Below are 72089 nucleotides of genomic sequence, written 5' to 3' on the forward strand. Positions count from 1 at the left end.
TGTGGGTAGAACTGTGAGTAGTAGCACAGCAAAACATTGCAAGAGTAATAAATACAGCAGCTGAAACATCACAATACAGAAGTTCCATCCACCAATCTGTCAATGCAGGAGACAGGAGACACGTCTTCCCATCCTGGCTCCTGTATTGACAGCTCGACAGCTGTTGGTGGATGAATCTACTGTGTTGTGATGTGTCTCCAGTCAGGTGACATATAAAGTCCACCGGCCAAGGTGACAGAAAGGGAGGAGACAGGAGCCGGCTGAGCCTGGCTGGTGCAGTATGGAAGGCTACAAAGCTCCTCCGATGTGGGGGACATAATGAAGAAGCTCCTCATTGGAATGAATAAATAGTAATCTTCTGCAAGCAGTGTAAAACTGTGGGTGCAGGGTGGGCAACACGAGCCCCCTTGACTCATTAGCTCATGTGGGCATCACGGTGGCTTAGTAATTAGCACTTCTGCCTCACAGCACTGGGGTCATGAGGTCAATTCCTGGCTATGGCCTTATTTGTGTGGAACTTGTATGTTCTCCCCGTGTTTGCGTGGGTTTCCTCTGGGTGCTCCGATTTCCTCCCACACTCCAAAGACATACTGGTAGGTTAATTGGCTGCTATTAAATTGCCCTTAATCTCTCTCTGTCTGTGTGTGTGTATGTTAGGGGATTTAGACTGTAAGCTCCAATGGGGCAGGGACTGATGTGAATGAGTTCTCTGTACAGCGCTGCGGAATCAGTGGCGCTATATAAATAGATGATGATGATGATCATCATGTGCACTGCTCAACCTACTCCCATTATAGATCCTCCACTGACTGCCAGTTTTATAGCAGCTGAAATTCATACAATTTGATTGATCTGATCTCTTGGAGAACCTGAGGAATTACTATACTCTGCTGGTTATTCAGTTGTGCCCAATGACTTGTGACTAACACTATATTACCTCTGTGACACTTACTGCAACCTTGTTCTGCCACATTTCCTACTTATTACTTGTTTAATATTGGTCATTTGGTATTGGACTGTCACAGTTTCAGTACCCTTTTCTGATATATTCTCTATTATAAATTCATTTAATGTCCATTGAACATGCTGAAACTGGAAAATAGTCTGGTAAAATTGCAGAACCAATATATGGCTGTTGAGAGAAGTCATCAGCTACAATTTAAGCAATCAGACTGAAACCCGGGATGCAGCTACTGTACTGGTACTTTGAGCGTTCATAGCAGAAATTCAACTAACCTTGATTAAATAAATGAGGAGAAAAATAGTTAAGTTGAAATGTTCCAAACAAGTTCCATGGAACAAGATGTATTGTTGGCTTTAAAAGACAGCAGATCATTTATGACATAATCCGTGTGTTGTTATTAATGAGAAACATTCATAAGCGTCAACACCCACAGTACAATACTTATCATAATACATATATGAATAAACATTATTCTAACACCCAACTTGATAACTACTTACCCCTTTTGGCTCTCACAACAGACTTCCCTCCTTTGCATTAGCTTCCAACTTGCTACTCTTTTCTTTTAGAAAATATACATAGGTTTCAGTATTGTTTCCAAATATTGTAATAAGCTGAAGATTAGGCTTCTATCTGTTACCTCTATAGCCTTACTGAGTAAATGATTTTGGAGACCCAGGCCTGACTCATAACCCCCAACACCATATCAAAGTGACTTTCACTTCGCTAGTGAAGCCACTTCGCACAGTGGCTGTGCTAGCTGACGTGGCTCCTGCTCAAAACATCATGGGTGCTGGTGCCAGAGCAGTGCGGACTGGCAAATGCACAGACATTGGCACATGTGCGCAAATGTAAGTGATGTAAGTGCCCACATCATGGGGATGCGGAGGACGTTGGACTGGGCTTCCTAAAGCCTGGACCATGCTCTCAACTCACTCTCTCACTCTCCTGGACTGTAGCCTTCACCTCTTTCCTCCTCTCTTGACCTCCTTCACCCTCTCGTCCTCTCCTTTCTCATCTCTTCACCTCCTTGTCTCCCTTTCAGGCTTGGACTGGGCCTCATAGTGGCACATACTGATGAAAAGGGGGTGCAGAAAGGCACAGGGATGAAGAGGGGGGCAGAAAGGCACAGAATGAGGAAGAAGGGGGGGCAGAAAGGTGCATAGTGATGAAGAGGGGGGCAGAAAGGCACAGTGATGAAGAGGGGAGGAGAGCAGCATGACACATAGTTATAAAGAGGGGCCAGAAAGACACATAGTGATGAAGAGGGGGGGCAGAAAGACACAGAGTAATGAAGAAGGGGGTCAGAACTGCATAAAGTGATGAAGGGCGGGGGAGAGAAGCATTGCATAGAGGGCATAGTGTTACACCTCTCTACTGGCTGGCCACACCCCCTCTGGTGGGCCCCTACTGCTTCATGTCCCAGTCCGACACTGCTCCCTCTTCACCTTTTCCCCACTATCATGCCTGAAGGCTCTGGCGATATATTTGGGATTGCCTTATATATATGGGATTGCTATTATGAGATATAAGGGATTGCTATACAGGTATGCTCAGGGCCGGACTAACCCGAGGTCTAACTGGGCTACAGCCCAGGGGCCTTTGGCATCCAGGGGGTCCTTGAAAGTGCTCAGCGGCATTTTTGATCGGTGCGGGGGTGCTCACGGGGGGTGGGGGGGGGGGGTTGGGAACTCACGGGGATGGAGGCCTCTTAGCCCAGGGGCCTCCATTCCCTTAATCCAGCCCTAGTTATGCTGTTGGTATATGGCATTGCTATGATGCAATATAAGGGATTGCTATGATGCAATATAGAGGATTGCTATAGAAAGCTAATTAAGAGCAAATGTTAATTAGAATATAACTTAAATGAAGCTTCCCATCTGTGTCCAATGTTTCCTGATATAAGCATCATTGTCCCTGTTATGGTTATCTCTACTATATAAATGTATAGCAGAATCAGTGTATAAGTGGCTATAAAGAAATTATATGCACCATGCATATCACTTTAAGTCCTACGTCTAGGACATCTGCTATGCAGTGTCTGTGAATAGTAAATAGTGATATACACCAATCAGCCCAACATTAAAACCACTGACCAGTGAAGTGAATAACAGTTTGTGGGGTATTCCTGGTATGCAGTGGTTAGTACCTACCAAAAGTGGTCCATGTAAAGACAACTGGTAAAGTGGCGACAGGGTCGTGGGCGCCAAAGACTCATTGTTGAGCATGAGAAGTAAGGGCTAGCCCACTGGTCCAATCCAACAGAAGAGCTAATGTAGCACAAATTGCTGAAAAAGTTAACCTTGGCTATGATAGAAAGGTGTCGCTTTCTGCGTATGGGTCTGTGTAGCTGCAGACCGGTCAGGTTGTCCGTGCCCATGCTGACCCCTGACCACCACTGAAAGTGCCTACAATGGGCACGTGAGAGCAAGAACTGGACCAGCAATGAAGGAAGGTGGCCTGGTCTGATGAATCACAATTTCTTTTACATCATGTGGACGGCCGGGTCCATGTGTGTCGTTTACGTGGGAAAGAGATGGCACCAGGATGCAATGGAAGAAGGCAAGCTGGCGGAGGCAGTTTGATACTCTGGGCAATGTTCTGCTGGGAAACATTAGGTCCTGGCATTCATGTGGATGTTACTTTGACATGTACCACCTACCCAAACATTGTTGCAGACCAAGTACACCAATTCATGGCAACAGTATTCCCTGGTGGCAGTGGCATCTTTCAGCAGGATAATGTGCCCTGCCACACTGCAAAAATTGTTCAGGAAGGGTTTGAGGAACATGACAAAGAGTTCAAGGTGGAGACTTCAAATTCCCCAATTCTCAATCCAATCGAGCATCTGTGGGATGTGTTGAAAAGTAGGAAAGATGGAAGCCTTACTTCGCAACTTACAACGTCTTGGTGCCAGATATCACAGGTCACCTCCAGGGTCTTGTGGAGTCCATACCTTGATGGGTCAGAGCTATATTGGCGCCACAAGGGGACCTACACAATATTAGGCAGGTGGTTTTAATGTTGTGGCTGATCAGTGTATACGTCTATCACAAACAGGAAATTTACTTCTGGATAAACTGCTTTTGTGAGTGGTTATTATATGCTTGCTTGTTGAACTGTACTGTACTATACGTACATTATGTAAGGATTTACATACGCTGTTTATATTATCGACTTTATTTGGTAGAGTTATTTGCATGTTCATAATAACTCAGAGAGTATGATTCATTAGTTTGTCTTCACTTATAAAACATTATGTAAGGAATGTGAAACGCCTGGGTGGCTTGGGTCCAGTCCAAATAGGAAGTTGTGCGAATAGCAATCACAGATCTTATCGTTGGGACACAATAATAGTGAAAGCTAAGACTCTCTGGCTATGGATTGTTGTATTACAAGACATGTAATCTCTTAAAACATATGGTATCATGTAGTAGGGTAATGTGTATTCAACGTTATTTAAAATAGTTAAAATGCACAAGTTGTATTATATTAAAATTGTAACATAAAATTTCTAACATTTAATTTGTGCATTCTTTATTAACATTTAGTTTTGAATTGCTTGCCTATTATTTTCCTATTTTAGAGACAAAGGGCTGTCATGAATGCCTCACTCAAATATGTTTTTGCTATATTTGCGGAAATGAGCATGCTTTGCTTACTTTCCTATAATATGCTTCTTCATTGTTACCTGTAAGTTCTCTTATTATGTGTGTGGGATATTAGGTCCTTCCACCTTAGAGAGGGAATTCTGTATTATATTAGTTAGAGCTGGACAAGCTAGTATATATGTTATGTTCTCTTTATTTCACCCTGCTAAATAAAACTAGCTATGGCTACTTGTGCCGAGGCATTGGACTGCTGTGCTATAACTTGGCTGATTCTCGAGAAGTGATGCTGTTTACCCAGGAGACAGCACCCCTAACCTGATCTTGCGACTAATATATATATATATATATATATATATATATATATAAAAATATATATATATATATATATATATATTTATATTTAATATGCATACACATACACACATTCACAGGTCTTCAACCAACAGTGGGATTTATTCCACAAAAGTATCAAGCCGTGTGTTCCAATGTTTCAGACACCTATGACCATCTTCAGCTGCCTGAAAAAGGGGCATAAACCGTGTGGCACGCTTGTGGTATAAACCTCACTCTACTTATTATTTATTTATTGTGATATAATTGTTAACATTTTTATTCTGTGGATATTATTGTTATATCCAAAGCCTAACTGTCCCTGAAGACCTGAAGAGCAGGTGAAACATCTTAGAAGTAGTGACCCAACTGTCTAGAGGACCACCGCTACTCAACATAAAGGTACCATGCATTGTCACAAACCACCATGTCGCTTCCCATTAACCTAGTGAGGATGTCTCAGGTATGACAAAAGACTGGCTGGTAACATTTGTACCTGGGTGGGAAGCGCAGAGCACTGGCCTATGAGCAGCAGCCAATCGTTAAACATTCTCAGTTACCTGGGAAATCATGTTAAGACTCGTGTGGGCGTGGCGTGCTTTTTGAGTATATGTGTGCATACGGACAGATTAGGCGAGTACAATAAATTCTTATCATTAATGAATAAACAATAAAAAAACAAACTTCTTTTTCCATTTTGTTTCCCATGAAGTACATTTATCAGGATGTTATTAATGTCTACAGTACATAAAATACATTATTACCGTCGCTCTTGATGGCAAACACATGTTCTAGCGTGCATACTCGTCCGTAATCACTATCAAACGGCACTTACACCAGACTTGTAGCTTGGCGCCCTTACTGTACATTCACCTCCCCGTTCTGCCCTTCAAATTGTAGGCTGTCGGAAGTGTCATATACCTGAGAACATGAATCACGTTCTTTGGCGTAAGTTTCGGTTTCACGAGTGAAAAACCGTAAAAACGTAAATTACGTAAATGGACTTACGTTCCTAAATGAAACAGGCCCTCAGTAGCTTATACAACAAAACATTATATACTTATATACAAGAGTATAAGAGCTACTGCAAAGCACTGATAGTGCTACAGAGCTCAGTCAGTTTTAATTGCTGTTTTTTGTGATTAAAATTACTTCATTTTCACATGATCACTGTTTATAGCTCATAAATATGTATTTTGCTATGAATTCCCTGCCCTGGGCGATGCACAGAGCATCTGGGATTAGTCCGGCATGCACAAATCATAGCTCATACTTCCATGTAAAAACTGTTTAAACATTATACAAATTGCTTTTGTCTGACATTTCAGACCATTTTCCAAAGCACATTTCACATTTACTACCTGATAAATCATGTATAAAATATTTATCAAGAGTGGTGAAAGACAACAGGAGCTGTAGAGAATGTGAAATACTGATCTAACATTCTGGTTGGAAATGTAAGATAGACTTGGCAAAATAGACCCCTGCAGCAGAAGTTTTATTGTCTGCCGTATGGTCTGGGACAATTCACGGGTGTCTCCAACATCAGGGAAGTCTATACCGATATAGATGATCTACAAGACTGGAAATAGCCTGCAACTATGAATCAAATTTTACAATGTAAAATAAATAAAAAAGTGGATTAAAAGTTGGAAAGCTCCAAGTGACTAAAAGCTTTTGGGATATTTCCTTCAGGCTGATCGTTTTCGGACCATGGTGCGTATTCTGAGATAGGCAGTCATGGTGTTCATTACATAACAGTCCTAGCAGACCGTGCTATTACTTGCTGGGAAGTCTGAAACTTTACATTTACAATATGCACTTATGGGTAGATTTAACAAGCTTTCTAAAAAACAAAAGTGGAGGTGTTGCCCATAGCCAGGGCCGCCATCAGGGGGGTACAGGGAGTACAGCCGTATGGGGCCCAGCAGCAGAGTGGGGCCTCACCAGCCCTGGGCCCAAACAAATTTATTAGGGGAGGAGTCATCCACAGTGAATTAAGGGAAGTAGCGGGCGCTATTTCTAGGAAGCAGCTGCTCCTGAGATGTGAGAGGTGGTGTGGGGAGGGACCCCTGCACGTAACTAAGGATGCGACAGTGGGCCCCCTTGTAAGTATGTTTGCCTCCACTCCTAAGATGTCCGGGCCCCACAGAAGCCGTCATTTGTTTCAGTTCCGGCTCCAGGTGCCCGGCTCCCGGACAGAGAGCAGCGAGAAGGCAGAGAGACTCCCTGCAGGAATCGAAAGGAGACAGCAAGAAGAGGCAGAGAGGTAAGTAAATTACTGCAGGGATTAGATGGAGCTGGAGATAGGGGGTGACTGTAAATAATGTGGAGGGGGGGGAAATGTTGGGTAGAGAATAATTTAAAAATGAAGGTGGGGTGAGAGAAGGAAGGAGGGGGCCCTGCCTGTTACATTTGTACTGGGCCCCACAATTTCTGGTGGTAGCCCGGCCCATAGCAACAAGATTCTAGCTATCACTTTCTACAATGTACTAGATAAATGATAGCTAGAAGCTGATTGGTTGCTATGGGCAACACCTCTACTTTTCCTTTTAAGAAGGTTTGATAAATCTGCCCCTTAGTCTATCTCTACGTGGTCCCTGGAATTACTGCTGTATTACCAACTAACACTGCTACTGTAATAATGTCTCTCTGCACCTCTTGAACACATTGTTGATACGGTAAGGTACCCTCCATCCAAATTAGTCCTCCTGCTCTGCATGGTCTTCAGAAAGAGATGCTGGCGGGGGAGATTCAATTGCCGGCGATGTGGCGCGTGGACATAGCGCTGTGCACATTGCCGGTAATTACCATAGGAATCTCCGCTCATTTTTCCTCGCACCCCAAAAATGAGCGGAGATTCCAGCAATAGCATCCACGCGAGATGTCTCCATGGGCGTTCCGGAGGCACCGCTCGCTGGATTGAATCTCCTCCTTAGGGTCTGGATACAATGGACTGTATATATTAAATTTATAGAAATATTGCGGAAATGCACCTAGATGTCCGATTGGCGCATGGCCACATTCTGGTTTTTGGAACTGTCCCAGAACATCAATCTACGCTTACTTTTGCTGCGACAGGAAATGATCGTGGTGTGAAGTCCAGACTACTACCACTTTAGGGCCAAAAACGTAATTATTAAAATGTTTCACTTTTTAAATACGGTTCGGTTTAGCCACATTACTTCTTAAATTAATCATGAGGATAAGGAGACATTAGGACTGCCTTTATTATGTGTGTCACTTTTGTGTGTTTGAATGTTTTTGTTATTATTTTATTTTAATTTTTTTTCCTTTGGAAGCTGAACTGGAAGGAGCAAGAGGCATCCCATTGACAGTACCCTGATTACTGGCACATTCCGAGTGCCTGGAAAAATCAAAGGTAAAATTCTTGCAGCCCCGCAGACGCCACCTGCTTGTCCTACAATTCTATGTGCTTCCCCATATAAACAAGTGGGGTAGTATAAGACAAGAGCTCCATTGCTCAATTTGTCATTGCTGAAATACAAATATAATATACTAGTCCTTGCAGGCTTTTTTTCTGAATTTGCACCAAAAAGTGTAGGGTATTATATATACACCCAAAAAAACAAGAGCTCCATTGGTAATTGTCATTGCTGAAATACAAATATACTAGTCCTTGCAGGTTTTTCTTCTGAATTTGCACAAAAAAGTATACAGTGTTCTCAAAATGGATTTAAAGCAGTACACAGAAGAGCAGGAGCACCAAGCAGCTGCTGCCACCCGTCATAATGATAATAATCCTTGTACGTCATCTGGTAAAGCCTATGTAAAAGTACATAATATTTTTAAGTTCGGCAAATAAAAACCTTGGTCAAGAAAAAAACACCTGCAATCAAGGGATAGTTAAGTGCCGAAAAAAATAAAATTGCCAACATGCCATTCTACACACGCAGTGGCAAAGAAAGAATCAGGCCTTTGCCTTTCTCTATGGGTGCTAGTTCTGCAACTGTCAGTGGGGCATCTTCTTGTGAGGTCAATCATAATGATGCAAGACCTTGTCATTCTGACTCAAAAAGTGTGTTATATAGGTAACACAAAAAGGAGAGCTGTGTTGCTAATTCTCATTGCTGAAATGCAAATACTAGTCCTTGCAGGCTTTTCTTCTGAATTTGCAGGCAAATTCAGCAGTGTTATATAGGTAACAGACAAAGAGGAGTGCTCCATTGCTAAAAGTCATTGCTGAAATAGACATTTTAGGGCTGGCTGGCTTGGTCTAAATCTGCAGTTACATTTTACTGTACCATAGCTCACACAGAAACAGGAGAGGTGGCAGGGTTCAGTGCTCAAACAGAAATTGTAATAATAGGACTGTTAGTGTTCTTCAAACTCTCCAGTGACATATTATTGTGTCATAGCTCATACAGAAACAGGAGGGGGGACATTGTTGTTTTCACTCTCCAGTCTCAGTCATGATGAAACTAATCCCTTTATCTCATGTGCTAAAGCCTATGTTCAAATGCATAGTGGTTTTACGTCAGGGAAACAAAATCCTCTCTAAAAAAAGGTGAAAGTTTTGTCGAAGTCGTATAATTGGATGAACAATTTGTGTAAAAAAAAATTGCACACATAAGAGGTGGATTTTTGGTTTTATGCCCAGGCATGACAATGACCTTTTTCTTATCACTGGCAAGAACTGCTGCAATCTTTGTTTGAAAGTGTAAGAAAATAATATTGTGACCTGTGAGGTGGTCAAAATTGACTGCAAATTACTTGAAATTAGTGTTATTGAGGTTAATAATAAAATAAAAAAAGAGCAACGTTATCTGATTTTAGCATATTTTAGCAATTTTTCTAAAAAAAATACAGATCCAAAACCAAAACACACGAGGGTGGTTTTGCCAAAACCAAAACCAAAATCAAAACGCAAAGCTAAATCCAGATCTAGGTAATTACATTTTATTGTATTATTGCAAAATATATTAACATGCTGTATAAACTGAGGGTTAGTACCAATACAATATGTTAGTATACTGTAAATTGAGGGCAATTTGTGGGTAAAATAAAATGTGTAAGCACTATGGATATGTGTATACTAAGTGGTTTCAGAAATAATAAGCCACTTTGAATACATGATCGGAAAAGCATGAGGTTTCAAAGAACAAAAGAATTTTATTTTTTTTATAAAAACAGGGAAAGTAAAAATATTTACGGTACCTTTAGCTTAAGTCCTGCAACTAAATTACAGGTAAAACTGAATTGTAGAGAAAAATATTTTCTTCCTTTTACTACTGTTTGATATTAGTTGTAAATATAATTTTCTATACTTAAATAAGCTACCTATATAAATATGTCTATGGGGAGAAACCTGGTGAGATTTACACTGTTTTTACCTATGGTTAGTAATATCTAAATTTAGACTGTAAGCTCCAATGGGGCAGGGACTGATGTGAGTGAGTTCTCTGTACAGCACTGCAGAATTAGTGGCGCTATATAAATAAATGGCGATGATGATGATCTATATATCTATATATATATAGAAAGACATGTATGCGCGTGTATGTATGTATATATATATATATATATATATATATATATATATACACAAGTTAACCCGTGCATGATACTCATGCATTCTAGTCAAATCAAGCTACTTTAGGTGTTAAAAAGGTTCTTGTCATGCATTTGGGGCTAGGCCAGGCATCCTCAGGGGAAAAGCGTTACTTCCCGACGTAAGCGCCCTTTTTTAATGTGGTTTTGTCCACATGTCACCACCTCATCATTCTTCTCCATCACCTCATCCTTCATCTTCATCGCCACATCCTTAATCTCCATCGTCTTACTGTTCTAAAACCTCTCGATACACAACGTTTCTGCTAAACACCTTATCGCTGTGCTCAATCAGTCTTCCTTGAAGGGCAGTATTCATAACCTGCACTTTCACATCACTGCTTCTCCGTACTCGTGAAAATGCTACATACAATTGTCCATGACCAAACACAGGCTCTGGTAAATAAATACCCACACGGTCAAGAGTTTGAGCCCTCAACTGGTAAATTTAGCCTTTGCTACCCCTCCCACGGGGGGAAGGGGGGATGATGGAAGTTAACTGACTTCACTATTATCATTTTTTTGTCAAATAATGTCAGTATACCAAATTTCAGGTCAATTGGATGAGCCCTTTCTGAGAAAATAGTTTTTTCCACACACACACACACACTAACACACGCCGCTAGGCTTATATATATTATATATATATATATATATATATATATATATATATATATATATATATATATCTTGCACTTAATGCAATCTTTATATTTGTTGCTGATTTATTGCCCCATTTATTTGTTAACTATTTCATATTCATTTTAACTTCTTTGTCATCTATTTCAATTATTGTTATCTGTTCTCTCTCTATAAAATAATACCAATCATTTTTCATATGTATGATGTATGTATATTATCTATTTGTCCAATGAACACAGGTGCTATATGTTTAACACATTGTGATTTCTAGTATAATAGATTCTTTCTTTGCTAATTTTGGAGCAGGCTACGCTCTTTTCACGCCTCTGCTTTGCCCTGTCATTACCTATTTCTACATTAGGTTTGAGGCTGGCTGCACGATCTCTATTATTTTTAGTTCTGACTTTATTTTAGTGCAAGATTTTATATATATCTTTCAATAGGTACATCTGGAAATGTGTCTTGAAATCTGCTGCAAGCTTTAGTTTAAAATTGCAGGGTGACGGAATTAGGCATGTGTCTTGAAGAATGATGTGTGGAAAATGTGACAAGTGAAAGATCTAAGTTAGGTAGTTTTAGAATAATGTAGACTTGATGTTGAATAATGATTGAAGCATTTTAGTAAGTTGCAGGCTTGTTAAAGTGACATAGGCGTATGTTAGATGAGTTACATGAGACATTGGTTCATATATGATCAAAACATTTAAGCCTGCATCCTAGCATGAAGGGTACCCTATGCAGGTCCTACACTGATTTATATGCCTCGAACACCATTAAAGTTAAGTTAAAACCAGATGTGCTCAACTCCCAGGTATAGAGGCTTACATCTAGCATATGAACTAAAACCTCATGCTTTCATTTTTCTAGATACGCACAGATAGGCAGTGGTAAGGACAAGTGCTAGCAACAACTGTCTTTCTGTTTTCGTATACATATATGGGAATTTATATTGCCATGCAGCTGGTACCATGTATAGTTTGGGATTAACCAAGTACAGGCTTATTTCTTCTCTGTTTTTGTTTCAAAATATTGCCTAATGTTGTCTTGGCTTATATAAGGCCTGTTTGGGTGTGGCTTTCAAAGCAGCCCTTGATTGATGTAAACCTCTATACCTAAAAAAAGTGAGTGCATCTGATTTTAACTGCATATTAGTGGCGCTTGAAGCATATATGAAAGAGTACGACCTGCATGCAATGAGGTACCCTTGACACTGGAATTCAGGCTTAAATGTTTGGATCAAAATATGAACCAATACCTCATGTCCATCAGCAAAAATAAATGTACAGCATGGAGTGATTTTACATATTCCAGTCTGCTGGGTGTGCTGTCAGCTCAGCTGTGTACGTTTTATGATTTTTACTATTTCTGCTATAGGTTCTCTATATCAGGACTGGATTGATTGACATTCATGGCTTTGCAACAATACCGTCAGACTTGTCCTATACATCAGGTTTGTAAAGTACACATTATAAGATACAAAAAGGAACAAGGAAATAAAAGTAGGCGCAATATAAACCGTTCAGCAGCTCTTCTCATCAATAGACCCCATCCACACAAGGTCTTATATATAGTCCCTAAGAACACAAATAATTGATGGAAGATGGCGTTACACGATATGTTCTTATATATATTGGGCAAAGTGCAATGCGCAGTCACCCACAGCAATCAATGAACAATAAGCTCTGATTTGTTTAGTGCAGGGTAAAGTGGTAAAATGAAATGTCTGATTGGCTATTGTGGGTTACAGCATATTTGCCCTTTAAACCGTGATAGTAAATTTACTCCCATGGTAGTAGAGCATCAAACTCTTGATACGGTAAGCTACCCTCCATCCAAATTAGTCCTCCTGCTCTAATCAGAGATCGCAAATAGTTAGACATGAGAGAAAAACAATGCTTGATGTCTGCAAAGTTGATAAAAATCATTTTTTTTATTTAAACACACAGAACATTACATATTTTTTTTTTTTTATAATGTGCCTTTAAGCAAAAAAATTCAGTTGGATTATTATGCTGTATGCCAGTGATGGGCCATTTACCAGTGGCCCCCAGCTCCTTCTGCTTTGTCAGGTATGTTTGTTATAGCTTGTAACACTTGCCTGCTGGTCTGGTGTTACAGATGGGTGTCTCTTTCTTTCATTGAATGTATTGTTTTATCATATCACTAAGATTAAGGGTAAGGTGTGGCCCTATTAAGATTAGGGGGCCATCCCAGCCACCCCTGAGGTGCATCAGGTTGCCGATCCCTGCTCTATGCAGACTTGTATAATTAATAGTAGTCTAAAAAAGCTTTTTGGGGAATATATTTAGTTGTTCAGTCCAGCAGCCAGACATAGCACGTCTGATAAATAACTATATAGTAATAGTGCCTTTTTAAAACTTTGTATCTGATTGAGTATTTGATGATTTTTCCCATCCTTGACGTATTTTGGTAATCCTATTGTCAATGCATGGGATTATAAGAATGAACTTCAGAATCAAGACTATGCATGGGATGATAAGAGATAATGTGTACGCTGGGGGCATGTACCATCTGAAATTAGCGACATTGAGGAATTTGTTCCAGCCGAAGATCAATGCATGTCCCGTGCACAGGAGCAGTGTAAGATATCCAAGTTTTGACTGAAAATAAAAAAAAATAAGAAATTTTCATTATATTGGTATACATGAAATAGAAGAAACAATGGGGGGAACTCAATTCCCTGCGAATTGCCGTAAGGCGATTCCGTAACGGTCGTGAAGACACTCCACGGTAATGTATCTTCACCAATTTTTCTTCGTACCCCATAGAGATGTGCAGAAAAATTTAAATTTCACAGGGAATTTAATTCTCCACATATACTCTGCTTATTAATATCATTAAAAACAAGGACATACATAATTTCCTGCAAAAGTACCTTTAATCAATGTTAGCTGCCTTATTTTACTCAAAAGACATAAATCTGAACTTTATCCAATTATATCTAAACCTAATAAATGCAAAAATATAGTCTGTCACTCTTAAAAATATATAAACCTTTGTTTAAAGTTCTGCTTTAAGTTAAAATAATATTTTTTAGAAGAATACCGGTCTGCAAAGGAAACTCATTAAAAGTAATAATAACAAGTTTTAAACGCAAGAGCTCAATATTTTACAATGTTTAGTGTTCCTTTATCGAGTGAATTCTCCAGATATGAGTTGATCAGGTGGCTCTCTGCTGTGTTTTTGTTTGACGAAGAAGTGGGCGCTAAGCGGCCATACATGAAGATGCCGAATAATCCTATACAGTCCAGATATTTAATAAGAGAAAGCTTTATTTAAAGAGGACATATTGTTGGGAAAGGGATGGGGGGAGTGTTGATGTCTATTTATTTATTATAGATTTGTACGTTTTTAAAAACTGTTTCATATGTAACTGCGCACATTGGGCCTCATGCAGAGTTGGATGTAAGTTCATCTCTGAATCATGAAATGCGCTTTCAGTAATGTGCATGCACAGTAAAAAGTCATAGACTGTATGCAGACTTAGATATTACTGACCATTACACTTCTCTTCCTATGCAAACGTAGAACAGGGGAGGGAAGGGGTGGTGTAGCATACTACAGTAAGGGAATTCCATGCAAACATGGGCAGAACATACAAACTCCACACAGATAAGGTGGAGAATTGAACTCATGACCCCAATGCTGTGAGGCAGAAGTGCTAACCACTAAGCCAACGTGCTGCCCGCAATATAAGTACTCTGGTGTAAAAGCAAAGTGGTGTGGACACAGTCACATTGTGAATGACTGTTTATATAGGGTTAGTTCCAAAATCTGTACTGAGGGCAAGTCATTGGTCTATGTGAGGTGGACAATTAGGTACTCTTGTGCAAGAGAGATCTTAGAGAATTGGACAGCACGGTGGCTCAGTTGTTTTCAGCAATGGGGTCATGAGTTCGATTCCCAGTCAGGACCTTATCTGTGTGGAGTTTGTATGTTTGTCTGTGTTTCCTTCCAAAAACAAACTAGTAGGTTAATTGGCTGCTGCCCAAATGAATCCTCGTCTGTGTCTATGTCTGTGTGTGTGTGTGTGTTAGGGAATTTAGACTGTGAACTCCAATGGGGCAGGGACTGATGTGAATGACAAATATTCTCAGTACAGCGCTACAGAATTGGGACACTACATAAATAAATGATGACGATGATGAGAGAATGGAACCTGTACCATACAAATATCTGTGAATGTAATTAGCAGATTTTAATTTTGTAAGGCATCTTTTATTTAATGATCCTTTAATTACTTTATTTTTTTACATGCCCCCACAATAATATAATACTGAGAATATTATGAACGTGAACAAACCAACCTGCACAAAACGGAATTCCCTCCAGTTGACGGCGTTACTGACAGAGGGCAGGGATGTTATTCCCAGGAGAACGTAGAAGAAGAACCCCAGGATCCCCATCGCTATGTAGGAGTCAGTCCGCCAGGCCATGATGTTTACAAAGGGGCTGGTCTCATTTTTTTTTGCCTGATACAAATGGAACATAATTGATTAGAGTATTTATTGTACATGACAATAGAACACATAAACCATGAAATACAGTTGTAAGATACCAAATTACATTTGCTACTAATAATAAAGGCCAACTCCACTTTGAAATAATATATAATTATATATGTAAATTTATGGTGTTTTATATCACAGATTCATCTACCTGCCATGTTATCTGCCTGATACACTCTCTATTAGAGTATTCCTAAGGGCTCATCTCCCCTCTCTGCTTATAGATGGCTTCCATGTGACATTATACACGGACACGGTATATGATCCCAAACATCCAGCACGTAAAACTGTGGATGCTGAGTGTGTTAGAGGAGGAGATGGCGTCTGTATATCATATCTATCCGCAGGTATAATGCTTTCCCAAGTATAGCATTCAAGGATGGAATGGGAGAGGGGTCATCAGAAGCACTCTAAGGATAGATAGATAGATAGATAGATAGATAGATAGATGGGCACCACAGTGGCCTAGTGGTTAGCACTACTGCCTCACAGCGCTGGGGTCATGAGTTTGATTCCCGACCATGGTCTTATCTGTGAGGAGTTTGTATGTACTCCCTGTGTTTGCATGGGTTTCCTCCGGTTGCTCCAGTTTCCTCCCACACTCCAAAGACATACTGGTAGGTTAATTGGCTGCTAACAAAATTGACCCTAGTGTCTGTCTGTCTGTCTGTCTCCTTCTCGGCCTACCTGTCTGTGTCTGTGTCTGTGTCTGAGTGTGTGTCAATATTAGGGAATTTAGACTGTAAGCTACAATGGGGCAGGGACTGATGTGAGTGAGTTCTCTGTACAGCTCTGCGGAATTAGTGGCGCTATATAAATAAATGATGACGTTAGATAGATGGGTAGATAGATGGATAGATAGATAGAGAGAGATAGCAGCTAATAGCTTATTTTATAGTAGACATAGAGGTTCTAAATGCAAGAAAATGCAGCTAATCCACTACCTAAACGTATTAAAATAAATCCGTTTTTGCTCTAATAATATTGTTTCAACTCTTTCATCTCCACTCAACACTACATTTATAGTTTTGGGTGGAATTCATCTCTTCTAAAAGACTGGTAAATAATTATATATATATATATATATATATATATATATATATATATATATATATATATATATAATTATTTATATTATAAATATTAATTATATATATATATATATATATATATATATATATATATATATGTTATAAAAAGGCGTCATGGGATATTTCCAAAAATGCAGAGGAAGTTGCACCCATTGTCTGTGCAAATTCTTAGCATGTTTTGCAATGCTGTCATTTTGTAACAAGTTTAATCCAGTGCAAAAACAAGCAAGATATCTAGGCTACATCCATGCTGTCCATTGCTAGCAGCCTCCAGTATATATAGTATTCACACCATTAAATGCAATGACATTACCTGTTCAATGGTGCTGGAGGCTATCCTGTGTCTTACGTAATATCGAATAGGAATGACCAGAGTATAAATAGCGTGGATGAATGCATATGACAGGGCCACCAGTCCCAGCTGTTTCCTACATAACATCCATCGGTCCAGCCAGTTAGGGAAGCGACTGTACTTTGTTCCTCTGTACAACTGAATAATGGCAGCAAACACACCGGGGAGATAAACCAAGGCCAGTAACATCAGAGAGACGATGGGGAAGACCTTATTTGGAATAGAAATCATCATTCGAAATGAGACGTCTTTTCCGTTGATGACAGCGGAGTAGATGACATCATTTATAACGCAGTATAAGAACACCAGCACGGTCAGTCCCGCACACACGTATATGGGGAGCCTCCACATTGGGAAAAGCTGCAGGGGATCGTTTTCCACTTCTTTAGCGGCCATGAGAGAACCGCTGTCTTGTGGCACCAACCCCATCGTACGTACAATATCCATTACCTTGTGTTTGGCCTTGTTGTCATCAGAACATACATAGACCTGAAATGCAAAGTATGCCAACTTTAATATTTAAATACAATAGACCTTAGTATTTATTTTCATTTGCTATTGTTTTTTTTATTTTTTATTTGATTCTACCAGAAATGTTCTAGGGATTCTTAGCCCCTTGAAATAATATATTATTACATTTTATGACTCCTTTGGGTTACTCTACTGTTGGCTGCAGTAAAAGTATTTCATTTTTTGTTAAAATGTTATGGTTATGTTATGAAGTGCAGAGTACGGATTAGTTTTATTTACTTTTACACCAACATGCAAAAACGAGATTTCATTTTGTGGGACGAGATCATTTAAATTGCATAAGTGTGACGATGGTGCATTTTCAGGGATGACCCTTCTTTTGCAAGAAGGCACACAGAATATTTTTCCCACAAAAGGATTTCCTTGGGCCTTGTCCAGCCATGTTTGTTCATTATACAGTACATCCTTAAACCCACAAAACTAGGAAGCAGAAACACCATATACTCATAAAGGGTCATAACCACGCTTAACAAATGTGGCTCACACTTATTGAGGTTGGTAAGTGACCCTATACGAGAATTAATTTGAAACATGTATTCTTAAAGAATACCAAATCTACCTTCTTTTCAGCATTTTTTTCACATTATTACCACTAAATTGTTTTTAATTAAGAATTAATTGTTAGGTTAGCGTGGTTATATCTGAAATTAATTAAATAAAAAAAAAATCTATCACAAATTCTGTTAAACACTTTTAATGAATGAGAAAAAAAAGTTCCATTATGGAATAAATAAAAAAAAGATAACTAATAACATATGTACAAGAATAAACTTGTTACATATGGTGCTAGTTTGGCTACTCTCAATTTTTCCTTGTAAAGTTCAAAATTGACTATCGTGTTGGTAATTCATTTGCTGATTCAATTTTAAGAAGAACTCATTGCACTATGTATAAATTCAGCATACATAATTAAATCTGGAAGTTGGATTGGATTTGCCCAGGTATGAATAAAAGCTAGTTAAACAATCATCCTTCAATTCCAGTAGTCCAGGGTCTGCAGTGAGATCTGGTTGTCTGATGTAGGAACAGATCAGATTTTACTTGCAATAAAAACAATCAAATAATGTAGTGTCAGACTGGAATCCAGCTGACATTCATTCATGAAACAAAGGCCAAAAGGTTATACTCAGCCAAGTGGTGTTGCAGTGATGGATGGTACTAAACTATCCTACCCAGCATGGCCAGACTGCTAGTGCCTGTTCTTGTAGATATAGAATGATTTCAATATCTATACCATGTGATATGAAAATCTAGGGCCTGATTCATTAAGGATCTTAACTTGAGAAACTTCTTATTTCAGTCTCCTGGACAAAAAAATATTACAATGCAAGGGGTGCAAATTAGTATTCTGTTTTGCACATAAGTTAAATACTGACTGTTTTTTCATGTAGCACCCCTTGCATTGTAACATGGTTTTGTCCAGGAGACTGAAATAAGAAGTTTCTCAAGTTAAGATCCTTAATGAATCAGGCCCCTAGTTATTCTTCATACCTGTCTGCTGGCATCCAGGGTACCCGACTGTAGAGCCCATGCCGATACCGTGTTAAAAGCTTTGACGACTGAAGCTCTGGGTACGGTCTGGGCAAGGAACTCAGCGTTAGATTCCGGATATTGGTTTATCTTCAGGTTATTGCTGACGTCCACTAGAATTTTTCCATCTAAAACCTCGGTTAGCTCCTTCAGGAATGGATAATGGTCTCTTTGAACCGCCACGATAATAACGGGGCATTTTTCCGCTGCATCGGCGTGACTCAACACCTCGACTCCCTTGGGGACCCAGCCAGAAAGACCAGGATTGCGACTTCCGAATACCACAGAAAATCCACTTTGCAGTAATTTCAATCCAAGCGATCGCCCAAAATCCCCAGTTCCAAAAATGCAAATACTCTCCTGCTTCTCTGTGAAATCTGAGCGCAAAGGTATCAGATTTGAGCCATTAGCTTCCATTGTCTGAAAGAGACATAGACATACATGATTATATGGATGATAGAGATGCATTTTACATATAACAAACATGTTAAAGTGTGCAATAAATAGTAATCTGCACCAACAAAGCTGAAATAAATATTCCTGACATAGTCAGATAAGTGGATAAGAAAAGGAATACTAAATGTTTCTGTAGATAAACATTAGAGCGGGCCTGCCAACCTGTGGTTCTTCAGGTGTTGTGGAACTGGCATGCTTTGCCAATAGATAGCCAGATGATATCTGGCATGGTATGTTGGGACTCAGTGGTTAGCACTTCTGCCTTACAGCACTGGGGTCATGAGTTCAATTCCCAACCATGGCCTTATCTGTGAGGAGTTTGTATGTTCTCCCTGTGTTTGCGTGGGTTTCCTCCGGGTGCTCCAGTTTCCTCCCACACTCCAAAAACTTACTTGTAGGTTAATTGGCCGCTAACAAATAAACCCTAGTCTGTGTGTGTGTGTGTGTGTGTGTTAGGGAATTTAGACTGTAAGCTCCAATGGGGCAGGGACTGATGTGAGTGAGTTATCTGAACAGCGCTGCGGAATTAGTGGCGCTATATAAATAAATGGTAATAATAATAATGTAATTATGACTAAAGTAGACCTAAAAGCAGATACAGATTCAACTATAAAGAGGCATTTACTTTGCAGGGGTGCTGAGGGCTGGAGCTGGGACACAAAATAATGAGAATGACAATCGGCAGAATTAACAAGCCACTTCTGATTGGAAGATCACGGATCGCCCTCTCTAGCTGATAGCCTTTAAATCATTAGTATGGCTATATTATATGAAGTCACCGCATTACCTAATATTTCCATTTTGACTGCGGCAGAAAATATAATTTCCATTGTTATGTATTTATCTGACTTTAATTTCTATTTCTATTTTATATTTTGTATTTGTGTCTGTACTTAATTGCATCTTCTATGGTAAATGCAATTTTTGCATTTTTTAGCAACGCTGTCAAGACTCTGTTATCTTTTGTGTATATGACACTTCATTACATTATTATATTGTGTACAAGTAGAGAAATGCGAAAGTGGTGCACAAATCTATACTTTTTAATCCTGACCTACACCTGGTGCCAATGGCTAGCGATGTACAACAGGATGCATCTTGAGATGCACCCAACTGCACATATGCTCGTAAATACACCTTTTCAAGTGTGCGTCTTATCCTGCTACTGCCGGGGTGCAAATATTTGCAGCTGTACATGATCCACTTTATCTTATGACAGCAGTATTTATAGTTGGATTCTCTTAACGTTTCCTCTGGCCCTTCTCACTATAATCTTGTCCAAATATTTCCATGCTCCATACAGCAGAAGCCATTGTTCCATATAATGAGATCTAAGAAGACCAAAGTTAGTTGAGTATCTTTCTTTATCTCTGGTTGTTTCCAAACAGTAGTTCTGGATGTATTCAATGAGAACAAATACACAGTGTTTTGCATATTACTACTTACAATACATCCAGTAAAGTGAAATAATAATTTGGTTTTAGGGGATGGTACTAAGTGTTATTGTTATAGACTAGCTACAAGTATGACAATTCCTTCTATTGTAAAAAGGGTTTAACTGTATTTATTTATACTGGGTACTGTGAGATGGGTAATAAGAGATGTACTAAGTGGATAGGCATTAGAACAAATAATAAATAATACTTGAATTATATACAAAGACTCAACCTTAGAAAATGTATTCAAGGTTGATGTGAAAAGAGAATTGAAAGTGAACATAAGGTAAAAACATGACATCATATTGTTCACATTTAGCCTTTGATTTTATGTGGAATCCTGGATACAATCACTGAGCATCGAGAAGCCTCGAGTCCTATTAATTCTCATCTTCACTTGATGTCTTTGTGTGTTGTGTAAAGGTTACCATCAAAAGGCCACAAACGATACAGTACTTGAATAAAGGATCATGAATAGTTTTGCAATACATAAAGGACAGTAAAAACATAGGACCAGCAGAGATGTCTAAATAACCTTGAACATATGGTTACAAATAAGTTAATTTACAATGCAGTTAATACATTTATGCCTGTTTATCATTGTTTGTTTTTGTGGTATAGCATAAGGATCGTAGCTGTCACAATTAGAATTAGGTCACAGAGGGACAGGGAACCCAGGCTGTGAACCCATATTATTTTTTAAGCTTGACTGCAAGGTTGGGGAACAAGAGCTGGTAGATAGAGTTCCTGATGAAATAACTGCTCTTCTGCTTGGAACCTCCGTTAGAATCTGAATGTTTTCATATAATTGGGAAGTTCCAGGAGGAAGAGGAGGCAAGTAGGGTATAGGGAGGATATATTATGGATGGGATGTCTATGGAAGGCACTTTGCCAAGGGTGGCCTATGCTGTGTATAGGTGGGGAATCACTGGAGTGCTTTTATATATTGAGGAAGCTCTGTGCAATTATTATTACCCTTTATGAAGCACCAACATATTGTTCAGTGCTGTACATTTCAGGGATCATGATACAAACAAATGAGATGGTCCCGCTCAAATGAGCTTACATTTAATATGTGTGGGGAACCCTTGATATGTAAGGTAGTCCAGAAACAATTATAGTTGTTGGTGACTATACATGTTCATGGATAAAGACACTGTGCTAATGTGAAGAGGATCCCACAAGGGCCCAAGATTTCTTACCTGATTGACACAGAACAGGTAAGACCCCAGTTCACACATCTTCTTCTGGCCTTGGACAAAGTGAATCTAAAGAGATTGGCTTTGGTCCAAACACAGGCCATTCGAATTTATGGTGCAAAAGTGATCCAATCCAGGCTCGTCATGTCATTTCCCCGCCCTCTTGCAAAGGCTTACATTTAGCTGTTGCTGTTGAGTAGTGGAGATCTAGGGAGAAGACCTCCATGATCAAGACAGAAGACATCAGAGAACAAGAGACAAGTGAAAGCACAGATGATGGAGATCAAGCCAGGAAGAAGGAAGGCATAGGGATCAAGTCGAGAAGACTGCGGAAGGTGATCCACAGGAAAAGCAACAGGGTGGAGGCACTGAGCTATCGCGGTCCCCGCTGCTGCCGCTGAAAGCTGCCAGAAGAAGGTATGGCACAAGTAATTAGGCTTTAGGCCTGTCGGCGCTAGTAATCGGGCATAAGGTTTGTTGCACATTAGGAGTATTTCTTGCTATCACTTGGGTGCATATGCACTAGATCACCAGGGAAACTGGTTTAGTGTTTAGTTTTCCCATATCAGAGTCCACACGCCATATACCTTTACTACACTTGGCATTGTATTCATTAGCTGTATGTACTGGCTATTTAGACCATTTCTGTCTATCCCTTAAGTTTCCCTGTGCCCCTTCAGGGTAGCACTATTTAGTCAGGTCCCCATTGAAAGTAGGCTCTTGAAGTGCTCCATTAGTCAAGCACCATTAAAGGTAGACTTTTGTTATTTCATCCTGTGAATTTTCTATTGGTTCTTCTTTATTTGGCTCTATTGTAGTGTGGTACCATAGATAGATTAGTAGACAATACTTAGTAATAGCAGTTAGTGTTACACAGCATACCAGACATGTGTTGATAGGACCAGGGCTCTGCTGTTGTTATAGTTAACACTAGAGTGAGTGGTATATACTAATAAGGATATATAGCCCTGTGGTAGGGCTGTTATTATTTTTCCCCTTTCCTAGAAGTCATTCTTGGAAGTCCCAGACAACCATCAAGAGGAGACGATGTCCATATGGTAAGTGTCCCCTGTTCAGTTTCCCTCTTAGTTAAGCTAGGCCTTCACCACTGGTAAGTAAGTTACTTGGGCGGGAGTCTTCCTTATCGTGAGTATCTGTAGGCTCGCACCCAGGACCAGAATAAAATCCTCATGTATACAGCGCCAACATATCCCACATAACTTTACAATCAGGGATAAAATTTCAAAACATCTTTATTAACAATATAGTAAGAAATGATGAGAGAGAAGGTGATATAGGCCTGCTCACTTGAGCTTACAATTTAAAAAAACAAATGGATTTATTATCTAATATATAAATGTCTAGTGGCGTGTGTTAGTCTGTCTGTCTGTGTGTGTGTGTGTGTGTGTGTGTGTAAAAAATAAAACCGAGCTGCAGCGCCACCTGCTGGGCAGAGTTATACACTGACCTACTAAATTCTTAGTGTGTGTGGAAAAAAAATTCAGAAAGGGCTGAAATTTGGTATACTAAGATGTTTTTAATTTGTTAATTTAATTTGTTAATTGTTAAAAGTGTTTATAAAGATTTTAAAAAAATATATATATATTTCTTGAAGGAGAAGTGACAGTTGGGAGTGGTTAGTGGTTCCTGGGGGTGACAGTGGGAGTGGTTGGTGGTTGCCGGGGGTGACAGTGGGGAGTGGTTGGTGGTTGCCGGGGGTGACAGTGGGGAGTGGTTGGTGGTTGAGGCCTGGGCTATGGCCCAAATGCATGACAAGAACCTTTTTAACACCTTAAGTAGCTTGATTTGACTAGAATGCATGAGTATCATGCACGGGTTAACTTGTATGTATATATATATATATATCAGAGCCGTTACTTAGAATTCTAGTGCCCTAAGCGAGAAAGACAAATGCCGCCCCCCTAGCCCTCATATTTAACCAAATGAACCTAGAATATTCCTAAATTGCGCCCCCCTTCAGAGTCGCGCCCTGGGCAGTCGCCCCTGTTGCACAGCCCTAGTTACGGCCCTGATATATATATATATGTCCCAAAAAGCTAACAACCTAATGAAGAAGTGGGAGACATACACAGACAGATGGGTAAGTAGAGGTGGTAGAAATTCAAAGTGCTGATCCAAACGACAGTATATTAACAGCAATTTCAGTGCTATTGACTAAAGGTGCTGTTGACAAACATAACTGAACACTTTTCACTGTCCAGCCAACCGAGGACCAATGTATAAATTAAGGGAACACTGCACATTTCCATAAAGTAGCTAAAAAACATTTAACTTACTATTATGCAGTAAACTGAGTCGTCTCTACACTCAGACACAGATCCTGCAGCTAGTATAGTATCTGCATTGAGAGAGCCCCTTCCGCATAATTAGAAAATATCAAAGTCCAAGAGAAGTTGAAAAGTTAAATTTTATTAAAACACAACACCAAATTAGAAGAAGCCTGGGACCCAGGAGAAACAGATCTAGACTAAAAACATGTAACTGTCTTTCCTTCCCAGAATAAAGAAACAAGAACATAGCCAGCCTAGTGCATGTAACTCAGGGACATTATTAAGTTCAATTAGATCTTTAATGAAGACAGGAATTTCTCATTATTTTGTATGTTGTTTATTGAAGAGCGAGTTGGACACATTCATGGTGAATCTGTTTGCGGCGTCAATAAACCTGAACCTTCTTGTCTGCACAGACACAAAAGCTCCTGAATCTACCAAATTATGGAGAAACCTTTACAGAAACAAGTATTGAGGCAATGCATGCATTAGCACATAGTTGAAGCATAGCACCAGTGTCGAACTGGGGCTTGAAGGATCCAACAGGGAAAGCAATGGTGGGGGCGAGTATCCTAGAGAATCAGAGTGACTGTCATACAATACAGAGAACATTCTATTGACCGATATACAACGCAGAGCACATCCTAGTTACCGTATTATAGTTGCCATACAATACAGAGAGCATTCATGGGACTTATAAACAATATAGAAAGCATTCTAGTGACTGCCTTACAACACAAAGAGTATCCAAGTGACCACAATACAATGCAAAGAGCATCCATGAGACTATATAATGTACAGACCAGAGCACATTGTAATAAGCAATCTCTGCTCTGCACCCTTTTATCTGGAGAGGAACATACCCTACAGAAACATGTTCCTGGAAATAGTTTTGAAAGAGTGACAGATATTTATTAGATGATTATCTGAAGCAAATATGTTATTTGAAATATGAATTTTAAAGATTGTTGTTCTAGTTGTAGGGCAACGATTATACTGTGACTGGTGGCCTAAAAAAACTTGTAGCCAGCTGGTAGCTGAGAAATGATCAAAGAGCCCCTCACCCACTGTAATTCTCCTCAATACAAATTTAATTAGTTCCAAACCACATAGGTTGAAAGAGCACTGATTTGCAGGCTGTATGTGGGGGATTTGGCCGATAGGTGGTGCACTCACATATAGCGTGTGTTGCTAGGGACAATCTCACCCGAATACAGGTAGGGCTCATTCTCAACAGAGTGGGCACAGAGTGTACTGTATACCAACCACCAGCTATCCTCACCTAGGCTTCCTGATGCAACTTGACAACTGCAAGAGGTATCAGTTCCTTTTAGTGCCTAAACATATGTAGCAGGGAACGGAGGCTCCACCCCCTGCTGATAAGTATCAAGGCATTGAGGCTTACTGGGGATTTCTCTGGTACCACGGTGGGCCAGTCTCAATCTGCATGACACAACCTACAATGTGTGGATAAGGCTAGATCCACGAAGAGGTTGAAAGGCCATCTAAGAGGAGGTTATGATGGGCAATGCAGGAAATTATGAAAAAGTTAATTAATAGTAGTGAAATCATTGAAGGGACATTTTAGATAGATTGTGATTGTAGTTACTTTTATTCCTAACCTACTACTTAAAATAAATTGCAGAAGGTGCAGCACTGCAGTGAATAAACATATAATACATTCAAAGAGGTGGGAGCACACCGGAAACAGCCAAGAACACACATATGGGCTACAACACGGATATATGTTGTAAAGTTGCTAAACTAAATAAGTCTTTGACAAAAAAAGGCTCATAGTTAAAAATGTTATCAAAAGGCTGAAGCCCATTTACCACTTCATGATGAGCTTGTTATGTGAGTTCCTACACTATTAAGAAAATAATTTCTGAGCTATTAAAAATACCTTAATCATTGGCTTGTTTTGCCAGACTTCGAGCATTTTAGCTAGAAATCTATTATTTTGTCAACGATTTACCTAGCTTAGCTACATTGCAGCGTTTGCAGATTGCCTTGTTTTAGCCACTATGCATCCTGTTGATTATTACAGGTTTGCACCTGCCTCTTTAAATGTAAAATCCCTTGCCTTATGGATCCTTATGCAACCTTATGCAACAAGTGCCATTTTTCTGCAGCATTACATCATAGATTAAAAGAATTCCACAGTAGAATTTTGGAATGAGAAGAGTCTGCAAGTTTTCCACAATATAGCACAAGAGCCTTTTGGGTCATTGATCCATATTTTTGCAACACCCACTGATTCACACTAATGCAAATTAGGAACATGTGAACGAGGAAGAATCCCTGGCAATGATCCCAAAGTCTGCTGCAATTTGAAAGCAAAGTGTATTTGGTCAGCCTGATAAAACCACATTACGTGCACAGGGAACCTCAGAGCGGCACTCTGAAAACAGTCAGAGGGAACATAGTGTATAAACAGAATATTATTTTGCTAGTTTCACAACTAGTAAAAGAAAATACAAAGTTAACAAACTTTTACTGGCCTGCAGTTGACAAATATGTTTAATAACTGACACAAAGCCCCAGGCTAAAATATCCCAAACGAATTTACTTTTTATTATTGCTCTCTGCTGATCTGTGATCTGATCTCTTTATTTTAGGATGGCGATTTCATCCTGGCTTCCTGGATATTAAATTCTGTTGTAATATTTGGCAAAATGAAAGAGGGGAAAACATCCATCAGTAGCTGTGACAGAGTCATTTCTTCATTCACTCACTGCTCACGGCTCAAAACTTTGTGCACAGCAAGTTGAAGAAAATAGAAAGTCAACTTTTACTTACTTGCAGTGAAGGGATGTCTTTAATAAGAGACTCCAAAGCCTGATGGATACTGCTGGGTGTATGTTCAGCTTCAGCCTGTGTTGATGCTTGACCTGATCTATTTATTTTGTTTGAAGATTTCCCAACCTCTCGGCTTCCTGGAAGTTAAACTATACAAAAAGATTTGCCAAAATCAATGAGTGGAAAGAAAGTCAGCAACAGTAAAATTGTGTAATTCCCTATGTCAGTGCTCTTGGCTGAAAACTATTTTGAAATAAACAGAATACCTAAAATTCAAAGTGCTGGAAATTAACTTTCACAAATATAAATGCAAAACTTTTTGGAACTTTTTAGCACAATAGGAGCCTGAGTCATTAGAACAGACAAACTGCACGTAATTCTGTTCTGCATACTCCGAAGTCAACAAGGAACAGATCTCAAGATTCGTGCTGTGATGACTACGGATACTCGAGGACGGCCACCTGTCTCTTCCAGCCGGGGGTGTCGCCCAGCAACGAGACGCAGCCTCCCCCGGCTGACTCTGCTGCTTTGTGCGCGTGCGCACAACTTGCCTCCCCGTTGCTAGGCAGCAGGGACGCTCCGATCAGCTGTCGGCGGTCAGTAGTGTCACTGACCGCCGGGGGGGGGGACCCAATCAGGCTTAGCCTGTTTTTATATAAAGCTGCTCTGGCCGGAGTATCACATCAACCTCTACTCCAGCGTTTGCATTGCATCTTCTATAGACACTTTGGTTCTGACCCAGTTTGATACTGACCTCTCTCCTTGAATCCTGATTCTGCCTCAGTTTCCTTCCCAGCTTCTGTTTGGAATGTCTGACTACTCCTTGGATCTTGATTTGCGCTTCTCCTTTTCACTGGTATTGACCCTGGACTACCTGACCACCCTCTTGGACTCCGATTTGGTACCTTACTCACATGCTGGTATTGACCCTGGTCTGTCTGACTCTTGGTTCACCTACACTTCACTGGTAACTGTCTTGGAGAACCGCAACCTGAGCATCCCTTGCAGCTAAGACCAAACCTCCTTGCGGGGGTCCCTGGTGAAAACCGGGGGCGCATTAGACCTGTGCTCCTCTAAGTTTAATAGCGTAAACTCTGGCAAGTGTCCTCCATCCAGCACCAGTTTGTGACAAGAGGAGATTTGAGGAAAAATTGCTTCACAGAAAGGATGGTGGATAAGTGGAATAGCCGTCCATCAGAGGGGGTAGAGGGTAATGCAAGAGAGCAATTTAAACATGCTTGGGATAGACGTAAGGATATCCTTAAAAAGAAATAAGGATTAAATAGGATTGGAGGTTACCATAGGTTAAAAAAATGGGCAGACTAGATGGGCCAAGTGGTTCTTATCTGCTGTCAAATTCTATGTTTCTATGTTTCTCACTTGTACTATTGAGGTGCTGAGTTCTGTGATGACGTCTAAGTAAAGTGTTGCACACTCTAGTCACAAGGAGAAAGCTCGTCGCCTTGCATTTTTTTTTTTTTAACGATAATTTGAAAATTTGTTTCCCAAACAGATGTCTGTAGGATGATTCACGCCCTATTATTAACATCTAAAAATTAAACAACACCCTAATTCGGTCCGGCTGCATGGCAAGTATAACTTATGTAACCTCACAATGGAGCAAGATCACTTTACGTTGGAATGCAACCAAAATACAGACAAACAAAACCATTGGTTAACATGCAGAGTTGGTCAACATTGGTCAACATCTGCCTATCTTCAACTAATTTTACTGGTTGTTATGACAGAATTATAAACTATATATTATTATTATTATCACTGATTGATATGTTAAGAATATAAACGTTGTAGTATTATTGCTGGTTGCTATGATGGGATCGTAACTGAAGTATTGTTATTACCACTTAGTTTTTATGTGTTTTCCTTATAAAGAAGTCATTTGGAATAACGAAACGTGTAAGGAATTAAAGACATTTCACTGTACCTCTTGGATATATTTTGAATATCAGGGATGTGGATGTTTGCAATCAGTGTTTCTTTTATATAGACACCTTTATACACAGTTTGCAAAGGATCAGCTTTCCCTGCATTGATTTTTGATCATCAGGCTTTACAGGAAACTGATTATACGAGGTCCCTTAATTGACATTTACAAGTGTTTTCTATGTCATTCATCATTTTTATATGGGATATTGTTAGCGTTTGATCTGGACTTTATGACTATTGACCCAACAAGATGTAAAGATCCACGGTGGAGATTTTTATTATGATTTTTTTTTAACAATATTATTGCTGTTATATACTATGGTCAACCATTTATATGTGTTATAAACTGGTATTACATATTTTTAAGATGTATCATTATATTCAACAGTTCACATTTTTCTTAGTGATAAATAAATATATTTAGGGCCTGATTCATTAAGGATCTTAACTTCAGAAACTTCTTATTTTAGTCTCCTGGACAAAACCATGTTACAATGCAAGGATTGCAAATTAGTATTCTGTTTTGCACATAAGTTAAATACTGACTGTTTTTTCATGTAGCACACAAATGTCAACTTTAAATTTAAATTTAAATTTAGCTCCTTTTATTGTACTGGAGTAGGAAAATCCCAATCACATCCCTATTCTTTCCATAGGCAAAAGGCCCATCAAAAGTTTTTTTTTATTATTATTAAGACTGTGTGTGTGTATGTGCTAATGTGATTGTGGCTATATATGTAATGATAGTAATATATATATATATATATTGTGGAAAGAGCCTGCTACTGCAGAAGCACACACGAACAACTTCTTCCTTTTTATGGTGCTTTATTGTCAGGATGGTAAATGTTTTGACACTGTATACTTGCACAGCAATCATGGAGACCCTAAACACTAGCTATACATAGATCAGCTCTCTCTCAGGACCAGCCAGCTTTCCCAGCGTTGGTCTCTGGGAACAAATGGCACAAACAAGCTTTTATACCTGATACTCCTCCCCCAGCCTTAGCTTGATGGACAGGTGACACACCCACCTTCTCTTTAAGAGAAAATGTCCATCACTGGCTCTGTTTCAACTAACAGACACACCCTGTCTGTTTGCTGAGAGGAAGCAGCTTTTAAATCATGTAAGTTAACCAACTTTAAACTACACATAAGTCTTTACTTGGTTTAACCTGAGTCTAGGTGCATAACTGCGCCAATATCTTACTCTGCTTGTATGTTTTCTTTGCATATTGTCAGATAAATGCCTCCCTTTGTCACAATATATATATATATATATATATATATATATATATACACACACATTTAGGGTATCTTTATTAGACTGCTATGCCACCATATTAAACCTTTTTTGGATGGTTTAGATACGTTGTCATATTAAAAAAATGTTTGTTTCTACATTTTATGTTTGTAAATATAGGGCACTGTATGCTAATAATGTTCCAGCTATTGTTTCATGTTTAAAGGTCATAAACTATGTGTACAGGCCCTCTCTTCTTCAATGAAAGCAACTACATTTAATTTTACATCATCTCACTGATGGCTAGTTAGTGTTAGCTAAATATCAGTTTAAAGTACAGAAATAAACCTTGTGTTGAAAAATAGTAACCCCAATGATTTGCTAATTATTATTGTTATTAACTTTTATGATGCCTTCTGGTAGAAAAATAAGCATATATTAATAATGTATTTCCTACCAGTCTGATAATTATCAATTTAGTTTGAAAATATAGTAGTCAGCATCCTCGTGTAGACTATTTTTTAGCCAATCACATAATTAGAATGTTCACAGCACAGCCAATTAGATCATCAGAACAGCAGCAGAAGATGAGTATCCTGCTTGTGTGGACGTCACTGATAATGTTAGTAAGGGCAGGGGCAGTGTCATGATGTGAGGAGGGGAACGAAAGCAAGGGGGATGCTGCAGCCTGAGAGATAAATAATGGAAGGAGCAGTGTCACCAGCAGCACAGTAGTGACGTGAGCCTCTTGTCTCACTGATGCAGGAAGATGGTGGTGTCAAATGCAGCTCTATATGAAACAAAGTTTATACAACAAACTAGTCGGTCATCTTTAGAGATGAGCAATGTTTTCAAAACTGTTGTATAGAATATTCACTTCATTCTGCATTTGGCTGCAGATATTTACACATTTTGCTGGCAGAATTTGTACTTAAGTGTTCACAGTCCTATTCCACGGATTGGTGATGCAAAAGAACTTTGCACCTGGGCAAAATGGCCCGTTTCATGACAAAATCAGGGGCAGTATGGTGGCTTAGTGGTTAGCACATCTGCCCCACAGCATTGCGATCATAAGTTCCATTCCCAACCAAGGCCTTACCTGTGGGGAGTTCTGTGCTCTGGTTTTCTCCCACACTCCAAAAACATACTGGTAGAGTAATTGGCTGTTGATAAAATACGTGTGTGTATGTGTTAGCGAATGATGTGAAAGACAAATATTCTCGGTACCGCGCTGCGAAATTGGTGGCACTATATAAATTAATGGTGATGATGATGAGTCACTTTAAATTTTTGCCCAAAAAATCAACTGCATAACAAAAACATAGCAAAGAGATATCCAAAGTGCCAACAATAAGGTCAGAGCAATAATAGTCTGCATACAGTGCAGTCTTCTAAAAGCAGTTATATACTTCAAAAGTAGATTGGGAGAAGGTGGAGGAAAAGGGGAATAGGAGGGATTGATCCTCCCTCCCCCCCCCCCCTGAATAGTGCAGGCTCAAATCAATATAGATGATGAAAGGGAGAACATTTGTAGTAGCGAAGAAACACCAGATTCTATTAAGAACTCAAACCAACAGCCCAACCCAAACATGTCACAGGGACCAAACAAGAGTCCCTTTTCTATTTTGGTCTCATGTCTTGAGTAGGGAGTCCTTGCGTTCCAACCAGCTAGCGCAGGTGGAGACATAATCTGTGTAACAGTTGGTACGGGATAAGGATAGTTCATCTACCGCCATGTAAAAATCAATTCTTGTTACCCACTCCTTAATGGTAGGGGGAGCAGGAGATTTCCACTAGACATGTATCACAGCTTTGACTGTGCTTTTAAGATGTCTGATAAGTGATTTCTTGTATTGGGATATTGGAATACTTGGATGGTTAAGCAACCATAAACTCGGGCCTGCGGGGAACCGTACCAGCCAAGATTTTTTTCAGAAACTTCTTGACCTTGAGCCAAAAAGGTGAAAGTCTAGCACAATTCCACCAAATATGTAAAAATGACCCGAACTCTTATCCACACCTCCACCTGGGACTTTTTAGGGAGGCACCAAATTCAATACTTGCCTTGAGATTCTTTCAAATCTTAAGAGATTTTATGTGGGTTCTCTTAAATTCATAAGATTTGGTTAACTAAATGCAAATTAAGGATTTCTTGCAATTCTAATGTACTTGACATAGATTTAATCACTTCCAGGCACCGAAAGTACCAAAGCAAGGTTATAATTTTATCCTACATAATTTTAATTTGCTTGTTAGAGATCTTTGTCAGTTCGATAGTTGGCTTTGTAAAAGAATTCAGTGTTCACCCGATACCGATTTGCTCCCTTTCATTTGCCACTTGCATGGGATGCAGATTAGGAATAGGAGAGAGTTTCAGCAGGAATTCTAATAATGTGAAAATAAATGTGAGATCTGAAAGTAACAAATCCTTATTTTCTTTCAAAATATTTATTTGTTTTAAAAACACAAATGTGCTTCAATGTGATATAAAAAAAACTTAACATTATATACAATTTTTGATTTAATGTTTAAACCAGGCTTTGATCTATTACCTATTGCCTACACTTGCGTAACAGTCTGTGACTGTCTGGGACACCAGTACACCAGCTGAAGCCGGAAGTGTTTTGTTCCGCCTAATAATGTCAAATAGTGCACCGCCATTCAGTGGGTAGTCCATGACTGTCCATTCATTGGCATCGCCACTGACCCATCACTTTAGTAGGGGCAACTATTTTATCAAAAGCAACATTTGGGGGGTATATTTACTAAACTGCGGGTTTGAAAAATTGGAGATGTTGCCTATAGCAACCAATCAGATTCTAGCTGTCATTTTGTAGAATGCACTAAATAAATGATAGCTAGAATCTGATTGGTTGCTATAGGCAACATCTCCACTTTTCCAAACCCGCAGTTTAGTAAACCTAGGCCTGGATGTCTTAACTGCCCACTTATCATTTCATTCACACCAACCCATCAAATGAGAGAAATGCCATCTAGGCCTAATAATTACATAAAATGCTCATTTATAAGAATACCTCTGTTAGATAATTTAAAAAAAGCTTTGCTTTTCCATGCATCTTCCAGCATACAGCAATCTAGGTATCCTGATCTAGTTTTTATGTATCTTGTATATTGCGGTATCTTAAATGCAGTGTACTATGTGCAGGTATTTATAGTATTACAATATAAAACTGTCTGTTACATACAATATTAATAGAATTCAGCAGCAACATATATCTCAGTAGAAGTAACTGAAATTAATGTTCTTAATAATAGTCCGTCTTCTTTCAATAAGGGCTCAGGCACACTGGCGTTACATGACCTTGTTCTCCGCGTTCCACTCTATTTCATTCCAAATGGAATCCACACGGAAACTGATTAACGATCTTTGATCCCTCAATTGAAACCGCATAGTCTGTGCACGCAGGTGTAAAGGGTTAAACTTACACATGGTTGACTTTCCTCCTTCCTCCAGGTTATTTTTCTTTGCCGGTGAAAGAACATACGCTGTGCATAGGCGTTGTACTGAGAGTGAACCTGGTTCTGTCTGTCTGACTGGTTGTTTTAAGCTAAGGCAGAATTGTTTTATGCGCTCAGTGATATTAAATATTCTTTCTAAGATCCCTAACCTAAGATACAAGTGACATTTACAAATACAAATAAAAATTATTTCCATACTTTGGCAGAACCGGAGATATTGACCGTACAGCTAAGACCAAGGGATGTCAGACATTTTATACAGTAAGGGGTATATTTACTAAACTGCGGGTTTGAAAAAGTGGAGAAGTTCCCTATAGCAACCAATCAGATTGTAGCTCATTAATGTAGAATGTGATAATTTTGTAGAATGCACTAAACAAATGACAGCTAGAATCTGATTGGTTGCTATAGGCAACATCTCCACTTTTTCAAACTCGCAGTTTAGTAAATATACCCTTAAGTGTCTTTAAATAAGCTTACTGACTGGAAGTTTGGTATGCATTTGAAAATGCTTGTCCCCTAAGATCTTAATTCTAATTAAATATTTTTAGTTCTGCTCCCTCTCTCTCTCTCTATATATACATATATTGTGTATGTGTGTTCTAAATAGACCATACATGCCAACTTTTAAGATTTTTCCAGGGGGAGTAGTCATGTGTCACCATAGCCCCGCCCCCACTATAAAAAGGTGAAATTCACGGCATTGAATGGAGGGGGCGGAGCTCTTAATGACACGATTAAGCCCCACCCCCTCCATTCGCTGCCGTGAATTTCGGCAAATGCGGGAGCTTTGTCTACTCTTCCGGGAGTCCGTGAGGACTCCCTGAAATTCGGGAGTCTCCCCGGAACTCTGGGATAGTAGGCAAGTATGAAATAGATGTTTTGCATAAGGCAATATGTAAACTAAATATATATATTGTATATCTCTGAACTTCAGAATGTCTTATTTGCTAAAATATGTGTATAGGGAATATAATATGTGATCCACAATGGAGTTATGCAGATTCCATTATAGTACTGTAGTATAATGCAAAATGGATGTTATATGGTTTATCACAGATAGTTGTTCATTGGACAATGGAATGTTATCCTTGTTAATATCAGCCAGCTGTTGTTAACACTTCGCTCCCCTTTCCCAACCTTGCCGGATTTTTGTTAATCTCTGATCCAGACATGGAATAACGAGGATAAACTTCATAACCAGCACCGCACATGGTATAATTAAGGAAACTACGAAAGCCGGGGGGAGATACCATCGATAGAAGGGTCCAAAGATAAATCTGTCTCCACCGTAGACAAGGGTATGTGCTGTGGACAGCACCAGGGTCAGGTAGCCCAATTTTGACTGTAAAAATTATAAGACATGTTAAAACAAAACTGTTGAAAGGAAGAAAACTACAATATATTTTGGCTCTTATAGAGTTGTTGTAGAGTTAAAAGGGTCATATAGTAAGCGGTGTATTTTATACAATTATATGTAACTTTAAGGGCAAGATTTACTAAGCTGTGGGTTTGAAAAAGTGGGGATTTTGCCTATAGCAACCAATCAGATTCTAGCTATCATTTTGTAGAAGGTACTAAATAAATGAAAGCTAGAATCTGATTGGTTGCTATAGGCAACATCCCCACTTTTTCAAACCCACAGCTTAGTAAATCTTGCCCTAAGTGTTTTACAGTAGATTTAATTTGGTACAAAAGAATACATTTTATTGGTGTATTCCAGAATCCCAACATAGCTGGACTGCAATTGTTAACTTGTTTAGTTGTTATTTGTTTCCTATCTAAATGGTTTGTTCCACATCAAAAAACTATTGTTTTCCCATCCGTGAAGGGGATAAGATGTTTGACATTGTGTAGCCCAGGTTTCTAGGAAGTCTGTTATGTCCGCAATGCATGCAGTGATACGGAGAAAGTGGCCCAATCTTGTCACGTATGTGATGCAAAATCCATCTGCAGAGATCTGTTCTCTACCTTATATATTTTGTCGATTGGCCTGAGCAGTGGACAGTTGTTTTTGACCAACTTGTCATTCGTTGCTCAAATGACAAGACCGGCACATGGGTGGCTTTCAAATTAGTGGTGACTTATCCACACAGCATTGGTACTATACCAAATAACAGTCTTGTAATAAATAGGATGAGTGTACTAGCTCTTGGGAATAAGTATGCCCATAGACAGAGAATGAGTTTAAGGATAAAAGCTAGAAGGTATTTATAAATACTTATATTCAACAGCTCAGTCTTTCTATTGATGACCTTGTTGATGGCCTAGAAGGGAAGTTCTCCATATTTCCTGTTGGCAGTAAATTATGTGGTGTTCAGAACATAGAGCCAGATAATAACTTGCTGAGTACCTGGACTATGAATGGGCAGGTGAAACTGAATGTAGATAAATGTAGAGTTTTTCAACTAGACTGTGGTAATAACTATACTTCTTACACATTAAAGAAAATACAATAGGGGAAAATTGATACAGAGAAGGACTTAGAAATACTAGTTAACAGAAAACTGTCTAGCAGCACAAACTGACAGCCAGAGGTTGCAAAGGCAGATACAATTCTGGGATGCATAACAAGGGTGATAAATGACAAATGATGCAAGTATTATAATTTCACACATGACTAGTTAGACCAGTGATGGGCAAACTTTTTCAGGAGTGGGCCAAATAAAAAAGAAAAACTTTAGGCGGGCCAATATAATTTATTAAAAAACTCAAATATCGAAATATATAATACAAATGTTTTGACTGGGACGGGAGGGTGTTATATAGCAGTGTTACCTCTATAAGTGCAGCGATCGTACAGACACAGCACTTATTTCAGCAGGTTGTTGCAGATCCGTCTTTCTGGTGAGCCACTAACTGACAACACAGCAGCCAATCGAAATCCGCCTTAGTATATGGCCCAGCCCATCTCTTCTCACATGACTTTCAGCCATTAGGGGGGGGAGGGCAGGTGTTTGAGTGATTGACATACAAAGTGTCCTTTTAGGAAGGAGGATGAAGTGTAATGGAGGAAATAGCTGGGAAGGCATAAAAATGAAGGTTCTGACACCCATGGTCGGCCCTAATAATTTTATGGCTATTTTAATGAAATTTTTTAAAATATTGGCGGGCCGGATAGAACCTCTAAGTGGCCCGCGGGCCGTAGTTTTTCCCATCACTGAGTTAGACCATATCTTGAAGATGGGTTACAATTATTGGGCATCTCACTGTAGGGACATAGAAGGACCCAAGAAGCTTCACAGCTAGGCAACCTCAGTGGTAAAGGGAAGGGAAACTGGAATGAGGGGGTAGAAAAACTAGGTTTGTTTACTCTGTAAAAAGGTGCCTTATAGCTGACCTAATGCATAAATGTAAATATATTTGAGGTCAATACAAAGATGAACTTAATTAACATTACATAGCATGAACCATAGAAAGGACAAATTGTCTTCATTTACGAATAAAATAAAGAGGTCTGTACTGTAAGAATGTGATATCACATGAGGCTCTGATGGCAAATGCAACAGAATTTATAAAAAAAACGGATTACTTTTCTACAAGAAATTATCGGTCGTAGACATATTTCCGACAGAAGAAATACCGACACTCAACGTCTATGTTAATTATGCTTTAGTGTCTGTACTAAAGAACTTTTATTATACTCACAATTGCTACATTGTTGCCAGAATATAATTATGTTCTAATTATTTGGGAGTAATAGTTTTAGATATATGTATTATTGTAACAGTGAACACTGTTGGGTTTACCTATATTTGATAGATTAATAATGTTCTTTTAGTTCTTCTAGTTTAGTTCTTTTCGTGTTCGCAGCAATAAACATATTTTTAAGAACAGAAGGTGGACTTGATATATGTTTTTTTTGTTTTTTTGCATTCACGATTGTACTTGCGTTTGGTTTTTAATATCATAGGATTGGTACTGGTTTTTCTTTTTCTTTTGTATAGGGCTTCCAGAGTCTAAACATTGGAGAACTCAGCAGGCTTAGATGGGGACTGGAGCAAACTGAAGCTGACAAGACCCAAGTCCTAATTACACATCTTCATGTTACATATTAGATTAGCCTCATCTTCTTCCTGAATGGGGGACATAAATTAAGGCCAAGTGTAGGGCAGGGCACAGTGTCCTCGGGTGAGAAGGATTGTCTGGGTCTCCTACCAGTGTTGAGGACCAAAGCTGTGGTCTTGGTCCAATACCAATCATGGTATTATCAACACGGGATTTATATATTTACATGGATTTCCATCCACTGTCCTAAAATATACTGTACGGTTGATTGGTAGCTAATTAAATTGGCCCTACTCTGTGTTTTAGTTCAATTATATATAAAGCTCCACTGGGGCAGACACTGAAATATCTGATTATACAGCACTATGTTGACAATCGTCATCATTATCATCATCTATTTATATAGCACCACTAAATCCGCAGCGCTGTACAGAGAACTCACATCAGTCCCTGCCCCAGTGGAGCTTACAGTCTAAATTCCCTAACATACACACACAGACAGACTAGGGTCAATTTGATAGCAGCTAATTATCCTACTAGTATATTTTTGGAGTGTGAGAGGAAACCGGAGCACCCGAAGGAAACCCTAATTAAAGGAAATTAATAAAAATTAATGCTACAATTTTCAAAAGAAATGTAGTGATCCAGAAGCTATGTTAATTGTTTCTTAAGGTCATATATACAATGTACACTCACCTGTACGAAGCGGAATTCTCTCCAGTTGACAGCATTACTTACTGACGGCAATGATGTGATGCCCAATAACATGTAAAAGAAAAAACCTAGTATTCCTAGTGCAACGTAGGAGTCAGACATCCAGGCGTAGTGGTTTTGAAATGGATATGTTGTATTGCCTTTAATCTGCAAACAAAACAAAGTGAAATCTTTACACAGATCTACATGATCTGTACATCCAACTATACACAAGGTCCATTATTTGCATTACATTACTACATTTTTATAGCTACAGTATATCACTTACTGGTCTGTTAAAAATTTGCACAATAATTGCAATAGTATTGTTTTGTCAAAATCATTAGCAATAAATGTAATATTTCCTGTAAAGGCTATTAATCTTATGTATTTGTTGTGATCCCCCTCTTCCTCTCCAAATTTCTTGATCAGCTTGAATAACACCTAAACTTAAATAGTTAATTTAAAGCATGCCATCTTTCATGTAGTGCAATGTGTGATGGAACTTCCCCAACCCGATTCAGATGACGACATGTAACAAAATTGTGCCAAAAAGAAAACATCTCGGCATGAAGTCAATAACAATCTTTAAGGCAAAAACGTATACTTTCTGCAGTGGGTATTCAATTTCCGCCATTATATTCTGTGTGTGTGTGTATGTTAGGGAATTTAGACTGTAAGCTACAATGGGGCAGGGACTGATGTGAGTGAGTTCTCTGTGCAGTGCTGCAGAATTAGTGGCGCTATATAAATAGCAGATGATGATTATAAATGCAACAATGAAGTAAATGGATGTGTGAGCCAAGTTAGAGGCATCAGTGGGCATCAAAAATTTGATCTTCCCATGAGAGGGGAGGCTCAGATTGTGGTCGTTTCTTGCTGAGTGCGGGCTAGGTGGATGAACGTGCCTACTTAGGCACCTACATGAAAAAACAAGCATGTCTTGCGAGAAAAGATTATTTAAATTAGATTGACGTTGGGTAGAGGCTCAATGAAGGGGGTTATTTCGTTTCTTCATCTCTCCCTATTAAGAGGATCTGCCATGTCCTCATAGATAGTGGAAGCCAAGCATTGCCCATATTGTTGGGGGAGCATCATTAGCATCTTACAGGTATACTATTTATGTATTTCTAGGCACATGTCACCAAATATAATAAAATCTTTCAAGCACACAAAAGTGACACAAAAACAGTCCTGATGTCCCCTAATGCTCATGTTCAATTAAAGAAACAAACTAGGCTAACGCAAGCAGCATTCTAGTAGAAAAATATAAAAGTGTAATTTAATGGAGAGGGTGGTAATGGGATGGATTTTGAAGTGTCATTTTTACTCCTTCTACAGTGCAGATTTTCAGTAGGGACAGACAGATTGTTGGGGTGGTTCCTACATTTATGGGTGTACACCCCCAGGATGCGGGTGCACTTAGTCTTCTTTGCACTAATCATCCTATGTCTTTCTATTACAGATGAAAGGGAATGAGCTCTTTAAGCATTCTATGGTAAAATATTTTTATACAATCCTCTCTTTTATTTAGCAGAATGATAATGGTATAGTAGGGACCTATTCAAAATACTCATAATACCAGTAAGTTATATGATAACGGTGTACTGTATTCCAACATTATCATATATACTATATTCAATAGTATGTACAAGCATCATTTCAGTTGCTCTTGTGAATGTCTGTCCACAACACCTTGTATATGGAAACATCTAATAACCGTGATAAAATCCTCGGTTTTATTGCACCTCTCATATGATATTGATTGACCCACAAAAAATAAAGTTATTGACATGTATTGTCTGATATTATTTATTTGGAGTTTATGATCAAACATTATATCTGCAGTAATAATGTCTGCTCAGGAATTGCATTTTGCAAAATGTGTGTGTCACTAAACATACTTATTTTTCCAGGACATATGAAGGGAAGGGCTATTAGCCCCACACCCAACCCTCCTAATGATCTCTCAACCACAGGTTTTTTTGTTTTTGACCTATTTAATACCTTGCTTATGCCTCAATACCTAGAGGACCTGGATGTGAGCACTAGTTTCAAATTCTGTAAAGTGTCTACTTTCAGAAAATATATATTGGTATGTAGAGTTTTAGAAGTTTTATTTGGTGATTTAAGCTTGATTATATTTAAGGAAATTTCTTTTGGATACCTGGTTTGACATTGTTGTAGTTCCCATTATGTGGGAGTAAACTATAAACCTACATGTGTCTGAATTCTGTGGAATGTCTACTTTCAAATGTATCGGTTAGCAGGATAGAATTACTGATTTTCATATTCCAAATTTTATTGAGGCATATAGAAATATATAAATAAAAGGAAAAAGTGGCAGGAAATATGTTGTATAGCAATAGCCTATGAACACCTTTACATGTTACTTTTATAACACAGGAATTAGAAGATAAAGCACTTGGTCCTAATAGCATACACCCAAGTGTGCTAAAGGAGCTAAGTTCAGTATTTGATAGATCACTATTTTTATATTCATGGACTCATTCATAACTGGGCCATTGCCACAAGATTGGCAGAAAGCAGATGTGACCCAAATCTTTTTATAAAGAGATCAAAATCGGAACCAGAGATTTACAGACCCATGAGCCTGACTTCTGTATTGGGCAAATGGTTTGAAGAAATTCTGAGAGATGTGATTCTGTAATATATTATAGAAAATAATTTGATAGCACACAGTCAGCATGGCTTCATGCAAGACTGGCCATGGTCAATAAATAGAATACATTTTTTGAGGATGTACTTTTGAAATTGGATCTTTGTAGTACAATTGATCTTATAAATTTGTTTTTTTGCAAAAGAATGTCACACTGTTTCACATAGTAGCCTGGCACACAGTATGAGAATCCTAGATCCAGGGGATAAAAACTATGCACATAGGTAGAGAACTGGTTGAAGAATAAAATACACAAGTTAGTTATAAAAGGAATATATGCAGACTAGGCTAACATGATTAGTGTACCACAGGGGTCAGAAGGGGTTATTTACTGTAAAGGTGGTTAAACTATACTATAGCTATGGAAAAATCACACTGTACCCCAGAATGCTGGATAATTGTTTCAGAGTTGTGCAACTATTCTGCTAATTGTTTTCTTTTAAAAAGAAAGATAATTCATCTGATATATAAACTTCAGTTGATTTAGGTATATTATTTAGCTCAATAATAGACAGACTTAGATTGAATTAATGCTCACTGGTTGGTTTAGTGGCTTCTGTGAACTACACATAATAGAAGCATCTATTTTGTGGACTAAACCAATATTCATGAGAATTCAGGTAAATTCCCAACCCTGCATACAATGACAGACCTACTGCATGGCTATGTGGAGTCAGCCTGGACATCCAGTGCTAGGACTGAGAATAATGAGACTACTGGCTCAGTGGTCAGTACACCCAGGACTGATAAACCCTGTGAAATAAAAAGTGGAATTTATATTGTAAACGATTGTGGGACGATTGGTGATATCATTGTGCAGAACTCTCACTATTATTTGGCAATGTGAAATGATACTTTGTACCCTACAGGATATGCCCCCCCTGTTATTCTGCCTCAGAGAACACAGGGGATGTGGCCCCTGGGTCAAACTAAAACAAAAAACTTAAATGCTCCATTAAAAGCTCACTAGAGAACCAGGAGCCAATCCTCCAAATCCAAATGTGGCCTTGAGATTTTGATAACAACATATTTTTCTCTCTGTATATCATCATCATCATTTATTTATATAGCGCCATATTCCGTAGCGCTTTACAATTGGGGACAAACATAGTAAATTAATAAAAAACTGGGTATATACATTTGCTACCTCTTAATCATTCTGATAAGAGTAGTAAAGTTACAATTGTAAAATTTATCAAACTCATTTTCCATCAGATGTTAGTAGTCCTGCTACCCATCAATACTGGACAGATACCAGAATTGGATTTTAAAACCATGTTTCATTCATTCCATTGTTACTGTTACATCATTTTCTGTATGAAGTAGTAACATATTTATACACTATGATCATAACCCCTTAAATTTCTCTAGCTGCTGCAAGACTATTAGTCATATTATACCCTGCTAGTGTTTGGTAGAGTCTTCATCATCATCATCATCATCATCATCATCATCATTTATTTATATAGCGCCACTAATTCCTCAGTGCTGTACACAGAACTCATTCACATCAGTTCCTGCCCCATTGGAGCTTACAGTCTAAATTCCCTACTATAGACACACACTCACACACAGATACAGACAGACAGAGAGGGAGAGACTAGGGTCAATTTTGATAGCAACCAATTAACCTACTAGTATGTTTTTGAAGTGTGGGAGGAAACCGGAGCACCCGGAGGAAACCCACGCAAACACAGGGAGAACATACAAACTCCGCACAGATAAGACCATGGTCGGGAATGAAACTCATTACCCCAGCGCTGTGAGGCAGAAGTGCTAACCACTAGGCCACTGTACTGCCCACATCCAGGGCTGTAAAACTCTATTTCTAGACCCTATCGCAAAATTTTAGTCTTCTAGTTCTACATCCACTGGACACCTATAGGTTGCCTATCTCTTCTCCATACATTACCACTGAGTAAAATGAATTACCTGGTTCATTAGGTATTTATCCGCCCACCATCGTACATAGTAACGTATTGGCATCACCAGCGTGTAGATAGCGTGTAGAAAGGCATAAGCCAACGCTACCAGTCCAAGCTGTTTTCGGCAGAGCATCCATTTGTCCAGCCAGTCTGGGAAGCGGCTATATTTGGTGCCTCTGTAGAGCTGGATGATGGCAGCGATAATTCCTGGGAGGTAAACTAAGGCAAGTAGTATAAGAGACACAATTGGGAAGACTCTGTTGGGAATAGAAATTGCAATAAGGTAGGACGTATCCTCTTTGTTTGTAGCACAGGGATAGAACACTTCAATCACTAAGCAATAGAGAAAGATTAATATTGTGAATCCAGCGCAGATGTAGAAAGGAAGCCGCCACATTGGAAATAACTGCAGCGGGTAATTCTCTATCTCATTGGCTGCCAATAGGGATCCTTGGTCTAGCGGGGTGAGTCCAAGAGAACGAGCGACTTCCGCGACTGCTTCTTTTGCCTTTGCATCATCACCACATATGAAAACCTAATGTGTAATAAAAATCACAGTGTCCATATAGTAGTAATAATCATAACAAATAATTAAATGTCAATTATTGAAGGGGTATTCCCAATAAAATTTATAACTATTTAGCCAATTATATATACACAAATATGAACTCTGTTACACTACATAATAATCTTTAACTTTACCCCATACCGATATCACACACCCATTATATATATCTACATATACTACATCCTCTGCCACCCCTCTGTCCAGTTTCCTACTAACTTTCTCATATGAAAGGGGCAGCACAACATCTCATTAGAAGACATATCCGCCTCTCTGAAGTATGTGATGGAACTCATAGCATGCGTCGGGCATGGTGATAGCAGTAACATACCCAGTTGGATAAATGAACTTTATTTCATATAGACTTAAGCATAATACCGTCTCTCCTGACCTTTAATTTTAAATAGAGTCCAGTGTTGCTGTAAGTACTGGAGACTAGAGAGTGTGGATTCCTATTGGTCTGTGGGGTCACATCCCAGCATGGAAGACTGGTTAACAATTTTAATAAACCTAATAAGCTAGGACCCATTTCACATAAATGGAGGAGCTCCAGGAAGAACTGCTTCAGCGTGCAGTTCCAGCAGTTTGCCCAAAGAGGGAGCCCCGCAATGAATATTACACAGGATCCAAAGGCTGTCCCTGCCTACAGCGAGTTGCCTACTCTCCTGGGATGTGCGGGAGACTCCCAAATTTCTCGGAGTCCTCCCGCAATTCTGGGAGCGAAGAGCAACCTCCTGGATCCTGGCCAGTTCATTAAGTTGAATGGAGGGGGCCTGCCTTGGTGACGCCATTAATGCGTCTTTTTCGCCCCCTGCTGGTATAGGCCAAACTGATAATGACAGCTTAAGTGCGGGTCCAAATTATGCAAATCTCCAAGCCCCGCCCCCCCACACCCACCTGCCCCCCTGGACCTCCCCAAAGAAGAATTTACAATGTTGGCAAGTATGGCCTACAGTAGTATCAGTGTGACAGAAGCTTCATATTACTACCTTGTGTTCTGGGGAAACCCTGGTCCTTCCACTATCAGTTTGGGCCATCCCCCTTTGCCCAGGGGCGGATCTAGACTTTATGTTTAGGGGGGCGATTTTGCATAATCACGCCCCTCCTTTGCTCTGATTGGCTGGCCTGCGTTAACCCCGCCTTCCGCCCGCGATTGGCCCCGCCCCTCTCATTGTGGTCGCCGGCTGGTACCACTCTGATTGGCTGGCCCACATTTAGCCCCCCCCCGCTCGCGCTTAGCCCCGCCCCTCCCGTTTTAATCGGCGGCTGGGACCTAGCCTTTTGCCTGCTAGGGGGGGCGAATGCCCCGATTGCCCCCCCCTGGATCCGCCACTGCCTTTGCCTGAGCTCTGCTACTCTCATCATGATGCTGCCCCTGTCACAGGCAGTCCTGACCTTGCATAGATAATTATACAAGTGGACAGATCACTGCCTCCCACAAGATGTGCTCACACATCTCCTACTGCTGTGAACATTCCAAAGATTTCCTACATATTTTCCTATTCCATTCACTTCAAAACTGTATTTCCCAAAGAAGCAGGAGTTAATACCGTAAGGTACGACTGCACCTTAAAAACAAACCAAATAAAATGGTTTGCGTTTGAAAAAAAACAATAAACAAGAACATAAAAAATAATGCATAAAAGTTGCATGTACTAGAAGCCAAGGTTTAGGAACTGTGACATATACAATGTATTGAGGAATGCTATAATTCTTACCTGTTTACTTGCATCCAATGTTCCTGATTGCAGAGCCCATGCAGAGACTGTATTAAACGCCTTGACCACCTTAGCTCCTGGTAACAAACTAGCCAAGTGTTCTGCATTAGATTCTGGATACTGGTTTATTTTCAGATTGTTGCTGACATCTACCAATACTTTACCTTCCAGAATGTCAGCAAAACCCGTCAGGAAATCATAGTGCTCTCTGTGGATGGCTATAACAATGATGGTGGACTTCTTAGCGGCCTCTTCGTGCTTTAGAACTTCAGCTCCTTTAGGGATAAGGTTGGAAGAATTTGGATCTCTGCTTCCGAAGATAACAGTATAGCCACACTGCAGCAGCTTGTAACCCAGAGATCTACCAAAATCGCCAGTTCCAAAAATACAAACATGTTTTGTAGACTCTTTTGGGTGATCCGGAACGCAGTTTAATGGATAATCCATCTTCTGTAAAATATGAACAGCAACTGCTTTAAAGTGATACTTAAAATTCCGAAATATTTATCAGACATAACATAAAATTAGACCAAATATTTAGGGACCTACAACTTACTGGAACTACTGATACTTGAAAAAGCCTGGAATTGCCTGTAGAAAACGAAAAAAATACTATTGCCAGGTTCTCAATAACTGACCTCCCTTAGCAAAATCGGTTACCATGGAAACAGTTTTTATGGTTACAGATTCTACTAAGGTAGGTCTGTTATTCACAAACTATCTGTGAAATGACAGGAATAGTGTGTTTTTGAGTTTTCAACAAGTGATTACAGGTAAAGCAATTTATTGCAGTAATTTTCAGGACCTATATTTTCCGTAACAATGAAGCGCTGGGTCAACAATGAACCCAAATGAGGTAATTACCTGGATTTACTGTATTAAAGAGTGCCTGCATCAACACATATTCTAGGGTGATGTCAGGAGGGCACTTTAAATACACTTTAAATGCTAGCGCTTTTCAAGCTAGAACATTGTTAATTTTCGCAGCACTCAATTGCTCCTGTGCTGACACATTAAAGTGTACAGGGAGCGCTCATCTCCTGTCACATGGGGGTGATTAGGTTCTGAAAACGCTGCATTTAACATTTGCTCAGCATAATCACTCCTGTGTGTCAGGGGATGAGCGCTCCCCATTTACTTATGTGTGCCAGCATGGAACGACTGTACTACTAACATTCAAAGTGCCCATCTAATAAACAAATTAAAGATAAAGAAAAATAAAGAATAAATTGATTAAAAAGTGAAGACAAAAAAGTAACAGCAAAAAAACAAAACCGAAAACACATAAAAAAATACATCAAAATATACTTTATATATACACTATTTCTTTTTTTTTTTTTTCTAATAATTTTTTTTATTGTTTATTTGAACAGGTTTACATGTACAAAAAAATCAGCAAAGAATTGTATACATGAAGTAGTACATATATATATATATATATATATATATATATATATATATATATATGAGAATATAGTGTTAACAACATTTATAACAACATGTTAAATATAATGAAGCTATATCCAAATGTTGTATTGGCGTATTTGATTCAAAGAGGAAAAACTTGAAGGTGAGGGGAGGACAAACAGGGGATTGAGGAGAAATAGAGGGCCAAGGGGGGCAAAAGGGTAGTTGGATTTGTCTGCGGTCGCTGGAACAAGAGGCTGGAATATTTAGTTAGTCATCTCTAAATAGCAAGAAGTATGAGGATAATAAGTTAAAGTAGGAGAATGTCAAACTGTAGATAGGGGCGGTTCTGCTTCGTAAAAGGGTGTCCAAGGGTTCCACACAGCATGGAATTGAATTGGGGTATCGTTGAGGGTGGCGGTTATACTTTCCAAGCGGTATGTTGACCAGATAGAATTTATGGTCGCAGTAAGTGAAGAAGGGATCGAGCTCTTCCAGTGTGAAGCAATCAGGCAGTTGGCTGCGTTCAGTATATGTCTAATTAGTTTTTGGGTTGGCCGGGGTATATTAGGGAGTAATGAAAAGAGAGGTGTATCAGGGATTTGAATATGAGTAATGGAGAATATCAACTTATGAACTTGTTGCCAGTATGAAATTATCTTGGGACAGGACCACCAAACGTGCAGTAGGGAGCCCCTACAACCACATCCCATCCAACATCTGTCCGAGGAGGCTGGGAATATAGTATGAAGATGCGATGGAACCAGATACCACCTACTATATATTTTGAAAGAATTTTCTTTAACTCATACAGAAATAGAGGTTTTGGCCACATTGGTTCTAATCTTGGTCCATTCTTTAGGATCTATAATTTCTCCTGTGTCTTTCTCCCACGCGAGTTCATGTGGTTCTTTAGATGGAAGGTCAAAATTATTTATTAATTGGTATAATGTGGATATAAGGCCTCTCGTTGAGATTGGATGTCTGCAGAGTGATTCTAGGAGAGCAGCACTGATCTGTGAGGGCTGGTTTAGGTAGGGAGTTGTAGAAGTGTCTAATTTGTAGGTATTGATAAAATATTGAGTTGGGGAAATTATCTTTTTATAAGTTCCGCGAATGAAGGGAAGATGTTCATGGGAGCAATGTCCCATGGAAAGAGAAGTTGATGACGAGTCCAGTAATGGAAGGCTTTTTGGTTTATCCCTGGGAGGAAATCAGGGTAATTCCATAGTGGGACGAGCAGCGGGTATTGGGAACGTAGTTCATAGGTTCGAGTCACTCGATCCCAAATGGTTAATGAAAATTTAGCTGTGGGGACATGGCTCAAGTGTTTAGTTCTGTGTTGGGGTTTGGTCCAAAGTAAGGAGGAGACACTGTCTATTTCTTATAACATGCATGTAAACGTTAGAAAACACATTTCATGGGTTGAATTCATTTTGCTAACATTGCTAAAGGAAAAATCATTGAAAATTCAACTTTAAATTCCTTTCCTCCCATATGCTGCAATGCCTATAAATTAAAGAGATATCTATTTTACTGTGGTACCAACACAAACCTTCATCTGCCACTCCGCTCCATAAACATGAATATAAAATTCACTTGGTCAGAGGAAAACATAAGTTATTGCAAATTGGAAAAATAAAAAATGGCCACCTGATGGGCAAATTGTGAATTGGATTAGGGTCAGTTAAAGGGTTAAAAACAGTGTATCTTTCTGTTGGAAAGCTGTAGCACTTTTTTCTGGTGTTCTCTACTACCGGGGAACAATCTCCCCACCTGTATTTCTAGCTTATCCATGTCCCTCTTACCTAATCACCTTTTTTTCGGATTCAGAGACTATAGTTCTCTCATATAGAGGTCTATTTATTATAGGGAGGTAACCCCCTTTCTCTGGTGAAAACTGTTTTCATACCCTGTAGTTACGGCTTCTCCCAATTTATCAAGGGAGCACCGGTAGTTACCACTGGCAGTAGCCCTCCCCACTGGAAAGTGTTTCACTGGGCTTCTCCAAGAGACATCTTCCCCATACAAAGCCTATTTACCTTGGAGGTTACCTAGTGGCGGTACATGTAAAGCCCTCTTATCACTATCAACATCTCCGGATGACAACATCAGAGTTTATACACATCTTTACTTAAATAAATTATTACCTCTGAGATGATTTATTTTCAAATATTTTTTTTTTTGAATTTTTAAAATATTTTTTTAGCATTGTATTTTTTTGTTACTAAAGTGGAATTGGAAGCCCAAGTCCGTATTGCCAGTTTCACTGAGCATGTGTGAGCTAAGTACTACGAGATTCTAAAAAGTGTGAGCTGAGTACTACGAGATTCTAGTGGTAAATAGTGACGATTATAGATTTTTTATCACTGCCCAATGATATAAATAGGGGCCTTTGTAATGTTATAGTAGCCTAGTGTTTCACTCACTGGGACTGTTAATTATATATTTAGTACACAATCTATTTTATTCCTTTTTTGAGAGGAACATATTCCTGTCTTTCTGTAAAAGTAATTAAACAAGCAATCACATAAAGAGTCGGATGAGACAAGGAGGGGGGGGGGGAGGGGACGAGCGCAATGAAGAGGCGGATGGTCCCGTAGAGACGTGGAATCCTAGAAGAGAGTAATCTGGAGAGGGGCCACAGAGAGGAGAGTTCCTGAAAAATGCAAGTGTGCAGATAGGGGATTTGGACCGAAATGTGCTGGTTTTCTAATTCAAATGTTGAGTGTTTCTATTGCAGATGACATAAATTGCAAAGGTTTCTGGACAACTTAAAAATCATGTAATAAAAACTTATTGTAGCAGCTCAGCATGTAATAAATTGTATGGCACAGTGGTTTAGTGGTTAGCACTTCTGCCTCACAGCACTGGGGTCATGAGTTCAATTCAATTAAAAGTAATAGGTAGTGTATTCATAGCACTTAGTTTCAAGAAACAAAAATATTGCAGCAATGTTTTATGTTTAGTGAAACTTTAATAGTATAAAAGGTATTCCTAATTAATAATCATGGATGGATTGCAGCACGGTGGCTCAGTGGTTAGCACTTCTACCTCACAGCACTGAGGTCATGAGTTCAATTCCCGACCATGGCCTTATCTGTGCGGAGTTTGTACGTTCTCCCCGTGTTTGCGTGGGTTTCCTCCGGGTGCTCCGGTTTCCTCCCACACCCCAAAAATATACTAGTAGGTTAATTGGCTGCTATCAAATTGACCCTAGTTTTTCTCTCTATGTCTGTGTGTGTGTGTGTTAGGAAATTTAGACTGTAAGCTCCAATGGGGCAGGGACTGATGTGAATGAGTTCTCTGTATAGCGCTGCGGAATTAGTGGCGCTATATAAATAAATGACGATGATGATGGTAACCACTAACTTTTCCTGAAAAGGAAAGCCGTGCTTATGTTTCACTGCTGTGTTGTACAGTACCTGACTTTAGAAAGATAAACAATGATTTAAAATAAAAATGTTTCGTGTTTTTGCTTTTATTTCAAAACAGCGTTGGTAGCATCCACAGTTTATTTACTAATGGACATGAGTAAGGAGTTCTGGCACGGTTTTACCTTGATTATGTAATGCTTACACATGTTGCTAGGTGTGTGCAGCCAGCGCTGAATTAAAAGCGGCATAAATCTATCAGTGTCCTGTTCTGATCGTTTGACTAGTTGAACTGCTCCTACTGTTTTCTGACCTGGTTTATTCGCAAATAAGTTGCTTAGTTAAGTACATTTTAGATTTTATGGGTTGATTTATCAAACCTTCTAAACAGGAAAAGTGGAGGTGTTTCCCATAGCAACCAATCAGATTCTAGTTATCTTTTATTTAGTACATTCTAGAAAATGATAGCTAGAATCTTGGTTGCTATGGGCAACATCTCCACTTTTCCTCTTTAGAGGGTTTGATAAATCTACCCCGAAAATCTTGAAAGAGCCTCTTCCCTCCCTTTGTACCCCTCTCCAGGTGCAGTTCGGTATAAATACCAGAAATGAGCACGACTGTATATGTGTGCACCCACGTTTTGAGCGATTTCATGCAAGCTACGCTACGCAAACTGGCGTACATCCTAATCTGCATCAGCCTCTGTACGTCTTGCTGTCATTTGTCTCAGGAAGAAATAGTCTGCAGAAAGGGATACCTTTGGGTTGTCCCGTCACTACTCTGGAGGAAATAAACAAGGTCCAGGGTTCCAAACCATTACTGCGCTACTGAAGTTCACATGGAAAACCATTATAATTACTATACAATTTAGTGAGTGTTGTCATTTAAGCTGAAACATGTTAAAACCTTCTCAAATATATTTTAAACTGTTCACCTTCTCAAATTAGGAATTTATTACAAATTTAGCCCCGAATCAACGCAAAGGTTTGAGGACCACTTTGAAAGAAATTCAAGCTCAAATTTATAGGTCAATTTACCTGTAAATCACAAAAAAATAAGATTGGTTATCACCGTTTCTGCAATTTGGTCTTCAGTAGATCCCCTTGGACAGAGCCAACCTGATTACATCATCATCATCACTATTTATTTATATAGCGCCACTATTTCCGCAGCGCTGTACAGAGAACTCACTCACATCAGTCCCTGCCCCATTAGGGCTTACAGTCTAACATACACAGAGACACACAGACTAGGGTCAATTTTTGTTAGCAGCCAATTAACCTACCAGTATGTTTTTGGAGTGTGGGAGGAAACCGGAGCACCCAGAGGAAACCCACGCAAACACGGGGAGAACATACAAACTTCTCAAAGATAAGGCCATGGTCAGGTATTGAACTCATGACCCCAGTGCTGTAAGGCAGAAGTGCTAACCATTTAGCCACCGTGAATACATCTTCTCATTGTCTGTATTGTTAATTGCACTGGAAAAGTTAACTCCAGATAATAATTGTATTATTTATCTAGCACTTTTCTCCTCATAGGACTCAAAGTGCTTTACATATTTTGCAGAAGGCGGGCAGCCATCTTGGGCATGCTCTTAGTTTGTTTATGGAATCATTCACATCACTATACCTCCCAACATGTCTGTCCCCACAGGAAGGCATGGTCATGTCGCAAAGGGGGCATGGGCATGTCGCTATGGCTGGGGGTGACCACGCCCCCAGAGGGCTGTCTAGCGCTGTACATCGCGACAGTTGAGTGGTTGAGTGGCATCAGTCCCTGCCCCAAAGGAACTTGCAGTCTAAATCTGTTGACACACACACACACAGACACACACATGGGTCCATGACTATGTTATTGGACTGTGGGAAGAAACCCACAGGAACACAGAGAGCACAAACTCCACACATGTAGGGCTCCGGTTGGAATTAAACCCATGACCTCAACACTGTGAGTCAGCAATGCTAACCACTGTGTCACTGTGCTAGCCTGATAAGCTGATAGTTTTACTGTATACATACAGCAATATACTCTGGGATAACTGTGAAGTTTTCTGTGCTCTAAGCATTGGAACATTGCAAATCATTTCATCTTTAGAGGGTTACAGCAAATATCTGCATCATCATCATCTATTTATTTATATTGCACAGCGCTGTACAGAGAAATCATTCACATCAGTCCCTGCCCCATTGGAGTTTATGGTCTAAATTCCCTAACATATACACACAGACTGAGAGAGACTAAGGGCAATTTAATAGCAGCCAATTAACCTTCTACTATGTTTTTGGAGTGTGGGAGGAAACCAGAGCACCCGGAGGAAACCCACGCAAACACAGGGAGAACATACAAACTCCACACAGATAAGGCCATGGTCGGGAATTGAATTCATGACCCCAGTGCTGTGAGACAGAAGTGCTAACCACTGAGCTGCAATCCATCCATGATTATAAATTAGGAATACCTTTATGCTATTAAAGTTTCACAAACATAAAACATTGCTGCAATATTTTTGTTTCTTGAAACTAAGTGCTTTGAATACACTACCTATTACTTTAAATTTTGCATGTAAAGTAATATCACTTGTATGTAAAGTGAATCAGCACTTACCTCTGTATTAAGATGAACACTTAGAGAATGCTCAGTCTGCTGCTTTTCTCTATGGAGCTGTGTTATTTTGCCTAATGTACTCTCGGAATCCTTCAGCCAGGAATGTGAAGTGTTTAGACACAGTAAGATGCCAGGTTTAAATCCCTCCCATTTTATCAGCTGTCCGAGGAAGAAAACTTCGGGGAAACCCCAATGTTTCCTAAAACAGGATTTTTCAAAGATGTTTCTAACCTGTGGTGTTGACAGCATATATTACATAATATATTACATAATAACACGTTCACTTTTACATTACACTCACATATTACAGTTTTAGTCAAAAATAAAACATGGAATATTCAATGCAACCTTTCCCAGGTATTCAGACGTTTGTGGTGCAGGCAGGAGTTGGCTGGGCTGGGAAACAGGGGGATATCTGCACTCTGGGCCGGTCTAACAGAGGGCTACCTTGGGCTGGGCCACTGGGCTGCCTACATTTTTTCCCCTTTAAAATGTTCCTAATAGCTGAGTCTCGCCCAATGGGCTAAAAGTTGCCAGTCAACCGCTGCCTGCGCTACAAACACGTGTGAATACCTGGGAAAGGTACAGAAGATATTGTTCTTGGTGTTATCACCTTTTTTTTTTTATTATAATTATGCCGCAGATAATTGCTCCAATAGATCTGTGAAGGAGTGATCGCTCCTGGTCACGACCCTCCCCGCCCCGTGAATTGACCATAGGAATCCCGGACGGATTCCCAGTAATGCCTTACTCGGTAGCATACTAGCCAGTAACGATGTGACTGTGATGTGCATCTGTAAGGTCCCTATCGGAGATGTGCCTCACAGGGCGACTAACTCCTAATACCTCCGAATTTACCACGATCCGCGTGGATGACCGGATCCTACCTCGGTCCCTGGTTGGGGTTTCTCCGGACGCCCGCAGGTAACACCTAAGAGGGAAAACACAGTTAAACCGAGCCTGCCAAGTAAGGGCTGTCCGAGACTACGGCAAAGAACAAGGACACGGTCAGTCCAAGCTCACTTGCCGCCTCCTCACTTTGTTCTTGCCGAGACGCGGGGGACTACAGGCACTGAAGGCCAAGACTAGTCCGAGGACTAATCCCGCCTCAAGTACCTCACACACCTGCCGGTGAGGGCCTAACTGAAAGGAGGAATCGAGCGTGATACTCATCGGGACACTCCCACTTCCGATCCGGTCCCTCTGCGCCTTCCCGACTCCTGCGGACGACAAGAACACACAGCCTCCCTCTACGCTCTCAGTGAGACTAAAATGGCACCCACAAAACTGGACTGACTACAACAGCGACCCGACCCTAACAACGTTCTAATGGTCGGCAACGCAACTAAGTCAAACCACTATGACTAACTAGGTGTGGTGCACTAACGGAACTGCTCACTTACACACTACGGGGAACACCAGCCGGTGTTCACGGACTAAACCGGAGGGCGGTTCCTAACCCCCTCACCCAGGTCGTACCAAGAAGCTGCCTTCTTGCTATGGGGTCACCCACAGACCCTAAGGACCGGTTCTTTAAGCCCGGCTGAGGCTCAGTGGAACAGCACACTAACCCGTGGGCCGACTGCCGCACGGAACAGCCGATCGAAATGAACCACCCGACTGCCTGTACTCGGGTATCTCACACGTGTCCCTATGTCCGGAACCACAGGTCCACCTGCACGGAACCGGCCTTGAGGACCCTTGATCAGAACCACGAGCCGCCCCTGGAACTGCCTCAATGTCACTCACCGGACCGTGAGTGCCTCTTCCCGGACATTTAGGAACCGTGGCCGTCCACCATCCTGAGGGTCTGCGCATGCGCAGCCCTTTTCTATACTTCAGTGTATACCCCTTTAACTTAATTGGCAGATCAGGCAACCTCCCTATATTAAGCACCTGTGGTCACCACCACGTTGCCTGATCTTGGAGTCTCATTCCTCATGAGTCTCTGAAGGTGTTCCTGTATTACTCGTGTATTCAGCGCTGCTGATTCCTGTGGTTTCCAAACCACTTCTACTACTGTGCTTCCATTTCACTTCTACCATCAACTGTATCATCATGACTGTTTGCTCATCGCTATCCGCTGCCTCCGTGCACTCCAGCTTCTACCTCACTCACCTGCTTCTCATCAAGTCTGTTTGCTGATTTCTATCCGCTGCCTCCGTGCACTACAGTCTCCTGCTTGCAACTCGCCTGTGTTCAACATCGTGACTGCCAGCTGACTACTATCCGCTGCCTCTGTGCACTACAGTCTCCTGCTTGCAACTCGCCTGTGTTCAACATCGTGACTGCCAGCTGACTACTATCCGCTGCCTCTGTGCACTACAGTCTCCTGCTTGCAACTCGCCTGTGTTCAACATCGTGACTGCCAGCTGACTACTATCCGCTGCCTCTGTGCACTACAGTCTCCTGCTTGCAACTCGCCTGTGTTCAACATCGTGACTGCCAGCTAACTACTATCCGCTGCCTCTGTGCACTACAGTCTCCTGCTTGCAACTCGCCTGTGTTCAACATCGTGACTGCCAGCTGATTACTATCCGCTGCCTCTGTGCACCATAGTCTCATCTCATCGTTGCTGTGACTTCCTCGAGACTGCCGCTTTCTTTACCATCTGCTACACTTCGTGATCACAGCTCCTGCCCTGCGCTGCACTCCTGTTTCCCATCGCTGTTGGTTCCTGTGGTTGCTACTGGTTACCTCCGTGTGCCGCTGAGTCCTGCCGCGGTGATCAACGCTATCGTCCATCTCCTGCTGATCCACTCTCCACGCCTTCACGTGTTCCACTGGTCTCTACCCTCCTGTCAGCATTGGATTTGTATCTCATCTACTACCCTCTGCTGGATCATCTCCATTCTCCTGGGTCCCCTATGAGTCCAGTTCCACGTGTTGCTGACTCCTCTGGATTCGTGTCCCTGTTGGTCTACTCACCTGTGCGCTGCACCTGCTAGACCGCTGCTTCACCTATCCAGGGACTTCCTATCCAGTCGGTCTCCAGCCGCTCAGGTACCGCTGCAATCCCATCTGACTGTTACTGCTGAACCACGGTATGCATACTTCTCATTGACTGTGCTGTGTATTGCATATCTTGCTGGACTGTGTTTGGTTCTCTCTGGAGTCTGCTATCCGTTGAGTCTATTGCCATCATTGACTGTGTTATCATTGTGCTGGACTACTTCAAGAGACTTTCTAGATTGCAGACCTGATCAGTCATTTATATATATATATATCTATATTGTGCATATTACTGTGGATCGTGTATAAGGTGCCTGTGTATATCCTGTGTTGCAGCCTTCCCCCGTGCACCTCCTCACATATATATTCAGTGGTACAACTTGCTGATGTCAGACCACTGATCCCTGTTTCCGGTATCACCTGTTCCATTATCCTCTCACATAGCAGTGGTACAACTTGCTACCGCAGACCACTGACTACCTGGATACCTCCACCTGGATTCCATTCCTTCACTCCGACAGCGGTACAACTTGCTACCCGCAGACCGCTGACTCTCATCACCTCCTTGCCTCTGTTGGACATTCCTCCTCACTATAGCAGTGGTACAACTTGCTATCGCAGACCACTGACTACCTTCACGTGTCCTTGTCCATACAGTTCCTTGTGTATCATTACCTCATTATTACCAGTGTTGCTAGTCATAGACTTTCCTGAGCATCTCATCGGCCATCATTTTATGTTCCGTGATCACCCAGCTACCAGAGTACCCTATTACCATCTACATTGCTCTGGTAAGCCTACCATCTGGTGATCCCTGGGTAAAGACTCCTAGTGCCCGTGACAGTAAGATCAGGCCATGACAGACCCAGATGTGGAACCTACCGCCAAAGAGATGCTGCAACATCTGGTTAGCCGTGTGGAGCAACAGGATGCCCGCCAACAGCTGTTACTTCAGTGTTATCAGTCATTAACCTCCCAAGGAACATCTGGACAGACTGTGACAGCTACTACTGAAGCTCCTGTGCTTTCCTCTGTTTCCCCATTGCCATCCCAGGTGTCTATAGCTTCCACGCTTCACCTGCCTACTCCGTCAAAGTACGATGGAGACCCCAAAACTTGTAGGGGTTTCCTTAACCAATGTTCAGTCCATTTTGAGCTCCAACCTCAAAATTTTTCTACCCATCGTTCCAGAGTGGCCTATCTTATCTCTTTGTTTTCAGGACAAGCCCTGGCTTGGGCCTCCCCTCTGTGGGAGAGGAACGATCCAATATTACAAGATAGTGCCAAATTCATTTCTACATTCCGAAGTGTGTTCGATGAACCAGGTCGTGTGACCTCCGCTGCTTCCAGCATCCTCCGTCTGCGACAAGGATCTCATACTGTAGGCCAGTACGTCATTCAATTTAGGATCTTAGCCTCTGAACTTCAGTGGAACACTGAAGCCCTAGTTGCCGCCTTCTGGCAGGGGCTTTCCGATAAAATTAAAGATGCACTGACTACCCAAGAGCTTCCTTCGTCACTTGAAGATTTGATCTCTCTATGCCATCGTGTTGATATGAGATTTCGTGAAAGAGAGGCTGAGAAAACGACTTCTGCTAAAGCACCTTTTCGCTCTAACCCTCAATTTCGTCCAGTGTCACCTGCTGTGATTCCCATGGAGATAGGACGTTCCAAGTTATCTTCTGAGGAGAGGAAACGAAGAGTCAAGAATAGACTCTGTATCTATTGTGCTGATTCCACTCATGTCCTCAGCTCCTGCCCTAAGAGATCGGGAAATGCCAGGCCCTAACTAGTTCTGGAGAGGTGAAGTTAGGGTCCCTGGAGTCCTCTCCATCGTCTATGAAATCTAAAGTCTGCGCTTTTGATGTGACTATTTCCTTTGCTACCAAAACCTTTGAGTCACAGGCATTGATTGATTCCGGAGCAGCAGGAAATTTTATTTCCAAAGCGTTAGTTAGTCAATGGTCTCTACCAATGACTACCTTAAAAACTCCCATTACTGTGACGGCTATCGATGGATCACGTCTCATCAACGGTCTCATCACCCAGAGTACGTCTCCAGTAACCCTTCAGATTGGTGCTCTGCATCATGAAGAGATATCGTTTTTAATTCTTCCTGTTACGACAAGTCCGATTGTCTTAGGCCTTCCATGGCTTCAGTGTCACTCTCCCCAGATTGACTGGCGCACCCCTCAAGTCACGTCTTGGGGGCCTGAATGTCACCATCATTGCCTTTCCCAAGTCATTCCTCTCAAGGTACAGCAAGCTTCCATCTCAGCTATTTCACCGGGACTCCCTCCTCAATATGCTTCATTTACCGATGTTTTTGATAAAGCTCAGTCTGAACGTCTTCCTCCTCATCGTTCTTGGGATTGTCCGATTGATCTTCTTCCTGGCAAGACTCCTCCCAGGGGCCGGGTCTATCCACTCTCGTTACCTGAAACTCAAGCTACATCTGAATATATACGGGAGAACCTCCAGCGTGGGTTCATTCGACCTTCCACCTCGCCCGCTGGAGCTGGGTTCTTCTTTGTCAAAAAGAAGGATGGATCATTACGCCCTTGTATAGATTTTCGTGGACTCAATGCCATTACTATCAAGAATCGGTATCCCATTCCGTTGATCACTGAGCTATTTGACCGCATCAAGGGAGCCCGTATTTTTACTAAGTTGGATCTTCGTGGTGCCTACAATTTAATCAGAATCCGTTCCGGTGACGAATGGAAGACAGCGTTTAACACCAGAGACGGGCATTACGAATATCTGGTAATGCCTTTCGGGCTATGTAATGCCCCCGCTGTTTTTCAAGGCTTCATCAATGAGATTTTTCGGGACTTATTATATGTATGTGTCGTCGTCTACCTGGACGACATATTGATTTTTTCACAGGACCTGCCTTCTCACCACCAACATGTGGCAGAAGTCCTCTCCAGGCTACGAAAAAATTCATTGTTCTGTAAATTAGAAAAATGTTCATTTGAATTACCCCAGATTCCATTCCTGGGGTATATTGTTTCCGGAGTTGGTCTGAAGATGGATCCTGACAAAGTAAATGCTGTACTACATTGGCCCCAGCCAACTACTCTTCGTGCCATCCAGCGTTTTTTAGGTTTTGCCAATTACTATAGACGCTTCATTCAAGACTTTTCTTCCATTGCATCTCCTATTGTGGCCCTGACTCGAAAAGGGGCTAATCCTAAGCAATGGTCTACTGAGGCTATTCAAGCCTTTCAAACATTAAAAGAGTCCTTCTCTTCGGCTTCAATCCTTCGTCAGCCTGATGTGACACTCCCTTTTTTCCTAGAAGTAGATGCCTCTAATGTGGGCTTAGGAGCTATTCTCTCCCAACGCTCGGAACAGCAAAAATTCCACCCTTGTGCCGTCTATTCTCGGGGTCTCCTACCCGCAGAGAAGAATTATACCATCGGAGACAAGGAATTACTGGCTATCAAAGCCGCATTAGAGGAATGGAGATACTTGTTGGAGGGAGCTCGCCATCCGGTGACGATCTTCACGGATCATAAGAACTTGTCATATCTCCAGTCTGCCCAATGCTTGAACCCTCGTCAAGCAAGATGGTCTCTTTTCTTTTCCCGTTTTGAATTAATAATTACCTTCAAACCAGCTGCCAAGAACAAAAAAGCTGATGCCTTATCTAGAGCCTTTGTTACGTCCTCTGATATAGAAGAGGGTTCCAACCATACCATTCTAGATCCCAAATGTATCTTACTGGCTGCTTCATCCACCAAAACGCTACCATTTGGGAAGACCCTCGTGCCTCCTACTCTAAGGAGGAAAATCCTTTCGTGGTTCCATGCCTCTCGTTTTTCTGGACACGCCGGTGAACACAAGACTTTTGAGATCCTCTCTCGAAGTTACTGGTGGCCTTCAATGAGGAGAGACGTCAAAGAGTTCATTGCTTCCTGTGAATTATGTTCGCAATTCAAATCCTCCCGCAGAACCCCAGCAGGGTTGCTGCGACCACTACCCATTCCGTCCAAACCATGGACCCATATTAGTATGGATTTCGTTACTGACTTACCACCTAGTAAGAACCATAACACTATTTGGGTGGTAGTGGACAGATTTTCGAAGATGGCTCATTTCATCCCTCTGTCTGGTTTGCCTTCCTCGTCTATCCTGGCTGAACATTTCATTAAAGAGATCTTCCGTATCCATGGATGTCCATCTGAGATTGTGTCTGATAGAGGAGTACAATTCGTGTCCAGATTCTGGCGAGCCCTTTGTAAAACCTTGGGCATACGATTAGCACTCTCATCTTCTTACCATCCACAATCCAATGGACAAACCGAACGTGTCAATCAAGATCTTGAGACTTTTATAAGGATATTTTCATCAGCCAATCAAGACAACTGGGTAGAGTTACTCCCTTGGGCTGAGTTCGCCCATAACAACATGTACCATGAGTCATCATCCAAAACTCCATTCTTTGTGGTCTACGGTCACCATCCGTCTTTTCCGGAATTTCCTGCCCTCCCGCCCACCCAAGTCCCTGCGGTGGAAACTGTTTGTCAGACCTTTAAAAATATCTGGTCTCAGGTCAGAACCTGTTTAAAGAAGACATCTGTCAAATACAAATCTTTCGCTGATAAGAAGAGGCGGGCTATTCCACCACTAAAAATTGGAGATCGTGTCTGGTTATCCACAAAAAATATTCGTTTGAAGGTTCCATCCATGAAATTCGCCCCTCGTTTTATTGGTCCATATAGGATCATTCAAGTTATCAATCCAGTATGTGTGAAACTCCTTCTTCCTAAGAGTCTTCGGATTTCTAATGCCTTCCATGTATCTTTGCTCAAACCTCTTATTATCAACCGTTTCTCAACTCCTCCCTCAGCTCCGCAGCCAGTTCAAGTTCATCAGGAGGAGGATTTCGAGATTACCGAGGTACTAGATGCAAAAATTTCGCGAGGAGTCCTCCACTTCCTCGTTCATTGGAAGGGCTTTGGTCCTGAGGAGCGCTCTTGGATCAAAGCTGAAGATCTTAATGCTCCTGCCCTTTTGAAGAAGTTTTACTCCAAAAATCCGGACAAGCCCGGTTCCAGGCGTTCTGTGCCCACCTTTAAAAGGGGGGGTACTGTCACTCACCGGACCGTGAGTGCCTCTTCCCGGACATTTAGGAACCGTGGCCGTCCACCATCCTGAGGGTCTGCGCATGCGCAGCCCTTTTCTATACTTCAGTGTATACCCCTTTAACTTAATTGGCAGATCAGGCAACCTCCCTATATTAAGCACCTGTGGTCACCACCACGTTGCCTGATCTTGGAGTCTCATTCCTCATGAGTCTCTGAAGGTGTTCCTGTATTACTCGTGTATTCAGCGCTGCTGATTCCTGTGGTTTCCAAACCACTTCTACTACTGTGCTTCCATTTCACTTCTACCATCAACTGTATCATCATGACTGTTTGCTCATCGCTATCCGCTGCCTCCGTGCACTCCAGCTTCTACCTCACTCACCTGCTTCTCATCAAGTCTGTTTGCTGATTTCTATCCGCTGCCTCCGTGCACTACAGTCTCCTGCTTGCAACTCGCCTGTGTTCAACATCGTGACTGCCAGCTGACTACTATCCGCTGCCTCTGTGCACTACAGTCTCCTGCTTGCAACTCGCCTGTGTTCAACATCGTGACTGCCAGCTGACTACTATCCGCTGCCTCTGTGCACTACAGTCTCCTGCTTGCAACTCGCCTGTGTTCAACATCGTGACTGCCAGCTGACTACTATCCGCTGCCTCTGTGCACTACAGTCTCCTGCTTGCAACTCGCCTGTGTTCAACATCGTGACTGCCAGCTAACTACTATCCGCTGCCTCTGTGCACTACAGTCTCCTGCTTGCAACTCGCCTGTGTTCAACATCGTGACTGCCAGCTGATTACTATCCGCTGCCTCTGTGCACCATAGTCTCATCTCATCGTTGCTGTGACTTCCTCGAGACTGCCGCTTTCTTTACCATCTGCTACACTTCGTAATCACAGCTCCTGCCCTGCGCTGCACTCCTGTTTCCCATCGCTGTTGGTTCCTGTGGTTGCTACTGGTTACCTCCGTGTGCCGCTGAGTCCTGCCGCGGTGATCAACGCTATCGTCCATCTCCTGCTGATCCACTCTCCACGCCTTCACGTGTTCCACTGGTCTCTACCCTCCTGTCAGCATTGGATTTGTATCTCATCTACTACCCTCTGCTGGATCATCTCCATTCTCCTGGGTCCCCTATGAGTCCAGTTCCACGTGTTGCTGACTCCTCTGGATTCGTGTCCCTGTTGGTCTACTCACCTGTGCGCTGCACCTGCTAGACCGCTGCTTCACCTATCCAGGGACTTCCTATCCAGTCGGTCTCCAGCCGCTCAGGTACCGCTGCAATCCCATCTGACTGTTACTGCTGAACCACGGTATGCATACTTCTCATTGACTGTGCTGTGTATTGCATATCTTGCTGGACTGTGTTTGGTTCTCTCTGGAGTCTGCTATCCGTTGAGTCTATTGCCATCATTGACTGTGTTATCATTGTGCTGGACTACTTCAAGAGACTTTCTAGATTGCAGACCTGATCAGTCATTTATATATATATATATCTATATTGTGCATATTACTGTGGATCGTGTATAAGGTGCCTGTGTATATCCTGTGTTGCAGCCTTCCCCCGTGCACCTCCTCACATATATATTCAGTGGTACAACTTGCTGATGTCAGACCACTGATCCCTGTTTCCGGTATCACCTGTTCCATTATCCTCTCACATAGCAGTGGTACAACTTGCTACCGCAGACCACTGACTACCTGGATACCTCCACCTGGATTCCATTCCTTCACTCCGACAGCGGTACAACTTGCTACCCGCAGACCGCTGACTCTCATCACCTCCTTGCCTCTGTTGGACATTCCTCCTCACTATAGCAGTGGTACAACTTGCTATCGCAGACCACTGACTACCTTCACGTGTCCTTGTCCATACAGTTCCTTGTGTATCATTACCTCATTATTACCAGTGTTGCTAGTCATAGACTTTCCTGAGCATCTCATCGGCCATCATTTTATGTTCCGTGATCACCCAGCTACCAGAGTACCCTATTACCATCTACATTGCTCTGGTAAGCCTACCATCTGGTGATCCCTGGGTAAAGACTCCTAGTGCCCGTGACACTCAAGGTGTGCTGCACTGCCACCAACTCACTCAGCCACCCCCTCTGGGTACCAGTGTGACCCCAGGGACCTAAGGGACAGGAAAACTACGTGTGTTCTCCCCTGACTATGTGTATGCTGGTAACTACACTTGTCCCCACAACACGGGTTAGCACTGGAAACCACAGGGAACAAGAGCCTACCTTTAATGGGGGCCTGACGTCTTGCCCCTGGACACAGTTATGTAGCACACCCCAAAATACCGTAATATAAACAATACACGCCGCACAGACAGAATAAATACAGTATACAGTACTTTGCACGCTACTTACCAGAGCACACCACTGTTAGCCAACTAGCCGGTTGCTACAGCACCACAGGAGCCTCCGCTCTACTGTACCTCCTAACCACGTGTGCTCGCCTCACACAGGACCGCGCCTACACTCACGAGGCTCCCACGCCTCTACCTCATCACCACCAGGGCCTTCTGCCCTTCACACCATGGGCCTCTGCCCAGATACACAGAGCCTTGTACTCTGATTAATGGGCCTCAGCCCCCTCTCTACCTCAGGGCTCTGAGCCCACTAACTAGGGCCTTGTGCCCTGCTACCTAGGGGTCCTAGCCCCTGCCTGAGGCCTGTGGCCTCCCTGACTGACTGAGGGCCTTGTGCCCTTAATAGCCTAAAGGCTACTAGCCCCTAACCAGGCCCTGTGGCCTTCCTATGGCCTCTAGGCCACTAACTACCTAAGGGCCTTGTGCCCTTGTACACCTGGGGCTCTCACGCCCCCTGTCTCACTAATAGGGGCTTGTCCCCTTTATCATAAATACTATGGCCTACTGGCCCACTAACTTTATCGGGGCCTAGTGCCCAAGTCCCTGGGCCTTGTGCCCCTAATTCACGGTGCCAATGGGCCTTGTGCCCGACTGTGCCCACGGGCCTAGTGCCCGACTTTAGCTAGTGTGCTGCGGGCGTGGACCCGGGAGAGGAGTTGCCTGGCAAAGGCCTTACCTGGGGCTGTCTTCGGGGAGCTTCTCCTGGACTCCTTCCCCGTCTGCCGCTGCTTCCACGCTCTGCCGCTGGCTTCTTGTCTTGATCCCGCCGGTCTTCAGGCAGCAGAGGCGCTCTTAGCCCTAACAAGGGCTCTCTGCCGCCACTGCTGGTCTCCGCTGTCTTCTCTTCGGGTTCTTGATCCCGCAGCTCTCCGCGACACGTCCTCTTCCTGCTCTCTCCGCCGACGAACTAACCAACATGGCGGCGCGCCGACTTAAATAGTCGGCGCCGCGCTAACGTCATCACGTAGCGTCGACGCGACGCCACGTGACGACATGGCGGGTCCGGATTGGTCCGCCGCCATTTTTCCTTTTGAAATGGCCGGGAGGTGAGCCCTGATTGGCTCACCGTCCCGGCTGAACTGAGGGAACCACCGCCCGAGGGAGGACGACGGCCCCAGCCAGGTAAGTCCTCCACACATCTGGGGGCAGTTATGAACCGGTTTATTAAATACATTAATGCCTGTTAATAATATAATCGGAATATATAATGTATAGTTCACAAAAAGACATTGAACTTTTTTTCCATTTTTTTTTCAACATGAAATACATGTAAATGTATATTCTTACTGCATACTGTACATAAAATGCATTTTTACAGTTACTCTTTATTGCAAACACATCTATCAAGCATACGCGACCATCATCACTAGTAATCAGCACTTACACCTCGCCTGTAGCTGGGGCAGGTGATACAGCTAGAAATCACGTATCGGACTGATGACCCGAGCTTGAATGGAACAGATGTGTGTGTGATCAACCTTGGCATACCCTTACTGTACATTGCTTACATGCATATGTAATTTGTCTCCCGTTCCGCTGTTCAAGTCGTAGGCTGTTGGAAGTGTCATTTACATTCGAAGATGAATTGCATGCCCTTGCGTTCACTGGCATATAGTCCATTTCTGAGCATGCGCACAGCAATTTTATGCAAAATATGGCACCAGGGGCGCACCCAGGGGGGGATTTCCTAGTCCCCAGAAACCCCTGTCCTACCTGGGGTGTTGTATGCTTACAGTGACTGGCCCCTCTCCCGGGACCAGCCACTACTGATTGCAATACTCTCCCAGTCATTCCCCTGCTGTGAGAGCACAGCTCTCTGCCGGCAGTTTGGCTCCACCCCCTTCCTCCAACGGGGCCAGCATGGGTGTTATGCAGGAGGCAGCAGCAGAAGAAGAAGGTAAGAATGTGTGTGTGAGTGTCTGTGTGTGTCAGTGTATATGTCAGCTTACATATCTGTGTGTTTATGTATGTGTGTGTTTATGTATGTGTGTGTATGTGACAGCTTACATATCTGTGTGTTTATGTATGTGTGTGTTTATGTATATGTGTGTATGTGACAGCTTACCTGTTTGTGTGTTTGATCCTGTGTGTGTGTGTGTCTGTGCTTGTCTGTGTATGGGACAGTTTACATATCTGTGTGTTTGACATGGTGTGTGTTTGTAGCCACGCCCCTACACATATTGGACACGCCCACTTGTATCATGGCGAGGAAACCCCCCTCCTCGAATCCTGCGTTTGTCCCTGGGCACGTATCAGAATTTACGTACCTTATGAACCAGACCCAATGGGCCTGATTCATTAAGGATCTTGACTTGAGAAACTTCTTATTTCAGTCTCCTGGACAAAACCATGTTACAATGCAAGGGGTGCAAATTAGTATTCTGCACATAAGTTAAATACTGACTGTTTTTTCATGTAGCACACAAATATCAACTTTAAATTTCAGTGTACAAATAAGGTATCAAGTATTTGTGTGTTACATGAAAAAACAGTCAGTATTTAACTTATGTGCAAAACAGAATACTAATTTGCACCCCTTGCATTGTAACATGGATTTGTCCAGGAGACTGAAATATGCAGTTTCTCAAGTTAAGATCCTTAATGAATCAGGCCCAATATCTTTACTTAACATGTGATAAATGAATCATTCCATATGTAATTAAAGTCACAGTAATTTTCCTGAGTTTATATTGTCATGAAAATAAAGGATCTTAATTCTAATCTTTTTAGTGAATTCCAGTTTCTTTACTGAAATAATAGGCAAAAGAAAAAGAGACTATACAGCTATGGATAGGATATGGCTAACGTAACTACCTACAAGTAAGAAGCCTGCATTTATATGCTGTTAATTAGACTGTAAAGCAACAGACGCAATAATCAAACACAGGAATAATGGTAGAAGTGTCCATAGGGGACATTATTAATGTAAATCTCTGCAAAAATCTAAATGTGGCAGTAAAATACGAGGCTGAATATAGCTCCTTATTCACTTCTTATTCATGCTCCAGCTTCTTATTCAGAAAAGCTTATTTTTAAAGGATTAAATCAATTTGGATCACTGATTTCACATAAAATGCACAGTGTGGAAGTTCTTAGTGTTCACCATAATATAATATAAAACCAATAAAGACACGGACACCAGATTGACCTTGGAATAAAATATTATTTATTAAATGACTAATATTAAACTAAAGGGGCTGAAAGGCGGACGAGAGCAGGGCAGTCAGCAAACACAAAACCAATAGCGGTGGAAAGGTCAGACCATTGTACCACCAACCCAGGATAATACCTTATCTATTGGCCGGTGCGAAATATCTGTCCAATGGCAAGACTACACCCCCCTTATAACCGCCAGTAACATATTCAACCTACTGGCCCAGAGTCCCACTCACTGGACTCACCACACGTGATAACAACACAATCCAAAAGGGGGAGTAGTGACCTATGACGAGATAACCCAAACACCATATGCAAACTTACCAACTGCACTGCTCTCCCACTTAGAAGAAACCATATACCAAACCTAATAACTGCCGGGAGGGAGGGAGGAATCCGGAAGCAGAGGGGGGGAAATGGTGGTGAACATTCACCTATATAAAACTAAACCACCCCCTCCTCTGCCTTATTGGTTAACCGATAGAAGAAGCTCATAGGCTAAATACCTAATCACTCACCCACGTGATTTTAACTGCGTTTAGGCTGATGGCCACACTTCCCTTAGATTAACACTAAAGGGGGTCCCTTATACAAAATGCATTAGTATTTCACCTGACCCAACAAGGTTATGGGCATGAAATCAGGGGGCAAAGTGGGCAAAGTCACCATATTTTATAATTTTGAATAAGTAGCTGCAGATTTGCAAGGGTTAAATTGATCACATTTGGGTGGTTTCCTCCCACACTCCAAAAACATACTAGTAGGTTAATTGGCTGCTATCAAAATTGACCCTAGTCTGTGTGTCTGTGTGTGTGTTAGGGAATTTAGACTGTAAGCTCCAATGGGGCAGGGACTGATGTGAATGAGTTCTCTGTACAGAGCTGCGGAATCAGTGGCGCTATATAAATAAATGGTGATGATGATGATGATGATGATGTGGTGGAACAGGGGAGATTTGCAGCAGCGATCTGCAGGGATGCTATCCTATCTAGATGGACCAGAATCTCCAAGGAATGCACCTTTTAGAATCTATGCCACAAATAATTCAGGCTGTTCTGGGGTTCAAAGAGGATCCTACACAGTACTAAAAGGTGCACCTGATAAAAATGGACCTGAATATATATATATATATATATATATATATATATATATATATAAAAGTTAACCTGTGCATGATACTCATGCCTTCTAGTCAAATCAAGCTACTTAAGGTGTTAAAAAGGTTCTTGTCATGCATTTGGGCCTAGCCCAGGCCTCCTCAGGGGAAGAGCGTTACTTCCCGACGCAAGCGCCCTTTTTTAACGTGGTTTTGTCCACATGTCACCACCTCATCATTTTTCTCCATCACCTCATCCTTCATCCTTATCGCCACATCCTTCATTAAGCTACTTAAGGTGTTAAAAACTCCCCACTGTCACCCCCGGCAACCACCAACCACTCCCAACTGTCACTTCTCCTTCAAGAAATATATAGGTCAGTGTATAACTCTGCCCAGCAGGTGGCGCTGCAGCTTGTTTTTTTTTTTCCACACACGCCACTAGGCATTTATATAGTAGATATATATATATATATATATATATCCTTACAACACATTTCTTGATTTTTTGGGATTCTGCTAAAGCATTTGATAATGTTCCACATAATAGATTGTTATATAATATTAAAGCATCCAAACTGGGGAAAATATGAAGAATAGATAGCTGGCTGAGGGTTATAAATTTAGCATTCATATTTGGAAACAATTGTAAGTTTCCATACAGATCACTATTTTGTTATGTCATTTTCAATATTTTTAGCAAGATGTCCATATTTTCAAATGACACAAATGTTTGTAAGGTTATAAAACCAGAACAGGACATTAGCTCACTACACAAAGCCCTATACAAGATAATAAGTTTGGCAGGAACATTGTGCATGAGCTTCAATATAGATCAATATAACATAATGCATCTAGGATGTGGTAAAGTATATTCTACCTATCCATTAAATGGGATACAGCTGGGAGCTCAGAGATGGAAATAATACTAGTAAATAGTAAGTGGAGTCGTAGCACTCAAAGCCAAGTAGCAGCTGCAAAGGCTAATAAGATCCTGGAATGCATAACAATGGGTATAGATGCACATGAAGCAAAAACAGTTTTTTCCATTGGATAAATTATTGGTTAGACAACATCTTATATATTGGATGCATGTTTGAGCAGCTGTATGATGAAATAGAAGAACTTAAGAGGGTTCATGGAAAGGCTATATTATTAAAAGAGAAATGGAAAAAAATGAGCACAGTCTGATGATGCAGGTAAATACGTTTATGTGCGCACAAATGTCCATGTAATGAGTAACACAAAAACACACAAAATCGACCCATGGGATAAAGTTCTAAAACATGAATGAGGCTGGAACAAGCAGTTTTTGAAAAATCAAAATGTTTACTTTAATGAAGGGACTAGTTCTAAAATGTGGGTAGGCAAGACTCCAAGTGACAGATATAATCTTTCATCATCATTCATTTATATAGCACCACTAATTATATTCATCATCACCATTTATTTATATAGCGCCACTGATTCCTCAGCGCTGTACAGAGAACTCCCTCACATCAGTCCCTGCCCCATTGGAGCTTACAGTCTAAATTCCCTAACAAACACACACAGACTAGGGTAAATTTTTGATAGCAGCCAATTAACCTACTAGTATGTTTTTGGATTGTGGGAGGAAACCAGAGCACCCGGAGGAAACCCATGGAAACACGGGGAGAACATACAAACACCTCACAGATAAGGCCATGGTCGGGAATTGAACTCATGACCCCAGAGCTGTGAGACAGAAGTTCTAACTACTAAGCCACGTACAGACACACAGACAGATTAGGGTCAATTTGGTTTGGATTCACATTTTTTTTTTCTTTCAATTTTTGGATTGTGGGAGGAAACTGGAGCACCCAGTGGAAACCCAGGCAAACACTGGAAGAACATACAAATTCCACACAGGTTGGGAACTCATGACCCCAGTGTGAGACAGAAATGCTGACCACTAAGCCACCGTGTCAAATTTCCCACTCTGGGCTCCCAAAATTAGGCACATAGGAATATTGCTGAGGGACTGTATAAATAGGTGTGATTACACGTACATTTAATTAATTGTGAGTCCACATTTTTTCCTTTTTGTCAATGAGCAAACCTTAAAGGGCTTTTCACATTAGGAATAGGTTTACACAACTTTCAAATATGGGTAGAAATACCAGATGGCTTCGGATCTGGACGGCCACTGGTCTCGTCCAACCAAGGAACTGTCATTTTGGTCAGTTCATTGGGGCACCCCCACTTTCTGCAGCTCTTACGTCTTGTTACAGACAATATGCATAAAAGGTCCCCAGACATGGTAGGCTGTAGGTGTTAAACTGTGTGAAACTATGTGTAGCATTCTTATCTTTCTCACTGCAAGATATTACTATTATTAATATCTTCTATTTATAAGGCGCTACAAGGGGTCCGCGGCACCGTTCATAGAAGGTTTGAACAAGCAATGAAACTACATAGATACAAAAATAACAAAATTACAGAACTACAAACATCAAATTTGACATAATTACAGTTCGCTAACTTTCTATTTGTCTTTAAAGACATTGCTGCTTTAAATTTCCCCTGCGAAGTTCCCGAATATCGGTGACTTGCGAGATCCGCAGGTTAATACATTTACCCCTAGGAGAGAGGTACCATCTGCCATCAAATATTTTGAACCCCCCCTCCCTTCCCATGTCCACATCTTTAAGTATTATATCTTTAGTGTAATCTTAGATAATTGGTCCTTTAATTCTACACTCTCTGCAACCCAGCCTGCTTGACTGGAAGAACTAAGTTCAACAGTTTCACATAATACATAACTATATCAGCTCCAATAAAGACATCTTGCTTAGTGTTGCACTGGAGGTCATTTACAAAGTGCAAATTTTTAAGGGGTCCACAGGCCTCGATTTATGCACTCCAGGTGTTGTGAAACTACAAGCCCCAGCATGCTCTGCCAGCTATCAGCTAGTTATTTACTGGCAAAGCATGCTGGGGATTGTAGTTTCACAACACCTGGAGTGTCACAGGTTAGCCATCACTGGCCTTGATAATCTGCATAAATTTACAAATCATAGTGGCAAAATTTGCAAAGGAGCAGATGTTTACACCAGCCAACGAGAGGAGTTAGACGAGTCACAGAGTTCCTTGCTAAGTACAGAGGAGCTGCACCTGTGTGCCTAAATGTCAGGGGCAGGCTGGGGTGGGGGGCAGGGGGCATCTGTCCCCCGGGATGGAACCATAGTGGGCTACCTTGGGCTGGATCAATGGGCCATCTGCTTTTTTTTCCTTTAAAATGTTCCTAATAGGCTGCTGAGTCGTGTCTTGCGCCCCGGGGCTAAAATTTTCTAGCCCTCCCCTGCTAAACGTGCAGAGCAGAGTGCAAGCTTTGGAGTGAGATTATTGATATGATATAAAGGGGTTTACAGTGAGCATGGACATTTGCACTACGCAAATAGGACTTGACATTTAACGCTGCGGTAATCGGGTCATGTACTTTGAATGAGACGCATCTCACGGCTTCCAGTGGCAATTTGGCAGAGAAGGGCAAACACACAAAGCACCACATGTAATAAAGACTGCCTTAATGTGCCCATAGAACCCTATTAAATATTATTAACAAATGTAGATGACAGCAGATCTCTTACATAATGTCTTATAATTTCATAAATATTTGCTGAATTTTTGCCTTCTATTAGTTTAAACTGGCCACTACCCTCTCTTGTAGGTTTAACATGCACACAGAGACTCGTGCCAACTTTTTGCCTTTGCTCGGAATTTTACAGTTGCTCCCACAGTAGCTGTTTTGTTTGAGGCCTAAGGAAAAACATGTGTTACCGACATATTGCATAATTTTGGAATTCACTATTTTTGCTATGATTTTCTAGTACATAGAACATTAAGTACTGATATATCATGACATGTTCAAGATACTGTTTGTTTTGCTTGTTCTAGTTTGCAAAATCATGTTTAACACGTTGTAATGATGTGTTTAATTTTATATGTTTGTGTTAGAAACTATCTAATGGAAGTTAGATACTTGCAAATTAGAGGATAACTAATAAAAAAAAGATATATTTTTTGTTGAAGTTTAAGGCATTAAAAAACAGTTTAACTGACCTTGGATGTGCAGTTCACCAGGGGCCTGATTCATTAAGGATCTTAACTTGAGAAACCTCTTATTTCAGTCTCCTGGACAAAACCATGTTACGATGCAAGGGGTGCAAATTAGTATTCTGTTTTGCACATAAGTTAAATACTGCCTGTTTTTTCATGTACACATCTCCTCTTTTGTCTCAAAATATCTCCCTACTCGACACCTCCGTTCTACACAAGATCTGCGTCTCTCTTCCACTCTCATCACATCCTCCAATTCTCGGTTACAGGACTATTTTCAGGCTGCACCCACTTTGTGGAATTCCCTCCCTCGCACAATAAGATTTTCCTCTAGTCTTCAAAACTTCAAGCGTTCTCT

General features: G+C 41.1%; 2 protein-coding genes across 3 annotated transcripts; both read right to left on the minus strand.

Moving 5' to 3' along the window:
- Positions 1–13028: 13028 nt before the first annotated feature.
- On the minus strand, positions 13029–27431 carry STEAP4 (STEAP4 metalloreductase). Of its 2 annotated transcripts, XM_075211854.1 has the most exons (6): positions 27333–27420; positions 22246–22449; positions 19113–19571; positions 17052–17579; positions 15447–15611; positions 13029–13739 (listed from the first exon to the last, which is right to left on the minus strand). In XM_075211854.1, the coding sequence occupies exons 2-6, from the start codon at positions 22282–22284 to the stop codon at positions 13491–13493; spliced, it is 1440 nt and encodes a 479-aa protein (XP_075067955.1). In that variant the 5' UTR covers positions 22285–22449; positions 27333–27420; the 3' UTR covers positions 13029–13490. The 2 variants fall into 2 exon arrangements, with proteins under 2 accessions (XP_075067955.1, XP_075067956.1); XM_075211855.1 differs by lacking the exon at positions 22246–22449 and having other exon boundaries at positions 27333–27431.
- Positions 27432–32951: 5520 nt separating this feature from the next.
- Positions 32952–53088, minus strand: LOC142158163 (metalloreductase STEAP4-like). Its single transcript, XM_075211856.1, has 5 exons — positions 52980–53088; positions 45592–46041; positions 43316–43843; positions 38707–38871; positions 32952–35347 (listed from the first exon to the last, which is right to left on the minus strand). Exons 2-5 carry the CDS (start codon positions 46036–46038, stop codon positions 35117–35119), a joined length of 1371 nt encoding a protein of 456 aa, XP_075067957.1. The 5' UTR covers positions 46039–46041; positions 52980–53088; the 3' UTR covers positions 32952–35116.
- Between the last annotated feature and the right edge of the window lie 19001 nt (positions 53089–72089).

Source organism: Mixophyes fleayi, chromosome 5 (genome assembly GCF_038048845.1).
Source record: "Mixophyes fleayi isolate aMixFle1 chromosome 5, aMixFle1.hap1, whole genome shotgun sequence".
Lineage (NCBI taxonomy): Eukaryota > Metazoa > Chordata > Amphibia > Anura > Limnodynastidae > Mixophyes > Mixophyes fleayi.

Excerpts from the sequence above, each read along its gene's own strand:
- STEAP4 (XM_075211854.1), bottom strand. The coding sequence starts at position 22,284 with ATGTGTGAACTGGGGTCTTACCTGTTCTGTGTCAATCAG. Across the intron at positions 19,572-22,245 it reads ACCTGTTCTGTGTCAATCAG|ACAATGGAAGCTAATGGCTC; the intron begins GTAAGAAATCTT and ends TGTCTCTTTCAG. Across the intron at positions 15,612-17,051 it reads CCTCCAGCACCATTGAACAG|GCAAAAAAAAATGAGACCAG; the intron begins GTAATGTCATTG and ends CATTTGTATCAG.
- LOC142158163 (XM_075211856.1), bottom strand. The coding sequence starts at position 46,038 with ATGGATTATCCATTAAACTGCGTTCCGGATCACCCAAAAGAGTCTACA. Across the intron at positions 38,872-43,315 it reads ATAAATACCTAATGAACCAG|ATTAAAGGCAATACAACATA; the intron begins GTAATTCATTTT and ends TTTTGTTTGCAG. Across the intron at positions 35,348-38,706 it reads GAGAATTCCGCTTCGTACAG|TCAAAATTGGGCTACCTGAC; the intron begins GTGAGTGTACAT and ends TAATTTTTACAG.